We start from the raw sequence: 72,089 nt of genomic DNA, 5'->3' as shown, positions 1-72,089 counted from the left end.
GCCACCGATGTCCCCACCTGCTATTTGCTGCCGGCGCCAATGTCCAAAGTTGCTCTGTGCCCCTGCCACCGATGTCCCAAGTTGCTCTGTGCCGCCACCACCGATGACGACGATGTCCCCAGCCGGCATTTCCTGCTGTCTGTCCCCCGGCCTGTGATGCTTGCAGGTCGGGGGACATGATGACAGCAGGAAACACCGGCTGGGGACATTGTCGTCATTGGCGGCAGCGGCACAGAGCAACTTGGGACATCGGTGGCGGTGGAACAGAGCAGCTTGGGACATCAGCGCCGGCAGCAAACAGCAGGTGGGGACATGGGGGGAGAGGGGGGATCGGAGGCCAGGGGAGGTGGGGGGGAATTGGGGGTTTCTCCACCCCCATTCTAAAATATTGAAACGTCTTAACCAAGGCTCAATTACTGGTAAGAGCTTGAGGCTAAAATATGCTGGTAATTTTTTTTTTAGTAATTTGGCCCTGTCCCATTTGACTTGGCCCCAGCCACCACTGGAATGCAGGCTTGAGAGCTTCTCTGAGATGGCATTCAGAACTCAGGCTGAAAAAGCTTCTGTGATGATGCTGTGCACAAGCTTATTATGATGTGCACACACAGCCATAGCCACGCCCCTAGGAAGAACTGATAAACAATAATAATAATAATAATAATAATAATAATAATAATAAATTCAGAGGAACTAACACTCTTGATAAAAGCCCCATCATGAGACAAAGATATCCAAAACCAAAAGCACGCCAAACAAACCACTAATAAAAGCTCACAGTTACGCTTATGGGGTATGACTGCAAACCTAACCATAGTTACCTGGGAGTAAGCTCCATTGAACTCAGTGGTACTTACTCCTGATTACATGGATTCACCTTATATAAAACACTGAGCTACAACAAAATATATCCAGCCAGCTGAAATGCAGTCTAGGCTGACCATCCCACCCGGGAAAACCCTGAGAAAGGAATGTTTTCTAAAATGTACATCCATGTATCTTATAACATTCAGCTTCACAGCAGATAAATGTTTTTTAAGAGATAGGGGCCACAGCTAGACCTAAGGTTTATCCTGGGATCATCCAGGGTTCGCCCCTGCCTGAGCACTGGATCCCCTGTGTGTCACCTAGATGAACCAGTTTGACCCCTGGACGATCCAGGGATAAGCCTTTAGTCTAGCTATGGCGCTAGTGTGAAGACCAGCCAAGATGGCTGCGGTCTTGCTCAGACTTGGGACCTTACTAGACCTGCCGGCTTATGCCGGCAGGGAGGCAGGGCTGAGGCGGCTAACGTTAGCGTGCCTCCCCCACGCTTCCACACGCACGACGCGCAGGGACGTCGAGTCCCTGCGGCGTCCGCCATTTTTTTGTTTGTTTGTTTGTTAAAGGGGCCGGGTGCGGCCTGAAGATGTCGGAGAAGGTAAGGGGTTTTTTTTGGTTATTTTTATGGGGGGGAGCGAAGGATGGCAGGGTGGGTGGCACGGGGTGAGGGCGGGTGAGATCGCGCCGCGCGCCGCCTGAGCAAGCAGGCGAGCGGCGCTTGCTCGGGCAATGCCTGGCATGGGGCGGCATTGCCCGGGCAAGCGCCGCTCGCCTGCTTGCTCGGGCAGCGCGTGGCGCGATCTCACCCGCCCTCACCCCGTGCCACCCACCCTGCCATCCTTGCCTCTCCCCTCTCTTTCCACCCCCCCACCGATGGGCACAGCGCTCCTATGAGCGCTGTGCCAGGTCCGCGGCTTTTCGCGGCTCCTCGCGAGTAAGCGAGGAGCCGCGAAAAGCTGCGGAACTCTCCACACTTTCCCCAGCCCCGGCCTGAGGCCGGAGCTGGGGAAAAGGCGCGCCATAAGCGCATTCGCTTGTGGCGCCTTGGAGGAGGCCTCAGCGCGGACTGCCTCCGGATTCCCTTGTGCGTCATCTGGACGCACAGCAGGGAAACCGGGTCAGGAGGCGCGCTAAGGCCTCGTCTAGGAAGGCCCTTGTTCAGGCCTCCTAATAGGGAAGGAGGGGAGGGGGGGGGAGAAATGCCTTCCTTCACACCTAGTTTCTCTGTGTTCAAATTCTTGAAAGAGGACTGATACGCACACACACACCTAACACACACATTATCCTCCACCTTGGAAGAGGATACTGTGAAAAAGCTAAAGGGATGTGATGTCTTCCATTCTTGCTCTTCTTGCACTTCCAGGAGGACTGGGTATTCCAATTTGGGCAATTTAGCCTAATTGTGCCTTTATTTCATTTTTAGTGTTCCTTAGATATAGATTTACTTTAACAAACTACTAATTTCTTGATAGTTTCAAATGGCCCTAGTGTCTAAAGTACTTTCAGAAGAGGATTTGAAAGAGAGGCTAGAACCCACCCATTCCATAGCTTGAGAGGATGATATCTTAAAATTATGCTTTTTGCATTTATAATTGTGCTGCAGAAGGGAGGGATTTCTTTTATAACTTCCTGCTTTGTTCCCTTTATCCTGATGAATATCTGTCCATTTCCCCAGATAAAATTACTATCTGGCCTAAGACATTAATAGGGGGGAGGGAAGGAAAAGGATCTCCTGCCCTTGTTTTAGTTCTGGTTTTGCTGTTTTGTTTCTTCTTGGCTTGTGGTGCTGCCGTTCAGGTGCCATCTGTTCCTTTACTTAGTAGTAGCCCATTCTGCTGGGTGATAAGGAATCTAGCATTAATGAAGCTATTTTTGGTTACAGCAAATAGCAGTTTTCAAAAAGAAAGGTTGCTCTCAATTGTTTCATACTGATTATGCTTATATGGTAGCTAAAATATTTTATATAAATTTCTTGCAAAATTGAATTAGGCTATTGTTTTGTATTTCATTAAGCCTTTTAAACAGTGCCCTTTGATGCCAAAATGCATAATTATCATCACAACAGAAGTATAACAAAATAAGAATAAAATAGATCAAAAGTTAAATGTTTTATATTTACTGTTGTTCCCCACCTCAATCAAAATGGAGAGGCAGGTAAGAATTAAATTTATTATTTATTATTATTTATTATTAAAATCAGTCCAGTGGAAATGATAAAACATCATGAGAATTAAATTGCATTCATGCAAGGCCATCAAATGGCTTCTCAAATAGAAATGTTTTAGCCAAACAAACTTGTGAAAAGGCAAGTGACAATTCCATTTTTCCTTTTTAAAGTTAGATCCCTTTAGAGCAGCGTTCCCCAGGCTGGTGAAGCTTCCAGGATTTCTGACTCTTAGCCACACAGACTGGAACTGAGGGACATTGAAGTCTACAGGAACTGGAAGGCGCCAGGTTGTAGAAGACTAATTTAGAGCATGTTGCAGTAGTCCAGGGCATGTATGGTGGCAGTTTTGCAGCCTTATCTATTTCCTCAGAGATTCTTTTCTATTATTGTTGGGGCTAAAGCAATGGATAATAAATATATTCTAGGCAGCTTGAAATTTCTTGAGAGGAGTTGAGGGGATTCAGTTAGAGTCAGGTGAAGAAGTTAGATTCAGTGAGGTTGAGGAATGAATGAAGAGAGTTTGAGTCTGTGAAGCTCAGAGCTAGTGAGAGCTGGAAGGAGTTTAGTGATATCATTCATGAGAGTGTTCAATTTGTTTCAACAATAATTTGTATGTTCTTGGATAACTACTGTATCTGCCTCTTCTGCAAATGTGAAGTAAGTTTCTACAGCTTCCTTTGCCTGTGCCTGGGTATGACACATATTATGTAGAACAGGTTTGTCTTAATTGTGAGGTGTAGAATTAGACATGTGACCAAGGCCACACTCTCTTGGAGGCCAGTCATGTCAAGATGGGCCTGCCTTGGGGGCTGGGCATGTTGGGGTGGGCACACCTCTTTGAGGGCGGCCATATTGTCCTCCTTTTTGGTTTCCAAAATATGGTCAGCCTACTTTAGCTTTTAATTAAAAATGCAGACAATCTTGCAAAGAAGTGTTAAACTGCTAGCATGAAGTAGGAACCCCATTAAAGAACCATGCTAATCAGTCTCAAACAGTAGTACAACTTGAAAGCCTTACTATTACCTCATTCACATGCCAGAGCAAGCAGAGTCAGTCAGTTACCCTTATGCTCCTGCAGATGATGTTATCGCTCCTGCTCTGAAAAATGTTCTGGAGATGCGCTCCCCTGTGTTCCCTCTCCAGTACACAACGCTACTGGTGGAAACATTGGTGAGGAAGAAGTGAACACTCTCAGGGAGAAAATGGGCAGTCTCAGGGCCTACTAAGAGCATCTTGCCCAACCCTGCCCCATGCCCAAATAAATCTGGAACCAGGGCCTGATCTACACCAAGCAGGATATAACACTTTAAAAATGTTATGAAAATGGTATATGTAATGTGTCCTGGGCCTGAACAGTTGTCATAACCATTATAAACCGTTATAAACAGTAGTGTAGATCCTGCCTAGGACTTCTCTGATTAGAAGTTCTTAAACTACTGCTGTTTTCCCAGGTTTTCCCTCTTCTGTTTTGAAAGAAGGAAAAATAGCCATGTCAGGTGTGCTCAACACGGCAAGAAGAAAGAGTACCCTTGATATCTGAGCCTTCGGACCAAGAACAGAGTGCTTGTCAATTATTACCCTCTATTGCAATCACAACCTATTTAGACTTGGCCTATGTGGCATGCTCACCAGTGCGCAAGAAGAGGCTGAGACCCAACTCAGAATGTCTGTCCATAATACTGTCTATGTAGCTCTGTTATGTAACCAAGTATAGCCATCCAGGTCTGTGTTGTGGCTCAATAAGGCAGAAGGCTATTAAAGATGGAACTGAGCTCCTGCCTAATTCATGCATGGCTTTGACATTTTTTTCCCTTTTTCTTTGCCACAGATTGTACATCCATATGCTATAGCCAGTAATTTCACTGCATGCCAATCTAGGGAAATCTTTACCTGTTATATTTCTGCAGGTCCCATAGTTGTTAAAATTACAAGAGCCATGAAGGATAATGAATAATATTGAAAACTATATGCCACAATGGACGACAATCTGGATAAGAAAACACTGCAAGTCCTATGTAAGAGCAGGAGCCCTGCCATATGATATCAATAATTATGAATGAAATCATAATCGTAACATAATACTGCTGCCCTTCAACAACCCTAGCTGTAAGATACTGATTGAAAAAAGCACTTAAGCACAACATTTCCAGGTGTTTTGCTAACTGTAAACTTCTCTGTAGTATCTTATGAGTTTGGGGTGGGTGGGGGTGGATTAATAACTGAATTCTGTAGTAGTTAATCCTTTGTGCAACGTTTAGCCATCCTTTTCTTTCAAATACTGAAAAATGGCTTTTTGACCAAATGCTCACATGTAATTTTCTTATACCCTTAAGCACACACTTTGTCTTTTTGCCACCTCAAGGAAAGAAAACTCCTAGTTTGTCTTCTCCTTTTTAATCTTATAGGGGGGGAATCCAAAAGGGACAGAGTTTTAATTCAGGATCTTAAACAAGAAAAATGCTCTTACTGCACTTAGAGGGTTTTAAAGAGTAAAGAAAAGAAAAAAGAATATTGAAATCTTCATGGGGATTCTTTGAAATAAGCTTTGAAATGAGTTGCATTGCTGTAAGTCAAAGGAAACTATAAATATTAAATCTCATTTTACAAGAAAAACCCAACAGATAGTTGTTCTACAACTCACAGTACATTTTGTTTACATGGAATTAATACATTGGTAATTGTTCAGTCGAGGTATACCCTAGCAAACAGCGTGCAAAACAGAGATATAGCCCAAGGGGAAATATAATAATCTATCATGCTAAGAACATGCCCTGGTAATATTGAAGGATTATATTTGGGCCCCAAGGTTCCAGATGCTCAAGTCTGAGGCTTCCATATTTTAAAGTCTCACCTGAGGGCTATACGTTCTATGGGTTTAAAAGATATGGATCGTCACAAATAGGCATAGGAAACAATAAACTACAGTTTATACACTGTATTGCAGCCACTAATAAAGATGACATTTGGGGGGGGGGATTTTGAAGTGGGCTGTTCTCTAAACCCCTCTACAGATGTTCTTTCAATTTGTGGAGGGAGGAATCAGACTTGTGCACATTGTCCTGACTGGTGGCTTTTAAACATCTAGCTGAGGGTCTGCATGCTGAATGCACATAGGGCTCCCTTCCTGTGGAATCATGGGAAACAAGAGATCACAGCAATGTAGAGAGACTCACTATATGTGTCATGGGCAGAATCTACTGTACTGCTTTATAATAGGGCTGTGAAAGTCTCAAACCTCGGATATTCTAATCCTAGGTTCAGAGGCCATTTTGTGGCAGACCTGCCAGTTTAGGATGGGATCCGCCATTTTAGGACAGGACCTGCAATTGTGGCAATGGTGGTGTGGAAACCGGCGATTGTGCTGTGGAGCGGGTGATTACGTGCAGCAAAGACACATCTGCCCTTTGCTTCTGGGCTCTGGTAAGTTCAGTTATCCCCGGCACTGCATGCTGGGGGCTGTACGCTGTACCAGGAATTAGGGCTTTCCCAGAAGATGGTGGATCCTGTCTTAAAATGGCAGGTCCCTTTGTAAAATGGTGGCTCTCATCCTAAAATGGTGGGTCTGCCACAAAATGGCCTCTGAACCTTGGATTCAAATATCCAAGGTTCAAACCTTGCATAACCCTACTTTATAATGGTTTATAATGGTGTTAACAACTGTTGGGGCCAATGACGCATTCCATACACTGTTTTCAAACTGCTTTCGAAGTGTTATATCCTGCTTGCTGTCAATCTGGGCCTGTTGTCCATGCAAAGGTTTTGTGTTGGCCTTCGACCATATACATGCAGAGGTCAGGTGCAGAAGTTTCACATATAATGTGCAATATCAATCTTACCCACCTTGTGTTTTGAAAGGCTGCCAGCCTATGGCTTGATTGAATGACCTTGAGATTGTTTGACTGATGTGAAAACTATTGATTCTAAGTTGGGTTTGTTTTAGAATTTCTCTGCATTATAGGTTTGACTTGAATTTAATTGTACGTTTGTATATGGATCACTATTATAATAAGGGTCGTTGATTAGATTGAATGTGTGTATGTAATTAAAGCAACCATTTGGAGTAGTACAATTGTTCACTTAATAAGTTGTTCTTAAGCTGTGATCGTGCAGTAGGTGAACAATCCATACATTCACTTCCATAGGAACATGGCATCTCCAACAGCCCAGGTAAAACTTTTGAACAAGCTATCTGGTTGGAGCGGGACAGCAGCTGCTGAATCCTGGAGCGTTCCCTCCCATGTATTCCATAACCTGTAACACAGCAAGTACCATTCCCCAGAAGGACAATGAGAAAGTTCAATTATTTCCTATTGCATGTGCATCTGAGTAACATTGTAGCATAAATTGTATACATGATGTAGATGATTCAGCTAAGAAAACAAAGTATTGGGCCCACTTTAATCTGAACGACTTGATTCAAATAATGAGCATTCAGAGTAATCGACACACATTGTTCTTTCTTGGGTGTTATGTTTTGTAGTGTGCTGAATACCATCAAATCATCGATGGCCCCCCTAAGGTATGGTAACCTAGAGCTAATCAAGACACAGTGGGAAAACTTTGAACAGAGGAGCGAAAAAGCCATATGCAATCAGTGCTTGACTTTTGCATGGCAAGATGAGGCTAAATAAAGGCAGTTTTATGCTTGGTAAAGTAGAATAGGGGGATGGGTTTTCCAAATGGGATTTTTAAAGCACATGATTATCGAATACCAGAGTTCACTGGAAAATACACAAATTCTGAGTTTATAGGAAGATCGTTGGATTTTAAGGAACAGATATCCTTTTGAAGCTTCTTGACAGTTCCATTCACATCAGATAATAAAAGTTTTTTGTTTCAGTCCACATGGCCTTTAGCGTGGCCCACATTGGCCCTTTGCTGCCCACAGTGGCTGCAAACAAGTGGGATGTTGCTTTAAAATGCGGTGGGGGTGGGGAAAGCAGGTGCCTTGTTTGGAAGCAGAAATGTACTTCTGTAGATCTCCCTTGTTTGCTTCCCAACAAGTCATGCACTCCCCATGTGCCTTATTTTAAAGCAGAATCACTGCCACACCGCCGAATTTCAGCAGCCAATGTGGTAGTGGCAGGTTGAGCAAAGTGGCCCACTGACTTTCGGAAATTTTAATGATTAAGATTGGTTTGTTTTCTATCTCTCCTCTGAGTCTTTCAGAAAACCTTGCCATGGATCGGGCTCCAAGTAGTTGATTTGTCATGCCACCCACCTGGGGAGACTTCTTCTGAGGTGGAACTTGGCGTACCTGAGTTTGAGGACTCTATTTCCCCTGAGAGCAATCCAGCGGCAGTGTCTCAGGAGGGTGTTGGGAATGCAGTGAAGAGGAGGCAGGCCCCTCTGGAAAGTCCAGTGGGTGCCTTGCTTCCCCGCTCCCCCCCCCCCTTGCCAGATGGATCACATTCTGAGCCAGAAGGGGAGCATCCTTGCAGCCCTTGTGAAAAACACGTGAAGTGCAGAGAGCAAATCCAGCTCTTTAGGAGAAGCGCCCTGATGCAGGCCAGGAACTCAACTCTGTGAATCCTGTCCTTATTGCCGGAAAGCTCTCTAATGAGCTGCAATTGGAAGTTGGACATGTTCAGGCTAGGGCCTGGATAAGAGCCAAGCAAGGCTGGCATCCTGAACTCCTGATCTGAATTGGATCTCCTGAACTGGATCTCGGACTGGATCTCCTCATCTCCATGGCTTGGATTTTGTGAACTACATAATGAGCTGCTTATCACTGCTTGTTACTACCAGCAACCTTGACTCCCAGTCAGAGGAAGCTGTGTTTTGGAAATACACACTGATATAGGACTCTATCTGAAATAGGACACCATTTCTGCAAATGGGTCAGAGGTAGATGCACAATCCAATCCAAGCAATACTCAAGTACCAAGGCAGTAGGAGAGGACCAAGATGGCCAGGTGCAGGTAATAAAAATCAGGCAGGTGTCATTTTGCAAGCTAGAATTTGAGGATCAAGAAGGACAGAAGGTGGTCAAGATTCCATGTGCTGAAAATGAGGAAGGGGTCAACTCTAAGGCTAGGATGTTATAGGGCCTTGTTATCAAATGTGTTATCTAGACATGTGTACAAACTGGCACATGTTCTTAAGATACATATTCATCAAGGGACCTTTTAACTTAGTCAGTAGGGTCTCTGGTATGGGGAACCTAATAACTCAAACACCTCTGGGTTATTCAGGAGCAGGGGAATTTATTTATTTATTTATTTATTTATTTATTTATTTATTTATTACATTTTTATACTGCCCAATAGCCGAAGCTCTCTGGGCGGTTCTTGCTTTTATTAGACACAAGCAAGAATTTAAGATGTACACTCATTAATTGGGGGAAATTAACATTAGGGGGTTAAGAAATGAAAACAAGCAAAACACACAGGACATGCAAAATCCTAAGTGGATGCGGAGAGGACCAGATTGTGGGGAAACTGCCTTAGTTCTCATGAAATTTCCAGTGCTTGAACTAGGCTATAGACATACATGGGTAGTCTGGGCAGATATGGGCTGAGCTTCTGCTGCATCTTCAGTTTATAAAATAGAGATCTGCTGCATTCCCTGGCCATTTGCTTTAATGGGGTGAAATGGGAGGGGTGCTCTCCCTATGAGAGGTCAGACATGTTTATATTCAAAGCATATAAACTTGAATCCTGTCTTCAAAACAAGAAAAACTAGTACTAGCAATAGCAAACTTTTCTCTCACTGCCCCCTCTTTTCTTGACTTTATGCCCAGCTGAGTTGCATCCATACGATGTGGAGTGCACACCCCTAATAACTTTAGAGGAGAGAGTTTATGTCAGGAGTGCAGTAGGAGTAGAAAGTGTTAAACTTCCTTTTCCTGCTTACTGTAATCTTGTGAAAGGCTTGGTACATTTTAGTACATTACCTCTAGGAGAAAGATCACACTTTTATATTACCTCAGACAAGATCCCCATCATCACCTACACCTTATGTACTGAAGGCACCTGCTCACCTCATTTAATCTTCACTAACATTAGTTCAGCCAAAACCCTCTAACCAGTCAAAAGTTACACACTATCAGTCCAACATCTGATTTTTTTAAAAAACTAAGGACCAATAAGTTCAAGTAGAATGTTTACTAACAGACCTATCACAGCCTGGCCTTTGCTCTCCTCTTTCATTCCACTGCCTCATAAAAGCAGTGGTTTCTAACATCAACTGATATAACAGAAAACCTCACAAGATATATAGTCACCTCTTTGGTAATTGTATCACCTTAGCAGTTTCTTGGTGGACTGCCAACTGTGGGCGACCTATACTTCATATCTCTTAGAGGTAAACTGCCAATCTTTAATTCTCTATTCGTGATGCCCATCTCGCCTCACAAATCTTAATGGCAGTTCCCTGGAGAGAAGAAATTTGACCAGTTTAAGCAGGTAGTGTTACCCACTTCATCATCTTGTCATTACTGCTTTCTGGATACATCACCATCATTTTTTTTTATCAAATTCCTCTGCCCTTGCCAAAAAAAAAAATAGAATCCTGCAAATCTGGCAATTATGCTAAACTGCATGTTTGAGGAATCTCTTCCATGCTGAATTTAGGCTTCATTGGCGCTGACTTTGAATTGACACAAGATAATGACCCTGTTCAGAGAACACACTAAGCCACAGTGGTTAAGCATTTTGGCTGAGCATGGCATGTGAAGCATTCCTAACCATGATGGCTACATAACCACAGTTTAAACATGCTCAGTAACCATTTACTGCAAATGAGTTAGTGGCCCCACCATGGCTTAGCATGTTGTCTGAACAGGCCTAGCATCAACACTAGTAAAGCCCTCTCATCAAAACTGAAATGTGTTGACTGAAAATTAGAACAGATGTACAGTGTGTTTTATGGGGAAAGGTGTTCTTCTTCCCTGAGGAGCACAGAAGTGGGGCTAGCAATCTTAACATTAATCAATGAGAAATGGAAACAGCAGAGCAATTACCCTAGAGCAGTGGTCTTCAGCTAGTCCAGACCCAAGACCAATCTCAGATTCCCAAACTGCAACATGGGACCCCGCTTTCACAATTTCACAAATGTCCAACATGGCACCAACAGCTTTGCTGCGACCCATCTGGACTGATCTCATAACCCACTTTTGGGTTGCGACCCACCAGTTGAAGACCGCTGCCCTGAAGGGTATGAAAGCTGGTCAAGAATGAACAAAGTAGCAGCAGACAAAAGATAATCTGAAAGCAAAGAACAAGTATGACTGGCCTTTGGAAAGGAAAGCCATGAAAACTGAGTTTAGAATGGATTCGTTTATTATTTATGCTTTTGCTTGTAGATGAACAATATTTATATACCGCTTCTCAAATGAAACAAATCCTGAAGCAATAAACAAAAGAAAAACAAACAATAAAAAACAATTTAAAAAGTCACACATATCCACATATAATAGAATCATGAGGCTGGTACAAAGAGAGTTCATGGCTGAGGAAAAGCCAAAGCAAACAGAGATATTTTCGATAAATGCCTAAAACATGCCAGTACTGAGGTTGCCTGATGGGCTTCAGAGGGAAGATCATTCCACAGTGTAGGCACCACAGCATAGAAGGCCCATTCTACTCATGGAAAAGACACTCCCAACATCCATGAGCAGATGGGAAGGAAGGGGTTTTTCACCAAATCCCCCTCTCCCTGTAGCTGCCTGTACCCCTCAAGAATCTTCTCCAGAGGAGGAACCATTTGGAACACCATGGGAGGTAGTACGAGAGGCTGCAGGGCAGCGGGAGAAATGGGCAAAAAATCACACACCCTTTACCACTAGCAGGAGCCACTGCTAGATCCAAGGCCCTTCCACATACAGAATTCCTTCCATTCACATGAAGGTGTATTAGGATCCAAACTATTGTATGCTTTTATGACTGTATGAGCACCTGAATACAAATGACCAGGGAGACTTGGAAGACCAGGGAGACTCTGTGGTGGCTCCCCAATTATGGAATGGTCTTCCTGACGAGGTATTCTTGGCGCCAACATTGCTATCTTTTTGGCGTCAGGTCAAGACTTTCCTCTTTTCCCAGGCATTTAGCAATATGTGATGAGCTTAACTGATCCCAGATCTGTTTTTAGGTTCAGCTGACAACTTATAGTTGTTTTTAGATGTATGTTCTTGTGTATACTGTATGTTTTTATGTTTTTAAATTTTGTATACCATTTTTAATTGTTTTAATCTTATGGAAACCACCCAGAAAGCTTTGGCTATAGGGCAGTAAAAAAATGTAATACATAATAATCATTTGCAAAGAGCACATTCATATATTATTGTCACGATCAGGCCTGTTACCCTTGGTGTGGGGGAAGGAGTTTCAGGCTATCGGTCAGAATCAGATTCGACTAGAAATGTCCCAGCATACACAGGAAATTGGGGAGGTAATTCTCCCAGGCTCTTCACCCACCAGGGATGAATTTTCTCACTGGACCTTATCAGTGAAATTGTTAACAACTCAGAGTCTGTGGGAATTCAGGAATCCTCAGAGGGGGAAGGGACTTTGGAGTTGGTTGATCCCAGGGTCTGCTGCAGGTTCAAACGGGCAGAGCTAAAAGTAGGTGAGAGGCTAACAGCTCGGCTAGCATCTTGCCAAAGCTTCTTCAAAGGAATCCTCCTTGAAGTGAAAGGGACTCGGGGAAAAGACCTTCACTTTTGTTGAAAGGACACTTGTCTCTCTTAGTTAGCCAAGTTTAGCCTTGAGGCAAGTTCCTAGTGTTTAACCTCTCTTCAGGTGCAAAGAGATGCTTATTGGCTGGATAAAGCTTTGTGGATTACTTGGCAGACCTCTTTATTGCCTCACACAGCTGTGAGAGGGCTTGGAGATATGACAATTATCAGGAAAATGTCCCTTTAAATCACTTTGAAGTGGCTAGCCAATCCTTCTGCTGCTCAGTAGCCTTGAATGTGTTAAACGGATGCATGCTTATACACATATGTGCCCTCGATGCTTCATGAGTGGCGCAATTTTGCATCCAGTGGCTTATTGTGGGTGTGCGTCGATGAGAGAAGTGTGTTCATGTGTTCAGAAGGCCTTTCACTTTTAATATTATATAGATGTTGTAGAACAGACCCCATAACTTTCTGCGCCATACATCAGGACAAAAATAGCCAGCCTTTTAATCCTCACCACTTCTGTGTATGCATCTCAGCAGGAAGGAACAGGTGGATGTATCCAATTTACTAAGAAGCTAACGACATCTCTAACATCAACTGAAAGTTAATGCAAAGATGAGTACAATGAAGTGCCACATGAAATGCATTCTTTAACAAAGGTATGTTGTTCTTCTGCAGAACATTTCATATATTATATCCAATAACAATAAATCCTCTCTTTTTTTTTCTTTTTCCTTTCTTTTTTCTTTTTTTAAAAAAACCCTCTCTTGTTCCTTTTCTCCAACACCTTTTTCATGATTGTGGAGCATCTTTAACTAGAGCAGAGGCTCGGGGAGTTTATGCCAAACCCTTATCTCTTGTGGTGCCTGGTGAACTGCATGATGTAACTGGTGTGACACATTGACAAGAGAATAATTTTGTGACTTGACTTGCCATAATGGATCATAGTGTGAACTCAGATTGTTGAGCCTACTTGAAAAAAGAAGAAGATAAGCAACGTGGTTTAGAAGGGTTTGTCCTAGTTAACATCAGACAGGTATATTTTCCTCCACCCCATTGTGCAAGTACACTGACACTTCTTAAAAGATTGCATTTGGACTAACCTGGATGTGTCTCTATCAGTTATGGTAGTCCTCTTTCCCAGTGCCTTGCTTTCAGTAGGAACAAATTCCCATCAGGTTGTTAGCCAGGATAAGCCATTAATCTATAAGTGTCACTGAATCTACATTTTTGCTTTTGTTAATCATTAAGAAATATTACAGTGGTTTATCATCTCTAGCATTTCTACAAGACAAATGATAACAATGCCAATTATTTACCATGATGGGTATCTATAAATAAAAATAATAATTGAGTTTATACAATGGATATGAATATAATGAATAGGGTGTTTCATATCTATATGAAAAACAAAATCTATAAATACAAAAGAGAGAATTATAAAATGATATTTTATCAAGGTGAAACAATGTAGCGCAACATTAATTAATGGAGCATTTTTAATCTTATATCCTGTATGTTCTGTTTATCTTCTTTAAATTCTGCTATGTTGCTAATTAGCACCTGGGTTGTTCAAGAGGGTTATCATGTCATACAAGGAGAGAACAAATGTAAAATATCTGAAATGAAAGAGAGATATTCACACATATAGTAAAGGCGAAGTTCCTGTTTCTACAGGCATTAATAAAGTTGACTGTTTTCCAAAATTTTCATGCAGTTCAGCTCTGCCAGCCATACAGTGAGCGTAACATCTCTTAAGTGTAATGTATTCCAAAAGAAATGCTTTCTTTTGTCATGAATTCCTGGTTATGAATAAGAATGAAATTAACAAATTATGGCACTTATTATTCAAAGAGCAAAAATAGAGTACTCATCATAACCCTGTCCAGAATCTCCCTACCTTTGGCCAAACTGTGCAAGTATTTGTTTTTCCGAAATGGTAATGTTGCTGATTGAAATTGACTCACACATCCCATGCAACATCAAGTAATGGGTTGCAAGTGTAAATGAGCATCATAGATTTAGCCTGATAGGTAGAATGTTCATGTCACCCAAAGTAAACTCAAGTGTGATTCAGTTGAAGGAGATGAGTTCAGTAACTCGTCTTCCAGCTGTCAAGGAATAAGAACCAGTCTAAGACGTAAGGCAAGTGCACAATTATGGACTGGATAGAAGCCACCTTTGGTGATATCAGCAGTCCACACTAGTCAGCCATCACTTGATTGCCAAGTGCTGAGTAAAGGCCTCCAGAGCTGATCAAAGACCAAAGGGTTCCCCAAACAAAGCACATTGTTGGTGTCACCATCCACGTTTCCAGCTTTGAACACCTTGTTTTTACTGAGTTTTTATCCCCATGCCTTGACTTTGATGCACAGTTTGAATGCATGATTTATTCCTGTTACATATTACCATAAATTTGCATGCATGGATCTGATCACAATCTCTCTCCTATACACATAGTTTGTTTTGTTGAACAAATTGCTACCCATGCAGCTCAGTATTGCCAGACTTAGAATTGAATATGAACTGTTAAGAACATAAGGACATAAGAAGAGCCATGCTGGATCAGACCAGGGGTCCATCTAATCCAACACTCTGTTCACACAGTGGCTGACCAACTGTTAGTGTGGATGGGTGAGAATTTAATTTCAGTTCAGTTTTGATAAAAAGAAATTAACGAAATTCACAAAAAGAACATGAGATTTTAAAAAATGTGAATATGGGAGAAACAAAAACTGACAGATCTGTCCATTCATTTTGTTGAACTACATCAAAATGGTTTATAGTCATGGGAATGAGAAAAAACACAGATACATCAAGGTGAAATGATATACCAGCTCAGTTCAGCCTCATTCAGCAACTGGTATTTTAGTTTTTTTGTCCCTTAGTAGTTTGTTTCCTTTTATTGGCACAGTAGTTTGTCTTTTAATCAAAGGTTGCTTTTGCTTGAGAATTTGAAGCAGGAGTTCTGAAAGTTTTCCAACAAAGTTGTGTCAGGCTATAGGCCTGCAGGGATTCCAATGCAAACAGAGGAAATACAAAGCAAAAAAATTACTTAATGTGTGTGTTGTACTTGGAAGACTTCGAGCACAACCCAATATATCTTTAGACGTCTGAGCAATCTCAAAGACAGTTTAAATCAGTGTTGAAATGGTATATATTTTTAAAATCTCTGATCCCACCCCCTCCTCGGGGACTCTGGTTAATTTCAGGTTTGCAATTGGGATATACATTTTTAATTGTTTTCATAAGAACATAAGAAGAGACATGCTAGATCAGACTAAGGGTCCATCTAATCCAGCAGTCTGTTCACACAGTGGCCAATCAGCCATCGACCAGGGACCCACAAGTAGGACTCAGTGCAACAGCACCCTCCTACCCATGTTCCCCAGCAACTGGTGTATATACGCTTACTGCCTCTAATACTGATTTCTTCTTTTCTCTCTTTAAAAATGCATTGAAATTTCTAGGAACAGATTCGACTCAGTCCAATGTCATCTTCACCCATGTTGGTGAATTTTGTTCATCATATGGAAAACTAAATACATGAAGCTCGTTGACTTTCTTATATAGCAACCCTAACTTGAAGATCGGCTAGCTGCAGGTGTGTGAGTGTTCGGTTGAGGAGGAATGTATGTTTATTGCCAGAATTCCAGACACCATGCTCGAACTGTGCTACTTTGCCAGCAGAACTCAGATATTGTATTGTTGGAACTGTGCTGCTTTGATGTTGGAACTCCGCCATCACGCTTGTCCGCAGAATAGCTAAAACCAGGATGGGAAATGGGAGAGTTGAGGGCATGGCACAGTCATACCTCAATCATGCCCCATTCATTCTCATGACATCCCCACAAAGACAATGGAACTTTATACCAGGTCAAGGGCTGGTATAAATATTTTCACTCCCACTGAAGTTGATGAAAATAGTGGGGGAACCATTTGAGAAATGCTGCTTCTCCACCTCCCACCCTTCCACCCACTTTGGAATGATAGACCATAGAGTGTACGGTAACTTAGCACCTCATCAGAGTCCACCAGCAGCACCATATAAATCCCACACAGGAAAAAGACAACTCAGATGATAAGGTATGAGGCCTGGGCTATAACACACTGGCGCCACATTGTGCACATTTAGAGCTCACAAACGGGGTGCCAGGACATGACACCCTCCACAGTTGAGTAATACGTAAGTGCTGTTACTCTCTCCTCTTCCCCATCCCCTTTTGCAAGATGTGCACATAATGCCTTGTTTGCACTGTCGTGCACTAACAGTCGCCCCTCCCAACAGTGGGCAGTAATGCACCCCACATGCAGCCAAGCCCTCTGGCTACATTCCAAGGCCAGCCATGGGCACTGCTGTCCAAACCTTCATGAGCAAGTGTTGCTTCACAGGACTACACACTCGCTGCTCTTTCCCCTCCCCTGCAACGGCAGAGTCAATCGTTGAGGCTCAAGCACGGAAGTCAGTGGTACCATAATGGGCCCCTTCAGAAGACACCTTAAACCATGTCTTTAACCACGGTGAATAAGGCCTTTTGCTTTATTCGCCATGGTTAAAGCCACGGTTTAAGGTGTCTTCTGAACACAGTCCGGATTTCTGGCTTAACCACCGTGGTTAAAGCCATGGTCTTCTGAACGGGGGCATTATCTGTCCCTAAGGGCCTTGGAATGTAAGCGGTACAAAGTGGGAGGGGGCACAGAATAGAGAGAAAGGAGAGCAGGGTGTTGGTTTAAAAATGATCGACAGCTGGAGCCAAGAGGAAAAAGATGGTTAGAGGAGATGTAGAGGAGGCCAAAGAGGGAAGAGCAGCTGAGGGGAAAGACAGAAAAAGGCAGCGGAGTGAAGCGGAGCCACTTAGGAGAAAGGTAAGGAAGAGCACCCCATGTAGAGTGGCCACTTATGCATCACCAAAAGAGAAGACAAAAGAGGACACCAATTTCCATGTACTAATTGATGTGTGTACATGCAAATTTGGAGATAATTAATATATAATAGAAACAAAAATACAATACAACTCACCAATAGTGGAGAAGGCTGTGTTCAAGTGGTCTGTGTTCCTGCTCAATCTACTGTCCAGGTACTATTGATGGGCAGCCTCCAATCCAACTGGACTTGGATTGGAGAGACTTTCAAATAGAAGACACCTTCAAATAGAGAACTGTTGTCTGAGGGCCCTTCAAAAAGAGGATTACCCTTCATAAAGTAGGACACATGGCCATGCTATGTGAAGCAATGAAGACAAAGCAAAAGAGACAGAAAGGACAGTTCTCTGCTGGTGAAGAATGGTGAAACTCAGCAGCAGAGGCCAGCAACAGGAGCCCAAAGAATGGTGAAAGCAACTGTCAAGGCCCTAATATTGGTAGCACTGTATTTGTGACGTGTTGGGGTTTAATGCTAGATTTACATAGTTAGGTTTGTTACTTAGTTAATATTGCTGCCCATTGCAAAGATGAATGAGAGATATCTTGAGTGATTACCAGTCTGCTCCTCCTGAGGGATCAGAGCACCATTCCCCCTTCCTCTAGTGTCTCACGCCCTCAGAAACAGTCACTATGCAAGGGGGCTGGGAGGTTGTTAGTCTCCAGGCAGTGTCCACTGCAGGACACTAAAGAGTTTAAGAGTGGGGTGGACGCTGCTGTGTGTCCATGAGACAGTCAGTTGGGGGTGAGGGGAAGGGATGAGAAGAGTGAGGGTGGGTGGGATGCTGTATTCTACTGGGATGCTACTCAGAAGGGCCAACCTATCAGGCAATACAGAAGGGATGAAGCTTTTGGTTATATGGGTTGCCATGGAAAAACAGTCTGACCTGGGATGAGGCAGCTCCCTGCATTCATCCTATGGTCCATATTGCCCCTAACAACCTGCAGCAGCACAATGGGGCACAATGAAATGTGCAAAAACTTCAGCTCTTCTGATTGCCCCCATTCATTGCTACATGCTGGAACAGCTGTAGTATACCCAATGCCAGGGCAACATAGCACATATTGTTGCTTCCCCTCCCCCTTTCAAATTCTGGCAGCAAATTGCCAGATTGTTATGCGAATATAGCAGCGTAATTGGGCTGTTTTCTACCAATTGCTTTGTGTTTGCTCCTGGCACTTTCCCCAGAAAGCTGGAGGAGGAGGTGGAGGAAGATTTCCCTACCTGAAAATATTGGCTTATGCTGAGAAAGCTCTTTGTTTTCTTCTATTAATTAATGGATTGATTTAATTAGTTATACAGTGCTTTCAATATTCACAGGATGGTATTCCATTCTGACTATTCAGACCACAGTGCTCTAGCCTACTTTCCCTTTTTAATGCAGGTGTGGACAACTTGTGGCCCTCCATATGGTTTTCTTTACAACGTCCATCAGCACCAATCAACACAGCCAGCAGTGAGGGACCATGGGAGTTGTAGGCAACATCTGGAGGGCCACAAGTTACCCAACCTTGATTTTTAAGTGAAAGAAGTTCCAAGAATAGGGCTTGCTCCTTCATTCTCTCACAGTTCTATTGCAAAGCTCTTTCCCTTAGGTTGCAGAGTTTAGCAACCAGGTTTGGAGGAAATAAATGTTCTCTAAGCATCAAAAGTAACATTCAGAACCACAAATGTAAACGCATCTACTCCAAAGTAAGTCCAATTTGAAATTTTTCAATGGGATGTATTTCCAAGTCAGTATTCTTAGTATTGCCATCACGCCATAAAATCCTGTATATGTTTATTTGTACATAGAATTGTTGCTGCAACCTCATTCTGCCCAAGCTCTGGGCCCTAACACTGTGGAATTCAGTGGAAGTACTGCAGTATGTTAGCTTCTGAGGTTTGGTAAGTTTTGGAACCTAACTGTTTTTGATCTCTCTCTTTTGTCTTTTCTAAGCTGTCACCCTAATTCTTGGATCACAAATGAATTACATCAATTGGAATTGAGGGCATATCTGGAATTTTTTCAGCTGTGAACACAGAGTTTGACAGCGATCCCATCAACTTTGAAGAACAGAGTAACAGATAAAGCAGAACTTCCAAAGTATTTTGTTCCTGGTGAAAATGCATACTCTGTCCTGTACAACTGCTGCACTTTGCAGGCTGCAGCCTTTCCGAACACAGTATCTGCCCACATTAAAATCTGAAGGGAACAAAAACAGTATGGATATTCTCTGCACATACATGACACTATGGCTTGTTTCATAGAACACGCCAACCCATCTAGTGTGGCATGGCTTGTTGTTGAATCGTGAGCTAGTATGTTGTCTGAACGCAGTGCGTTTTCTGCAGGGTAGGTTATCGAGTTGTCTGAATGCAGCAAGTTTTCTGTGGAGTTGTTCATTAACCTGCACTGTCCTTTGTCAACCATTCTGAATAACCCAACAACAAGCCATGGGTTCTCAAGGTGCTTTGTTCAAGAAAAATAAACTATACTACATGGTTAACAAGCCACCCTGTGAAAAACATGCTGCATTCAGACAACACGATAACTCATCCTATGAAAAATGCACGGCGTTCAGACAATACATTAACCCACCCTGCAGAAAATGTGCTACATGCAGACAACATGGTAACCCATGGTTAGCATGTTGTGTGAACCCGGGTGTAGCATAACTACAATATCTAAATTTCATACACAGTGGTGAAGTGATAGGATTGGATCTAATGGAGTCATTCTGCTGATGGAACTGCTTTCATCAGCAGAACCAAGACGGGGACTATCGTCTGCCTCCAGATGGCTGGGAAATACTTCAGAGCAGATTTTGTGGTGGTTTGAGGGCTTCAAAAGGGAGGACAGCGTGAGAAAGTCCATTTGACCTAGGGGAGTCCTGCAAGCTTGATGTCAGATTTAATCCAACTTTATGTGGGACTTTATGTGGGACTTGCTGCTGCACCTTTAAAAACACACACAAATTGATAGCAGGGAGGGCAGTTTTTTCAGGTGCATGAGAAAATAGGGGTTGAATCTTTCTTCCACCAACATGGTCCTGAAGATAAACTTGGCACCCCACCAACCTACGGCTGCTATTTTGTTAAGGTGTATAACAAGATTTTCCCAATAATATATCATTTTAAAAAAAGTATAAAAAATTAATAAAGCTCATATGTCCAATGTCTAAAATATTAATTAGATATTCTAACACTTCTCACAGTTAGAGTTTTAATTTTCAGCACAAGATACTGAATTCAACCTATGAATCTATCATTTTATCCAACCACATTTTGAAACAGAACTACCTGTAATCTACAGGAGATGGTGTGTATTGTCAGAACAGGGTAGTGCATTTGTTCTTTCCCAGGTTGGGAAATTTTAGTTTTGCTGATTGAAAAAGTAGTTATTACCTGGTAAATATATTGCAACCTTGTCTGGAAATTACAGGAAGGTGGCAGTGTTGCAGTTACCTAGTTAATGTATGGGAATTTGGGACATTGCTTGCCTTAGGATTTCTACACCCCATCCCCCGCTCTCTGACCTTCTTCATTGCTGGAAGCACATATTTATTTATTTATTTATTACATTTTTATACTGCCCAATAGCCGAAGCTCTCTCTCTCTCTCTCTCTCTCTCTCTCTCTCTCTCTCTCTCTCTCTTTTACCAGTGTTATAGAACACAAAGAAATGAAATGAAATGAACAAACTCAGTTTGCATCTATATACTATACTTGCATTTTTATGCAAGAAATTCTGAGTAAACCATTTTCTTCACTAAAAGGAAGGAGTGATCTCATTTTTATATGATTTTTTTTAGCCTTGGATGCACATGGGACTAGTAAATGTTCATTCTGACTTTTGTTTTTTTCCTGCTAAACTGCCTTTTTATCAGGAGGCATCAATACCAAATAATTCCCATCAATATAATGCAACCCTTACAGTGCATGCAGGGAACAGTGTAAGCAGAGCCTATAAGTAGGCAAAGGCTTAGGGGTTCAGTTCTCAAGGCAAGTTCAGATTCTTCAAAGGGAGATGCACAATGAACCTGCCCACAATGTTGATTTTTGTTGTTGGGTTTGGGTTTGTTTTTTGTCAAGAATTGCTGAGAGGCTTGAGCAAAACATCAGAAGTATTTGTATAAATATCTCCTCTTTTAAAAACCTATTTATTTGTAGGATGTATTAGTTACCCTATAGCTGATAGCTCTCAGGGCGTCATATAATAAAAACACAAATAAAATCCACATAAAAGCAGAAAGAACAGAATAAAGCTATCCATTAATATTACAGAAGTCTGAGCTCATTTAAGTCCTTGTACATATCTTATTTGACAGCTAAGGTTGGGATCACCAGCAGATGTTCCCCTGACAGTATCTGCCTGTTAACTGACTGTCTCTGTGTGTGTCTTACATCTCCTCTGAGCCCCTCTTAGACTCCTTATGATGGTCCATATATTGTCCTCTGTTTTCCTTCAAGGAGTCTCATCTCTCCTTGTATCTTCCACATATCTTAGATGTCTGGATTACCAGTCCTTGGGCCTCTACCTAGTAAAAGTTCTGTGCTGACTGATATGATAAGCAGCCTCTCTAAGGCCTCTAATCACATACTGTGTAACAATCGGAATTCATAGGCAAAATTTCACAAAATCATTGCAAGGGTATACATTAAGATATTAGGAATACATTAGGTAACAGGCATATGGTGTTCAACCTATCTCAAACCCTTTTTCTTGCTAATATTTGGATTGTGAATCAATAGATAGATCACCGAACACTGACAGATTGTGGCCCCAATCCAATTATGATCAAGTAACTGTTTGTCAGAGCAACCAAGAATGTAATTATTATTGACAAGGACTATGTTCCATTGCTTACTTTGTCTTGAAAATTTCTCATTCACTGTCTGAAGCAAATGCAGCTTTCTATTATTCGCCTGATCTGATATCGTATTCAGCAATGATATGGTACTATGTCTTGTCTCACTGCTAAAAATACACAGACACACACAATTTGATGTTAAGTTCCAAGTTATGTAATAACTATAAAGCATGAAAACAATTAATATTTTATCTTTGATTTTTGAGGACCTAGAGGCACATTTCAAATCAACCTTTGAATAGTTTTCATTTGCTCTTTCTAGAGATACTGATGACTCAAATATCATTTTCCAGGCACTCATTACTTAATGGCTACAGCTAGGTAAAAAGAACTCTCTATTTAAACGGTCATAACTTATTCAAATTCATGTTGCAATTCTATTCTATACACATTTACCAGGGAGTTAGTCCCATTGACATCAATTTCCAGAGTGGTGGCCATGTTAGCCTTTGGTAGCAAAAGAATCTTCTGGCACCTTAAAGACTAACAATTTCATTATGGCATAAGATTTTGTGGCCTGCAGTCCACATCATCAGATGCATGAAGTGTTGTCCAGAGTTACTTATACATATAAAGTACAGCCCGAGACTCCTTCATGTTTAGAAACTGATGGTTAGACAGATCAAACTGACTAATATATCTGATACTATATAGTTATTTAATGGCAATGGCTGGATAATTCTCACTTTCTCATATGGAATGAAATAAAATGTAGCTCCGTTATCAGACATAAGAACTTGTTTCTGCACCTAACACAGGCCATTTTCTTCCATACAAAATCTCATTCCCTCTAAAATGGGGAACCTAGGCCAGATCTACAACAAACAGGATATAACACTTTGAAAATGGTATATGGAATGTGTCCTGGGCCCCAACCATTATCAATGCCATTATAAAGCAGTAGTGTAGATCCTGCCTGAGTGGAAAAGCATTGACTTGCACTGTCAGTTACCTATCAGCCTCACAGAGTATGGGAAAAATCCCTCAGTTTAGCCCTTCCATTTAAAAAAATAATTGCATTAGAGCAGGGATGGCCATTCCCCCTTTCCCTCAACTACCAATTGTTGGGTGTGCAGTTCCCCCACCCCCATTCTAAAAGGTTTAAATGCCTCTTCTAAGGCATCCAGCATATATAGGGTGACCATATGAAAAGGAGGACAGGGCTCCTGTATCTTTAACAGTTCTATGGAAAAGGAAATTTCAGCAGGTGCCATTTGTATATATGGGGCACCTGGTGAAATTTCCTCTTCATCACAACATTTAAAGCTGCAGGTGCCCTGCCCTCTTTTAAATCTGGTCACTCTAGTATAGCTCCTGCAGCTTTAACGGTTGTGATGAAGAGGGAATTTCACCAGGTTCTCCATATATACAAATGACACCTGCTGAAATTCCTTTTTCTATGCAACTGTTAAAGATTCAGGAGCCCTGTCCTCCTTTTCATATGGTCACCCTAGCCTATACCCTTTGCCTTTGGCCCTGCCCACCATTGGAAATCAGTTTCTCTGAAATTGAATTTGACCCTTGGGCTGAAAGGGGTTCCCCACCCCTGCATTATATCTTTGCATTACTGCTGGCTTCCACCCTGGTTTTTACTAGTGCTGTGCGCAATATTCCGACCATTCTATTTGGGGCATTTCATGGGGGGTGAGAGAAAAATGATAACTTGGTCGAAGGAGGTTGGGAAAAGTGAGAATTTTGGAGAATTTTCTCCTTGGGGAGGTGAACAAGTTTTCCACATACCTTTTTAAATGTAGCCAGTTGTTGAGGGGTCTCCTTTCTTTCTTTCTTTCTTTTTTAAACACACACACACACACACCAGCATTTTCAGGAGCTCAGGTGTGCTTATTGGATGCTTATTGGAGAAAGTGAGGTCACATGGTCTCCAAAAGGCATTGACTAACAACTGCTGGGCTCATCCAAATGCTGGAGGAAGGGTTTTTTAACAAAACAAATGAAAAAATAGGAAAAAGGGCTCTCAGCAATGAGCTACGCTTAAAAAAAAGGTATGTGGAAACTCTGTTCGCTTCCCCAAGGAGAAAATTCTCTGAATCCCTCCCCCCATACACACACCTCTGCAAAAGAGGCAAAAATGCCTCTTTTTCAGGGACAGAGAAAGTTCCTGAAAATAGGGGGCAGGTTTCAGCCCAGGATGAGTTTTTACTTTGGTTTTATCCTGTTTCAAGCTTAAAGTGTTTCCCCCCTTCTTTACATTGGCTTTGTTATTATAGTGTATGGTTTTATGTTTTGTTTAGTGAATTGCCCAGAGAGCTTCAGCTGTTGGGCTGCATAGAAGTGTAATAAAGGAATAAATAATAGAGCTGTAGAAGTTATGTAGCAAAAGCTGACTATTCCACAGATGAATGAGTAGCATGGTGTGCACGTCTCTGTAGCTGAAGTCGCCTATGTTTAGAGTGAGCCTACGGAAAAGAAGACAGGGCTCCTGTATCTTTAATAGTTGTTTAGAAAAGGGAATTTCAGTAGGTGTCCTTTGTATGCATGCAGCACCTGGTGAAATTCCCTCTTCATCACAACAATTAAAGCTGCAGGAGCCCTGCCCTCTTTTGTATCTGGACACTCTAGTATAGCTCCTGCAGCTTTAACTGTCATGATGAAGAGGGAATTTCATCAGGTGCTGCATGCATACAAATGACACCTGCTGAAATTCCCTTTTCTATACAACTGTTTAAAGACACAGGACAGGAGCCTTGTCCTCCTTTTCATAAGGACACCCTACAGCCCAAAGAAAGTTAATGAATTAACATTGTGACATTATTAGGTCACCCATGATTTAGTTACATCCTGTTTGGACTACAGCAGCATGCACTACATGGGCTGCCTTTGAAAACTGTTCAGAAACTTCAGGTAGTTCAGAATGTTCTGGCTGGACCGTTGCCTGGGGCCGCTTACAGAGAGCACATGGCTCCCTTGTTATAGCAGCTTCACTGTCTACCAGTCTGTTTTTGGCCGCAATTCAATGTGTTGATTATGACCTATTAAAAACCCTATATGGTTTGGGATAAAGTTACCTGAAAGATGCTTTTACACATACTAGCTTGCACAGCTCGGAAGATCGGAGGCCTTCTTTCAGTAACAGCCCCTTTAGAGGCTCATTTGGTGGTAATGCAAGTGAGGCTTCTCAGTGGCTGATCCCAGGCTGTGGAACTCCTTGCAGAAGGAGTCTAGTTGTCTCCCTTTCTGTTATCCTCCATCTTTGCTGCCCTTCAAGCATTCAGCAATGTAAGCAGGTCTGTTGGGTCAGCTATTGCTTTTATTCTTGGTATTGTGGTGTTTTCAATTGTGATTTAATTAGGGCTGTGCATGGACTTCCCTACCTGTGTCGGAGGCCGATCTGGTGCTTCTGAATTGACCCTGATCCACCTCAGCCCACTTTGGCCCAGATCCAACCCGATCCCGAACTGAAGTGAGATTCAGATGCCTGTAATGTTATGTATATAGCTGCTTTATGGGTGCCATTTCTGGAAGATATTACGGAACTACACGAGTTGCCATTTTTAAAATGGCTACTCTTCATGAGGTGAAGATGATTGCTAGTACTCACAACAGAGCTACATAAGGAGCAGGGGGCTTGCATGGCTCATGGGGTGCATGGGGGGGAATGGATGGCAGTCACTGGGGAGCAGCAAGCAAATCAGGCTGAAGTGTTCCGAAGTGCTTCGTGATCTATCTGACCTACTTTGGGCCACTTCGCCCTGGATCTGATCCACTCCAGATCCAGACTGATTCAGTCTGAACCGGCCTGCTTCAGCTTAGATTTTTGATCCAGAACTGAAGTGTTGCACAGCCCTAGTTTTAATGCATCTCTTTTATTACTGTTTTATTCAAGCTTTATTTATCAATCAAGTTTTATTTTAATCAAGTTTTATTTATCAACTGCCTTGAGTGCCATGTTTTTGGTAGAAAGGTGGAGTGCAAATAAATAAATAGGTACTCAGTATTATATCATTTCATAGTGATAGATTGGAAAGGCCTTTCTCCTCTCTTGCACATTTTTTTTATTATTTACTCTGTTTTTTTAATCCATCCATTGCCCATCAGAGACTGGTGAGATTTGCATGGAAAAGAGATACATTTGCCTTTGTAAAAAGCAAAGAGCAAATAGTACTGATGTTGTGAAGGCTAAGGTTACTCAAACATAAAGAGGTTCTGTTCTTTTCCTGTGGATTCCCCTTTTATCACTATTTTTTCCTTTCTCACAAACTTGCAACTCTGCAAAAATTCAGAAGCATCTCTATATTTTCTAATGAAGAGAATACAAAGACCTTTTTTATGGCCACCCCATATCTCTAATTCATTGGATGTTGCTAAAGTCACCTTCAGCTATTTGAGTTATGCAAAATAACCATAGGATTAGTTTGGCTTCATGAAGATTTCATGCCATTTAAATACATGCCAGACAGTATACCATCAATAATTTAAGGCACTTAAAGCTTCTGTTCAGTGCTGCAAAATGTGTTGTTGGGGTATCCCCCTCTTTCTAGCCTCCTCCCCAAAGTCCCATCCATTCTTGGGACAAACATACTCTGAATAGTAATGCCTTTGTTTTCAACGTTTTCAGTTTTTGCTTGTTCTGCCTTTACATGTTTTTTCGTTGATTCCATTGTTAGCTTCATCACACCAGCATTATACTGTGCAATCACCGCGAATTGTGTGCAAAGGACTCCAAAATTTTCCAGCTTATAATCTGCTTTTACTCTGAAGTACTCTCATGCATCCTGCTTTAATTGTGCTTCTTAGGCAAAAGAAGCACAATTCAGAGCAAATCTTTTGTTGTTCTCCGAGCAGCCACTGGGGGCGCAGGAGGAGGATTTGATATGTTTAAACTACAAGTTAAACAAATGCTTACATCTGTGTATGTTTTAAAGATAAAGACATCAAAATTGGCACAGTAATAGATATTAAGGACGGTTTTCATCATGATCATACCAAATTTTAATTGGATTGGGTCATCCGTTGATTTTTTATAATTTTTTACATTTCTCCCCCTTAAACTCTTTTCCTGGTATGCAAAGGATGTTAGGAGCACCACTGCCCGGGGTGTGATTAGCTAACAACAACAGCTTTATGCTATGGGGATAATTTATTTGAGGGAAATGGTTACGTGGGATGAAGCTTTGTGTGTACTTCCTTTATCAAGAGTATTTCAGCTTCTTCTGGCCAGGATATTTCAAATGTCCTGAGTGAGCCAAGCCCAATGGCAAAGGCATCATGGACATTTGGTTTACTCATGGCCATTCAACCATTGTGCATGTCAATAATGTTGCACACCTGGATGTTATATCGAAAGGGGTTTTGTACATATTCAGTTTGTCACATATATTCTGTCTTATTCAGCCACAGGAGTCTGTCATTTTCTTTAACTCAGTGTTTTGCATCATCTGCAAACTTCATCATTTTCGGCTTGCTGCGCTTGTCTTTAGCCAGTTGGTGACTGTGAGAAGTGGGCAACACCCATCTCTTTACTGCTAATAGCTGCTTACGCAAGGGAGGGAGTGTTTCTCAGAAACCAAACACACTTTTCATGGCTCCATCTTCCCCAGAGACGCCAAAGATTATTGCACCTTATTGAAGTATAAATGAAAGGCTTGAGACAGATGACAGATTTATCAGTGGGTTGACGTTAGGATGTCAATTCTGTTTTCTTGTCTTTTTTTTTTTTAATTCTAAGCCAGTTTAGGAACTTCTGGCTGGAGGATTGGGATATAATAAATCTATTAAACACATAACTTGTATTTATTTATATGTTAAACTTGTATACTGCCTTTTTACCAAATGGTGCATAAGGCAACCAGAAACAAAAATACAAGTACAATAAAAAATAATAAAGTGCAATAAGCAGCAGTTAAATATCCCCCTCAAAAAATAAGGGTGTATCTAACAGTCACTGTCTGCCAGTAGAACAGGTTCCACCTCCTCCTTGTAGCCCCCCTTCCCCTCATACACCTCCCAAAGCTGCTCTGAAGGCTTGTGGGACTGTCTAGGCAGACTTGTGGGGCTTAGGGTTGGGAGAGGCGAAGAATGGAAGTCTTATCATATAAGCAGAAGAACCCATACATGCATGATAGAGGCACTGGGCAGTATCCCATAGTGCTGCTGTGCTCCCACTTGATCTGTTGTGCCAGTAGGATGCATTGCTCACACACAACAAAAAGCTAGCTATTCTAAACACAACCTCAGAAATGAGTAGAAATGCTTGTTTCCAGATTGGAACAGGTCAGCAGGTTTTCCTTCTGCAAGTTCCGCTCACCTGCAAGCTGCACTGACCTGCCCCGGAAAGTAGTATTTCTGCTTGTTTCTGGCTGTTCCTGAAACTGCTAGCTTCCCGTTGTGCTACTGGTAGGTCCTGCTAGCATGAAGGAAAGATTGGATACTATCCATTGGGTTTTGTTTTTAGGTTTTTGTGTGTCTGCGTTTGTCCTATTATCTTTACTATGTTCTTGTTTTTCCCAAGTTTTTGTGCACTTCTAAAACCTGCCAAGTCTGTTTGACTAAGATTAACAACATCGAGACAAAAGAAATTCATGTCTACACCAAGGGAATATAGATTGCCTTCAAGTCTCTTAAAATGCCTGTGTGTGTCTGCACACCCTAAGATAAACATCCTGAACTCAGGTTTTACTTATTCTTTTTCTTAATAGTAATTTAGGTTTGTTCATGTTCATTTTACTGTGACCTTTTTAATAGCCATTCTGGCCTTTTTCCATGTTTAGAATCTATTACATGTGGTCAGCTCCACACTCCAGGCAGTGAGATGTTGCTTTAGACACACTATCAATGCAGATCATGCATCATTCATTCATATATTTTTATAAAAAAAAATACACAGAGAGTCAGAGAAAGACTTTTTTAATCATTAAAGAAATGAACAGCAAATCATATAAGTATTAAAAGTGCAATCTCTTAAGTGCATTTGATGGTCCTGTAAAATATTGATGAATGTATAGATTTAGTGTGTGTATTTGAGAATGCTTACAGGAACAGACCAATTTAAAAGCCACACATGCTTTTGTTTTGACTAAAATAGGTTACCGGAAAATAAAAGGTCTGGCTTTTAAAAAAGAATTGGTAAGACTGCAGTTCAGAGAATACTGGCCTTTGAGTTCATGCGCTACTTTAGTCTAAACTCCATCTATACTCTGTACAGATCTCCAGTTGTATAAGAAATTGCTTTCTTATAGCATCTTGCTTTGCTGTTAGAAGTTCTGAGTTGTTCTGCAAGTGCTGATTACACCAATTCTGTAACAATCCAAAGATTTTTACAAAATAAATGAAAGCCAATTGGACAAATCTTCTGTATCAATGTATTGCATTGTTTTGCTCTTGTGGTGGTGAAGTATTGTCAAGAACAGTATCTTTGTCAGGGAGGAAGGGAAGAGAGTGTTCTTGGGTTGGTTAGTTAGCAGGGGAGGGAGGTGTGTGTGTGTGTGTGTGTGTGTGTGTGTGTGTGTGTGTGTGTGTGTGTTGGTACCAGTCTTAACTCTTGCCAACAGAACTGCTTCTTACTGTGATCCACACAGATAAGGAGCTGCCTCTGCTGGTCTTCACCATCATGTAACTGAGGTTCCTACTAATATGTCCCTGCCTTTCCTCTGGCTTTGTTTGAAGGAAGAGCTTTCTCTCTCTCTCTCTCTCCCCCCCCCCCACCCCACCCCCCCCAGTGCCTGGGAAGTAGGGGACTGGCAGAAGAATTGATATCGACTTCTTTGGTGGAGAGAAATGAAGGAGGCATTCTCTGGGTTCACCTTGGTTTGGGAAATAGATTTCTGGGCTGAGTCTTTTGCAACATAGTTCTGTGTGCCACAATAGGGTGGAGAACTTGCCTTTGAGGTTGTGGAGAGAAGAAAGTTTGCTGGCATGAGCACATGAGTGTGGAGCTATTTGGAAAGAAATAATAGGAAAAGCAGGACAAGGTTTTTGGAAAGCACTGCATTCTCTGTTTCACAGTTGGAGGTGGAGGAAGAGCTGCATTTCTAAAATGGAGAGGTACTGGAGCTCAGATCTGTATGGCAGGTTGTTCTGGCAAATATTAGTCAGCGATGGTCAAATTAGTAGGTCAACTAATATTTATTTATGTATTTATTTATTTATTACATTTTTATACCACCCAATAACCGAAGCTATTCAATATGTGAATTGTAAATGATGTTATAGGCTAAACTTTCAGTATTTGTTGAAGAAATACTCTGCATATATTCAGAGGCACTTGCCATCACGTACTCCAGGGATCCAGTTTGCCATTGATTTTTTAAAAACCTGGATTATACCTGGGAGCCTCAGAAGAAACAAAGTTCAAGTCAAGGCAGGGGATCATTTTAGATTACAGTGTGTGTGTGTGTGTGTGTATGTGTGTGTGATCAGACTAGCGTTTTATAACACAAGTGTTACTGGCTACTTACGGATGTTCGTGGCTCCTTTTGACACCTGCCTCCCATGCATCTCCCACTCTTTCTGCTCTTTTTTCCATGACAAAATAAGACCTGGAAAATCTGATTTTTTTGGTTGAAGCAAAACATGCCACCATTCCTGCTCTGTACAGGAAAAGCAGCATGATAAAAACACCTGTGTGTGAAGAAAGAGGAAGCTGCTCATTCCTATTGTGGGACAGAAAGGCGATGGTAGGGAAATGTGATTTCCCCCCATCTGATGAGACTCTGTGGTGTGGTGGTAGTGGAAGAGCAGGAGGAGAACATATATCACATTTGGGTGTGCATATGAATCCTTAGTTCCTGACAGAAGGCCTGAAATGAGAGTATGTGTGAACTCACAGCAGCTAGGGTGGGAGATGAGAAGTCAGCTTTTTACGCCATCCTATATCCTCCTCCTCCCTCCCTCCCATAGAAGTTAATAGGAGGGAAAATATCTGCACCAGCGCAAGGCTGATGTAGGTTTGGGGCTCAATCCAGGGGAGATACCAGGAAAGTGAGGGGATTTGGATTCTGCAGATGGTCAGCCCACTCCCACAGTGTCCCCTTTTGGGGCCTATGGCTGTTAATGCCACTGCTAATAGATCCACACTTGCAGAGCATTCCATGGGTGTACTAGGGGTCTCCACAGCAGACATGCCACCCCACTTGTGGAGCTACTTTCTACTGATGGAGTGGCATTCCCAGCCCATCCTAATACCCTTCAGTTCAAATGCTTGTGGTTAGGATTAGTCCTTTAAGCATTAGTTGGATGGTCTGTGAGAAAATGGATTTGGGAAATATCCCACATAGTCTAAAGTTAAGAAGAGTTCTGTGGTTTTAGTATCCATTGAGTGGGGCGCCTCATGTGGCACAGAGCGGTAAAGCAGCAGTTTCTGCAGCTGAAACTCTCCCCACAGCCTGAGTTCGATCCCAGCAGAAGCTGGTTTCAGGCAGCAGGCTCGGGTCTACTCAGCCTTCCATTCTCCCTAGGTCGGTAAAATGAGTACCCAGTTAGCTGGGGGAAAGGTAATAACGGCCAGGGAAGGCAACGGCAAACCACCCCGCTATAAGGCCTGCCAAGAAAATGTCAGCAAAAGCTGGCATCCCTCCAAGAGTCAGTAATGACTCAGTGCTTGCACGAGAGGTTCCTTTCCTTCCTTCCGAGTGGAGTGGACATGCTAGGAGAAATTTGTAGGCTGTAAGCTAGGGAAGCCAAAGAAGTGGGCTGGAACCTGAGGCTCAGTTTTACACGTTGACTGCAACTTGTCAGTCAAACATTTGGTACCAGGCCACTGACCTAATATGACAATGTGAATAATGGAGATCACAAACTAGTTTTAGCTCATATCCACAAGGACTGTAGTTCCTTTACTGTTTGACCTTTGGCTGTTCATTTTATAATTTATTTATTCAAAGCCTGCAGGAGCATGAACTGAATCTAAAGTGGTAGTGACGTTCTTCGTTTTAGCCTTCAGTGTTACTATGCTAACCCATCCCCATTTGCTGTTCATGACCCAGTAGCATTGGCAACAATGCAAAATATATGAATTGCATTAATCTGCACTGAATATATATATGAGGTGTCAAGCTGATTTCATCCTAGCTTTTCAAAGGCAGAGCTGTGCTTTTACTCAGGATCGGAGATCGGCTTGGAACAAAAAGAGTTATAGACTGAATTCCACTGCAGTTTAAGATGTGCTTAACAAGCATGTACTCCTGACTACAGTTCCCTTGCTTTTCCCAGGTGCTCAGACTAAGAACTTGTAAGCAGATCACCATTTTTGCAAGGATACATTTCAAACAGCAGCCTGTCTGTTGAATTGGTGAAAAGCATTTGACACAAAGCCCCATGTGCTCCATGTGAGCTGTTTAGGGCTCGACCTTCAGCTATTCCCTGGTATAATTAGATGGAACAGGACTTGTTATCCATCTAGAACATGGCTAGCTATAAGTTGTTTTCAAAGAAGTTCCCTTTATATGGCGTGATTCATATTCAAGTGAAGCTTACTTAGCAGCTGTGCTTTTCTGTTGCTTCCTGTTGTTATGAGCGATAGTGAATGCCTATTCAAACACTCCCTTCAGCTTTAGCGTTGTTTGGCTACATAGGCATTGGCTGCCTATATGTTTCCGAGCCCAATTCAAGGTGCTGGTTTTAACCTATAAAGCCCTACATGGCTTGGGACCGCAATACCTGATGGAATGCCTCTCCCGACATGAACACTGCGCTCAACATCTAAGGTCCTCCTCCGAGTGCCTACTCCAAGGAAGCTTGGAGTATGGCAACAAGGGAGAGGGCCTTCTTGGTGGTGGCCCCCCGACAGTGGAATGATCTCCCCGATGAGGCTTGCCTGGTGCTAACATTGTTATCTTTTCGGCGCCAGGTCAAGACTTTTCTCTTCTCCCAGGCATTTTAACAGCATTTAACAACGTTAAGTTTGTTTTTAATGGACCCTAGAATTGTTGTTTTTAAATGGATACCATTGTTTTTATACTGTTGTTTTTATGTTTCTGATTTTTTTAAATTTTTGTATAGTTTTTTTAATGTTTACCATTTTTAACTGTTGTAAACCGCACAGAGAGCTTCGGCTATGGGGCGGTATATAAATGTAATAAATAAATGAATACAGTGTATTCCTATGCATGTCTACTCAGAGCCAAGTCCCAGTGGGACTTACTCCCAGGTAATTATGTACAGGACTGCAGCCTAAGACTATGATCTTTGAAACATAAGAACATGAGAAGAGCCACGCATAGCATCAAATAACAATAAAGAAGATCATGTAGAATCCAGGCCAATGTTTATTGGCACGTGCCTCAGGAACGATTCCATGAAACATTGTAGAGAACCCATGGGCTGTATCAGTATTCCAAATGAAAACAGTGGCAAATTTGCTAATTAAAAATTTAAAAGATAGCTCTGTTCTCAGATCGTTTTCAGTCCAGCACATTGGATCTCACTGCCCATTCAGGTGGAGCCTTCAATACAGAGAACACAGTGTGGTAAACCCCAAGCCAGGAGCTTCAGGATGGCAGCCACTTCCAGATGCAGTCATTGCCCTGTCCTTCTCTCTGGGGCCTTCGCTTCATGGCACTGAGTTGGCACTGCCTCCCCACAAAACCCCACAGTTTTACTCACCTGGGGTGGTGTCAGATAATCCTGATGCCAAGGTTTCCAGCAGTCATCTAGGTACCAAAGCAGCCCTCTGCCCTCTTACTGGTGGAAGGCGACCAGTTGCCAGTTGGCTTACACCAGCACCATGCACCCCACCCTGGATTGGCCCCAGGAATGAGGTTAGATGGCAGAAAAGCTGTACTGACCTCACTCCCAATGAAAAAGTTGGGGTGAGTGCAAAGCTGCAGTTGCATCATATCTGCGGTTGCAGATTCTCAGCCACAGCCCTTGGGTTAAAAGGAAGGAAGGAACCAGTGGCCCCTCTCAACAACACTGACATTCCTATGATGGAAGTTCAATTTTGCAGTTAGTACCAAAACAATCTAAACTTCTTTGAAGATGAAAGACACTTAAAGCTCCATCACACCGGGGGTTAACACGCTCCCTACCGTCGCTTCTCCGCCCAGGTTTTCGTTCCTCAGTTACTTCCTTTTTTCAAAAGAGGGAGTTCACAATGAGCACAAGGCCCATTGAGTCTGTTGTTCTAAGGGCACTGCTTCTCCTGCACACAGCAGGAGAGAACAGCAATTCTGAGTTTAAAAAAACATTGGACTTAACAAGGGTTTTTTTGTTGCACGAGGAAGGGCAGAAGGCATGCAGGAGGCAGACGACATCATGTGAGCAAACTCTGTGAGTGCCCAGTAATGAGCGTGCAATAAAGCGCTCATGGGATGGAGATTTTAATGCATTTTATCACCCCAGCTTACTGCAAACAGTACACTCAACAAACACCCAGCCACCAAGCTTAGCACCCATTTCAGCTTGGTGCTCAGGATGAGCATCCAGCTCACCCATTGCTAAGGCTGGTCTGATGGGCAGAAGAGCTCTCTGATAGCGCAAAGCCACCATGGGATACAACACCCATTGTTAAGACAGAGGTGATTTCAGCACATCCTTAACTGACACACTGAAGTCAAGAGGGCTTGAAAGTTGTGAATGAGTCATGCCACATCATAAATCAGCAAATAATAATAATAATAATAATAATAATAATAATAATATGCTTTTATGGTTTTAAATTTTGTATATTTGTTTTTAATGTTCACTGTTTTAAACTTTTGTAAACCGCCCAGAAAGCTTTGGCTATGGGGTGGTATATAAATGTAAATAATAATAATAATAATAATAATAATAATAATAATAATAATAATATGTTGCTATATTATGGACTTCAGATATATTGTATTTTTATCCATCACTGATGATGGTACAGATGAATATCTCATTACAAAACTTTCAGTTATTTGGCCAGCTGTTATGCTCTGATGCTACTTGCATTAAGAAATACAGCTCTACAATAACCCTGTTTGTACCTTAGATAGAGAGCAGGCTAAACTACACAGTAAATGACTGATGTGCGGATTATTCATTTTCTGCCCAGAGAAGTGATACATAGAAGTCTCAATTTATCGTGATAATATGTGATAACAGATATTTTTTTATCTACCTGCACTTTAATTTTAGTGCAATTTCATTTCATTTTAATCTGACTGAACATTAGTTGTTTCATGATATGCCTGGGAGGGTGTAGTCATAGGCAAAGGTATGGCACGGGAGTTATGCTAGTCCATTGAGGGGAAGAGCAGTAAAGCATCTAAAAGCTATTCCATCTTCTGGATTAGGTTGCCCTATGAACCTGCCCTCTGATTTAGGGGTGCTGCTTTTTAATGCTAGGTTGGTCCATAATAGGACAGTTTTTATTCACAATTAAATTGGGGCTGACTGGGCTGACTTGGTATATGTCACTGAGACCTGGATGACAAGGTGGAAGGAGTTGATCACTGCAACCTGGGTACCAACAAAGGCAGGATGGGGGATTATCTCAATTCCCTCACCAGGAGTCCATTCTGCTCAGATGCCTGGTTTGAGTGTTTATATCTGGTGCTGAGCCAGAGAGATAGATTAGAGATTGTACTGGTGTACTGCCCATCACAATGCTCATTGTCAAAACTGGCTGAGGTGATCTTAGGAGTGTAGTTGGAAAGTCCCAAGAAGGTTTTCCTGGGAGATTTCAACCATCACACTAGAACTGCCTTAAGGGGTCCAGCTCAGAACTTCATGGCCACCATGACAACAATGTGGATGCCTCAATGTGACATTAGCATTGGGAGATAGGAGTGGGGTTGTTAAGTAATTATTCATTTGGGTATGAAAAAAAGCTTGGCAAAGGGCAATATTGAGGTTCTGGACATTCACACTGTAGAGATGTAATTTGTTCAAATCCTCTTTGAATGATAAGCATTTTGAGGAGGCATAATTGAAATTGCCCTGGGCAAATCTACATTACTGACTTTAACTGGGTTAATAGTAATTCCTTTCCCCCAGGGAAACCTGGGAACTATACTACTATGAGAGGGTAAGGATCTTACAGAAAAAAAATATTATCAACTTCACGAAACTACGGTTCCCATGATTCTCTTGGGGGAGTGATGCAAATTAAACTGGTATGAAACCTATATTTCTTTGAAATCAAATATATTTAGGTATGCTTAATATCCTTAGGTTACAATCCTATGCATATTTAGACAGAAGAAAGTCGTACAGCTCCCAGCAGTCTCCAGACAGCCATGCTGGGAGTTGTAGCTCTTTTTTCTGTCTAAACATGCATAGGATTCCCCCCTTAGAGATCTAGAAATGTTAGTTGTCAAATAGAATGAACCTCAAAATAACAGTTTTCTTTGTTTTGTCTGTTTGAAAGTACCTCTAGATCTTCTCGTTCTCTTTTTGTGCATTGTGTTTACTACTAGAAGACCTGAGAAACTTGGACGGAATAGTCCTTAACTCATTAATTGATGTCTTTACTTTTGCTTTGCTTATTTGTATTACTGGTATTTTATTTTGGTAATTGTGTATTACAAAAAAAATTGTAAACCATCTTGAAGAGACTTTGTGCCCAGAAATGTGGTATACAAACATATATTCTGAAGGACACATTCTTGATGCAATGTTTCTAAGTGAGTGGGCAGCTGAATTTGTGGAGTTTTATGTGGGGTGGAGGGGTTTCCCCTGGTGAAGTTTAGATTGACTATTGCAGTTTTCCTCCACAGGGGTTTTAGGCCCATTAAGATGGTCTGCCCAAGAGGTTTATAGAACAATGAATATGAAATTGGATGCTGAATTGCCATCAAGCCCCAAATAATTAATTTATTATTAGTTTTTTTACGCAAAGGGCAAGTATAAAACATGAATTCTAAGTTTAAATATTTGACCTTGAAATCCATTATAGTAGAATCTGTTGAGTTTGGAATTGAGAACATATTTCAAAGCTCATTCCCTCATTAATGTCTTTAAATTAATATCATTTTTCTTGGTATCTGTGTAATCATCTCAATTAGCTTTCTTAGTAAGAATGGTATTCAGTCATGAGGACAATATGATTAGCTAAATCTGAAGTAAGGGTAAATTTCAAGCAGTTTGCATAGTCAGGTGTGAATGATGTTCTTCTGCCCAGCCCCCAGCCTCTGCCGCTATCGGGGTGGGGTGGGGGGAACCTGTTACAGCCAATGCAAAGCCATAGCTTGGATATCTGCTACAGCACTCTAACAGTAAGATGGCTCTAACAAAGAATGAATGTTTTCAATCCTTATATGCAACATATCCATCAAAATAGTTCCTGTATTTTATTAAGGTTGTTACGAATCACTGATGATAAACATGATGTCTCTACATCATGTTACAAGCACTGGTTCTTTGACTAAATTATCTCACAATATTTTCCACAATATGGTAAGCAAGTGATGTGAAGTATACTTATATGTGCATGTCTATTATCTCTAAAGAACCTATATTGTTCCTTCATCAGTAGTCCTAGTCCTTCCTTTCAATTTAACACTTTTTCTGGCTCCAAGAATGACATCCTTACTTTTGAAGTGACCAAGAGAGCATTTCCCTTTGCCAATGTAATGCTTTCTTTTCGCTGAATCGGATGGGTTTCATATGACCTCTCCATCCATTTCCCTCAATGCCAAATATTTCTGGCATCTTTGGAGTCTTTCTTTCCAGAAAATAAGTGCAGATATTTTTTTAAGGAGGGAAGAAAAAAAGGATTATGCTTTCAAACCACTGCTCTAAATAGGTTTCTATGTACCCAGGCTTGATGTTTGGCAGTACAGCATAGTGTGTGTGTGTGTGTGTGTGTGTTAAGCTCTTTCAATTGAAGGAGCTTCAAGGCTCTTGTAGGCAATTAATTTTGCCAGTGCACCACCATGACTGTCCAAATGCCCCTCCTAACATTGCCTGCATAATCAGTGCCCATTGCAGTCCCTCCCAATTTGTGATATGGATGGGCATTTGGTGGGTTCACCACACAGCATCTGTGGTCCAAGGTTTCCCTCTCAGTCATCTATTGACATTTGAGAGAGAAGTAGGGTGGCCAGGTGTCTTACTTTATGGAGGATAATCCTCTATTTGAAGGGCTGTCAGAAGTCAGTCCTCTATTTGAAGGTATTTGAAGGGCCACTCAGTCTGAAAGCTCCATCACACCTTGGAAGAAACTGGCTAATGCTGGCTACTGTCACTTCTCCATGCACACTCAGTTGCTTCCTGTTGTGCCCCATGATATTCTGATTAGTAAACCAGATAAAAGTGGGCTAAATGGAACAACTTTTAGGTGGATCCACAGTTGGCTACAGAACCAGACTCAAAGAGTGCTTATCAGTGGTACCTTCTGAAACTGAGGGTGGGGGAGGTAACAAGCGGGGTACTGCAGGGTTCAGTCCTGGGCCCAGTGCTCTTCAACATCTGTGATGCGGCTGCAAAAAATTCAAATGCTATTTTGGGCTGCATTGATAGAAGTATAGTTTCCAAATTGCGCGAGGTACTAGTTCCCCTCTATTTCGCACTGGTTAGGCCTCATCTTGAATATTGCATCTGTAAGGGAAATGAACGGGTTAAGAAGAACAGGGGTACATGGGGGGTTGGAGTTTGGGAACAAGATTGTTTTAATTAATTTTTATGGTTTCGTAGGATAATAAGAATGCCAAAGGGAGGATGACATCTGGCCGGGGGATAAGAAACTGGTGCCAGCCCAGCCATATCTGTCAACTGGCCTTGAGCGATTAGGCAACCCAGCCGAAAGGTGTGAGGACGGGTTGAAGAACAAAGCCAGAGGGAGGGGATAGGAGCAAGGAAGAGAAAGTATAAAAAAAATCCCCTGCCTGAGGGAAAGGTGGTGGTCAGCTGGTGAGAAGAGCGTGGGTTGACGTAAGAAATATTAGAGTTAAGATTTATTATTGCCTGTTACTGGGTTCTTATGTTATGCATGCTTTTATGATATTTTATTAAGTTTGTCCCATGTATCCCCACGCTTAGTCTGAATAAAAGGTCTTAAACCTCACGTTGTGAGCTTGTGCGTGTCTGTGCCTGGGATCCGTGCTAAATCCAGTAAAAGCCGGCTGGTACAGTGTGCTTTCCTTTACAGCATCCAGTTCTGGGCACCACACTTCAAGAAGGATGCAGACAAGCTGGAGGGGGTTCAGCGGAGGGCAATGAGGATGATTAGGAGTCTGGAAACAAAGCCCTATGAGGAGAGACTGAAAGACCTGGGCATGTTTAGTCTGGAGAAGAGAAGACTGAGGGGAGACATGACAGACAGTACTCTTCAAATACTTGAAAGGTTGCCACACAGAGGAGGGCCAGGATCTCTTCTCAATCATCTCAGAGAGCAGGACATGGAATAATGGGCTCAAGTTACAGGAAGCCAGATTCTGGCTAGATGTCAGGAAAAACTTCCTGATTGTTAAAGTAGTATGGCCATGGAACCAATGAACTAGGGAGGTAGTGGGCTCTGCCACACTAGAGACATTCAAGATGCAGCTGGACAGCCATCTGTCAGGTAGGCTTTAAGGTGGATTCCTACATTAAGCAGGCGGTTGGACATGGGGACCTTCCAACTCTACTATTCTATGTTTCTATGCTATGCTTACTTGTAAGTCCTATTAAACTCAGTGTAGCTTACTTCTGAGTAGACATGTATAGGATTGTGTTTTAAGGCTGCAATCCTATACACACCTGTAAGTAAGGTTCATTGAATGCAATGGGGCTTACTGATAGGATTGCACTGTAATTTTCACCCTCCCAGCACCTAGCCCCAAGACTGTGTACTAAATACTAATACTATGTGACACATCTGCAGCTGTGCAGATTCATATAGTCTCACTGCTTACATGACTAGACATTAGATTTGCATTGGTCATCAGGGAATTAAATGTTATTGTCTGGGCCATCTTGTGACACCTTAAAAACTAACAAATTTATTTTGGCGTACGTTTTTGTGAACTACAAAAGCTTATGCCAGAATAAATTTCTTGGTGTTTAGGAAAGCACAACTCTCTTTCTTGTTTTTGCTGCCATAGACTAAGGTTGCTACACTCTAGAATTGGTTAAAAAGGTCTCTTCTGAAATAGCTGGGAGTAGCTTTTTGCTCTGAAGAGTTACCTTGCAAGAGTCTATTCCCGCAGCATATTTCTGATTTACTGATATGTACACTGACCATCAAAGGAATTTATTCTTTCTAACTTCTATATCCAAAGACTTTTCAGGGTCCTTTTCACTCCTAGAAGTGCGTTCAAAAGGCTGTAATATCTGTCTGCGTGTAGCTGACCTTTTTTTTTTTTTAAAGGAACATGATACTTGCTTAGTGTAAGGCTTTTTTTTAATGTGAGATGGGCAGAACCATATGGATCAGACAGGTCAAGTCAAATTGAACCTAAATTGCTTCTGTCTGCTTTCACATCATAGATATATTGATCTTTTTCACTAATGTGTTCACATAAATCTTTAGATTCTAGACATTCATTACTCTGAACAGGGCTGCTCAAGTTGATATCTAACATAAATCCTGTGGGATAACTTAAATAGAAACAAACCTGTATTAGTTTAGCTCAAAAACTACTTATTACAACATTAAAAAAAAAAACACCAAACCCAATACAACAAAACACTTCTCCTTTTCATTCAAGCATCCTTCCAGGGTCTGTTGCATTCTTAGAATGTTTCCATATTTGCGGATCAGTTGTAGATAATTGCTTCAAAGTGTGTAGGATGCTGAAGGAATGGTGCTTAAGGAAATTTCTGAGAACACTACTTAGACAAAACAAAAACATAACACCCGTGGGGGTTGCACACATGATAAATTTCAGAGTCCGCAACAATACTTGGGTTATTATTATATATTGGCATTTATCTCCCTTCTCAATCTGCATGGAAAAAAATGGGTTCTGAGAAATAATTCCTTTTGTGGTGAGTAAATGTCTTACAGCCTGGGGTGTGTGTGTGTGTGACTCTACGCTGCTGCATTGAAAGGGGATCAGCTCCAAAGGCTGCAGCATTGCTGTTGCAAGGCTAAATCGATACATCTAGGCAAGGCAGGAGGGAGCACAGACTCTCTGGATGGAAAAATCTGCCTCAAAGCCAGGGAGGCATGAAAAACAACCACTGCCTGCATTTCCTAGGCAGGACAGGGGCGCAGAGAAATTCTTGTCTCTCCTTCCCCACTTGGGAGGGGGGACGGGATTTAGCAGAAGCACTTCTCAGCCCAACATCTTCCCTCCGGACAGCAACCTCCTCTTCTTTACCATCCGCTAGTTTCTCAAGCAGCCTCTTCCTGGGTCCAGTAGAGCCTGCCAGCACAGGAAGACTCTTCAACTTCTGTACAATTTTGTGCCTTTCCTCCTCCACCACCACTGATTTCTAGCCCAGGCTTGCTCTACTCCTGCTGGATAACCTAGAAGAAAGGTACTGTAAAAGCCACGTTGAATCAGCACTCTGAAATTTCCCTGCAGTTTGGGGGGTAGCTCCTGAAGAGGTTACTCCAAGAAAATATAATAATAATAATAACAACAACAACAACAATAATAATAATAATAATAATAATATTCTTACCCGCCTCTCTAGTTGGATCAAGGCGGGGAACAACAATAAGTATAAAATACATAAAATACTGATTAAAAACATGGTATACACTGTTCAAAAACATCCTAAAAGCTTCCTAAAAACATACTAAATATCCTAAAATTCTACTGGATAGGCCTGCTGGAAGAGATCAGTCTTGACAGCCTTCTTGAATGCTAAAAGACTGTCAAGCTGATGAGTCTCCTCCAACAGGCTATTCCACAGTCTGGAATATGCATGTAGCAAAGCCCACCTTGCAGGCCGGCTGTATCTTTTAACAGAAGACTGAGAAGAGTCTTCAGGAGTTAAGAGATAGGGACTTGAAAATGGGACTAAATAATTCCCATAATATATATTACAAAGCTTGGCAAGGCTTGTGATTTCCATCTGATAAAGGAGGCCGTGGTTAAAGCTTCATTTTCTAAATCAATAGATTGACCTTTCCACTTTAAATATCACTGGATTTTTACGTGTCTGGCTGGATTATTTAGCTGCAAGCAGCCAGCGGCAAAAGATTAAAATCTCTCTGATGCTTTCAGAGAAAGGGAAATCCAACTTTTTCAAACCAATAAGCCAACTTTGAGACTCAAGTCAATATTTTTGCTTTGTCTTCTGTGAAATCCAAGATGGTTGTATGAACAAAGGGTGAAAATGGCCCTGACCATCTACACTATTTCTCCGTTACTACCAATGTAATTCACTAATCGTCTTACAGTGAATCGAGTTAAGATTGCTGATACAAGATGTGGTGATACTATTAGCTTAGCTGGCTGTCAAAAGGGATTGGGCAATGGAGGAAGCCTAAATAGAACTTCAGTATTCAGAGGAAGTTTATATCTACCAGTTGTTGGGCACAAACAGCAAGGAATGGCTATTGGATGAGTGTTTGATTATAGCTTCCCAGAGCCAGCTACGTGGTCACTTTTAGAAACAAGATTCTAGTCTAATTAGAACTTTGATCTGATCTAACAGGAGCCTTATTTTTATGATGGGACTAAAATCTATTATGTCTCTGGGGGCCTTGCTAGACGAGGCCTTAGCGCGCCTTGAGAGCCAGTTTCCCTGCTGTGCTTCCACATGACGCACAGGGGAATCTGGCCCCAGGCCGCACTGAAGCCTCCTCTAACGCGCCATAAGCGAAGTCGCTTATGGCGCGCCTTTTCCGCAGCTCCGGCCTGAGGCCGGGGCTGCAGAACGTCTAGAGACTTCCGTGGTCTTTTGCGGCTACTCGCTTACTCACGAGTAGCCGCAAAAAGCCGCGGACTGGCCACAGCACTCATAGGATCACTGTGCCCATCGGCCCGGGGGAGGAAGAGAGGGGCAGGGGGAAGGCCGGACCCGGCAGGAGGGGGGGAGAGCAGGCAACGGGGATGGCAAGGGGGGAGGGTGGGGGAGAGAGAGAGCACCTGGCGCTGCCGCCCGAGCAAGCAGGCAAGCGGCGCTGCCAGGACAAGGCTGGCATGGGGGGGCGGCATCGCCTAGGCAAGCGCCGGGCGCCGCCGCCCAAACATGCAGGCAAGCGGCGCCGCCAGGGCAAGGCCGGGGACAGGGAGGGGGGGGCTTCATTTTTTTTTTTTTTTTTAAAAAAAGGACTTACCTGGTCCGGAGTCTTCGGGCCGCACGTGGCCCCTGTAAACTTAAAAAAAAATGGCGGACGCGACATCCCTGCGCGTCCCACGTGTGGAAGACGGGGCGGCGCGCGCTAACGTCAGCGTGCCGTCGCCCCACCTCCAGGCCGGCTTATCCGGCCGGGTCTAGCAAGGCCCTGGGACAAATCCTGAGGCTTTGTGTGTCAAAAAGTACTCTGCCATTTCTTTCCAACTTGTGGAATTCCACGTTTCGTATTTTTACCACTCTGGATTGAACATTTGTTGCAAATGCTAAGAGGCAGTATATTCTTAAGGTTTGCAAAAGCTCATTTTCAGCTGATATTGCAAAAAAATTTCATAAGGGTAGCTCCTGACAAGTTAATTCCCAAGAAAAATATGCATATGCAATTCCTACAACAGCATTTGCCTTATGTTTCCAATGTCACATTGGGTATAGCTTACACTTCCTTTACTGCAGGGATGGGCCTTCAGATGTTTTGGCCTCAAACTCCTGTCATCCCTCACCATTGACTGACTAGGGCAGATGGAAATTGTAGGCCAAAACATCTGGAAGACCCAAGTTGCTCACCTCTGATTCACCGTACAACCCTAGGCAAGCCTACTCAGAAATAAGTCTCTGTTCAATGGGACTTATTATCAGATAAGTATCTGTAGTGTTGCAGCTTTAGTCACACAGATTTTGGACCCACTCATATGCTATTAAAATGTTTAGGATGTTATATCTTGATCCTGGATCTTTTTCCATTACTGCTCCTCTTCTTTCTGCATTTTTCGCTAGCGACAGTGCAGCATTATTTAATTCTGCTCCTCCACAGTAAATTCTTTCTCCATTCCAGACATGACTAACTTCTTACAGTGTCTTCATTTTATGTACTCAGGCTGCTAAATATCTTTGGTTGAAATCTCAAGTACTTTCTGATGTTTTTCGTTATAAATGTAAACTTCTTTTTTTCCTGTTCTTTCCTCTGTTAAGTAAACTTTTTCACAATTTAAGGGAGTTGTAGGACTTTTTTCTGTCTAAACATGCATAGAATTGTGCCCTAATTCTCTTTTCTCATCATCATCACCATCATCTTCATCACCATTATCTTCATCATCTTTTCTCAGCTGCTAGTTCTTTGCTCCATTCCTCCAACCATTTTTTTCTACTAGGTTCTTTTGTGAACTGCTGATCATTTTGTTAATTCCTGTTCCCAAGAACCCTTTGTCCTGAATTGTTACGTTTTCTTTTATTCTGGGGGGAGATTCTCTCTGCACTTTTTTCTCCCCCACCCACCCAATGCCTACTACTGCTTCTACAAGTAGAAAAATGACTACTTACTCATTTTTTAAAATTTCTGCCTAATTCTGGGCTGCATCCAGCCCAAGTCTCTTGAACTTAGGTCACATTGAAATCAAGAGCAAAGCTTAGTTATGACACAAACCCCATTAATTCTAGTAAGAACTAAATGCCGCTAACTGAGCTTGGATGCAACCATATGTTGTTAAAATGTTTAGGGGTAACCCTATTACGCCATTAAAACCAAAACAATACAGGTTGCTCTCATTCTTTTACTTTCATTCCTTTACATAGTCAATTTTTTCTGTTCCAGCTGATTTTTTTTCTGTCTGCATTCAAAGCTGCTTTAGTTTCTTGAAGTTTTTTTCCTTAAAAAAAAATCAACACTCCAATTTTAGCTAATTGTTGTTTCTCTTCTTTCCATCTGCAGGCCTTGAAAGATTAAAACACATCAGTAAGATGGATCTACACTACTGCTTTAAAACACTTTAAAGCGCTTTATAACAGTTTTGACAACTATATATGGAGTGTGTCCTGGGCCCCAACAGTCGTCAAAACTGTTATAAAGCGCTTTAAAGCAGTAGTATAGATCCTGCCCAACAGAAAGACTGCTCTCAAAAGGCACATTTTACTACATGTGTTTCAAGTGTAAACGTAGAGCCAGTTGTAAGATCCATTTAGATACATATTAAATAAACATGCACATCCTTAAGTTCGAACACTTTGTAATTTCAAGAAGACCATTTGTACACAGAGGAATAGACAAAGGTAATGGTTGTATTGAATTTTGCCTCTCAAGCAGCAAAACATTACTAAGCATTGATATTGGGGTCCAGTTCTTTGTCATGAGTTGGGCATAATGCTTCCTTGGGCATAAACAACAACAATAATAGATAACCACCAGCATGACAGTTACTTGATCCAGCCACAAGGTTGCAGTCTTATACAAACCTTACTAGAGAGTAAGCCCCAATAGACATAAGGCACTTACTTCTGAGTAAACATCCATAGAAATGTGCTGCACATAGAACAATATTACATACCCTTTAAATGAAGAACTAAAAGTCAATTCATTTCAGTGCCCTGCCACATATTTATTCCAGATGAAACCCATCTGAGAAATTTCTGCAGTTTTCTCAAAAGTCTTTTGGCTTCCCTTGAAATTCCTCAGACATTTCTCCAGAGGAAGAACCCTGCCAAATTTACTTCAAGAATAACTTTAGATGAATTTTTGATGGCAACTCTGGAGTTTCCAAACAGTGGAAGATGCAGTTATACATTAAAGGTAGACAGTTCTCATAAAGAAACTTTCTCTGCAATCACGTAGCACAAAGAAACTTTCCCTGTATTCATTTTGATTGAAGAGTGTTTGAAACAAAAGATAAATTAACAGTGGCATGTGAACAGTTTTCCAGACAGCTAACCAAATGAAAAATAACAGGTCAGTATGCTCTGCAGAGGAAAACAAATTAAAAATGCCCGTATTAGAAATATTAAGGGAACCCAAAACAATCAAGCTGATGAGAAAAAGATATATGTAGTATTTGCAGAAGATGAGAATATAATTCACAACTAAGTTGGAATTGTTAAGAGAGCAGATCTATATACATAAACTCGTCTGCCATACAGCAAGTTAACCTCTAAGTATTTAAATATGTCAAATAAGAAGTATCCAGTCCTTGGAAAAGTAGATAGAGAAGTTGAGAGCTGAAGCTATTACTATTGGGAAATAATAGTGAGAAGATGCAATACTTGTAAAAATGATTAAGTTAAAGGAGATGTTTATTCAAGCTTATGATCTTCAACCTTTTGTTCAAATGGAAAAAGCTTTTCAGATAACTGAAGTGAACCATTCCTGTCAGCAGTCTATCACAATCCTATTAAAATCACCAAGCAGAAGTTACTCATTCAATTGCCTGCTTCCAAGTGGTCAGAAAAATCTATGGGTTATTTTTTGGCATGGAATGGTGATGGGAATTAAGAACCTGTTGAATTAACAAGGGAGGTCTGGAGAGAGAGAGAGAGAGAGAACATTGTATGCTTTGACTTTTTGGTGTGCTTCTCTCCGTATCGACTTCAAATAAAATGGGATAATGATGAATGCGGGAAGTAGGTATCAATATGGCAAAGGTAAGGAGGAAAGTTTCCATGGGAACCAGTATATTAAATCCACACCCAATATATGCGGCTCCAGACAGTCTTGATCTGCAGCCATGCATCATATGGCAGAGATGTTGAACATTTTTCAGCCCAACGGCCAAATTCAATTTCAGAGACACTCCCAGGGCTGCATTCCAGTGGTGGGCAAGGCTGAAGGCAAAAGGGGTGATGCCAACATACCAAATATATTGGCATATTTTAGTTTAAAGGTCTTACTCAACTTTAGGAGAGGCATCCCAAACTTTTAGAATAGAGAAAAATGCAAAAGCCAGAAAACCAACAAACAATACATGGTCAGGGGAAGTGGGGAGCAGGAGCCATTTAGGGAGGTGGTGGGCTCTCCCACACTAGGGGCCTTCAAGAGGCAGCTGGACAGCCATCTGTCAGGGATGCTTTAAGGTGGATTCCTGCAGTGAGCAAGGGGTTGGACTCGATGGCCTTATAGGCCTCATATGATCTGCTGATGTGGAGGAAAGGGGTGTAGCTGTCCCAGGCTGGGCAGATTTGGGTCCCAGGCATAAGGTTTAATATGCCTGAGATCTGTTCTTGCTGGCCCCGCACACTGCCCTGATATTGGCTGGGAGACAGCCAGTAGAACAAATGTGGGGCTGTGATAGCAGAGGCTTCTGCAAAATGCAAAAGAGAAAGAGAAAACATCACTAAACTTATCATTAAGCCTGCACTCCAAACAAAAGGTAGAAGGACCTGAGTGTCATATATTTCAGTATTGCTCAAGTGCTCTTATATATGTTTAAATCTCAATAACTTCAATAGTAGTTAGGGCTAGATGACATAGGTGAACTGCCCCCATGAAGAAGAAGTGATGTGTGCTGAAAAGAATTTTTTTCTTTTTTTTATGGTGCTTGATTCCCCCCCCCCCCCCGCCTTTTTAAAAAAATTACAGTTATGGACTAGGACCCAGGAGGCCAGGTATCAACCGCCTGTGAACCGCCCAGAGAGCTTCGGCTATTGGGCGGTATAAAAATATAATAAATAAATAAATAAATAAATATAAATATCAAATCCCCACTCAGCCATGAAGCTCCTTGGGTGAACTTAGGCTAATCTCTATCTCTCAGGGTTGTTGTTGGGAGGGTACAATGGGGTCAAGAGCCATGTGCGCCAGCCTGACCTCTTTGGAGGAAAGGTGGAATATAAATGTAATGAATAAATTAAGGATTCTACCCTTAAAGACAGCCTAACAATAGTTTTAAATAATATAAAATAAACTCACTCTAGTTATGCTTGACTTGCATTGGATAGCACCCATGCATTGCATTATACACTGCAATTATATTAACAACCATTAGTACTGTTTATTAAAAGCAGCAAACTATGAACAGAACTCCACTCACAGAACTGGGGCACTCTCCACCCCCAACAAAAATCTCAATCCGATGTGTTAGACACCATTACAGTGATATGGGATGCGGTGGAGGGGGCTGGAAACAAAGAGAGGAACAAGCAGAAATCATTCACACCCCTTCTGTAAATAAAAGTGCCTCCCATTCACACTAGGGCTTTTGAATCCACGTCAGCGAGCTGCTTTGGGTGTTCAAAAGAGCCCACCGTGACTTCTTTAAGCTAGCGGCATTGTGCCAGGTAGGTTTTGAATATTCAAGCCATGGCCACAACTTGTTGTGTCATCTGAACCTGGGAACTGGAACAACCCTCACATAAACCTGGTCTGTTCTTGGGTTATGTGAGGACTGTTTTACTGTCATATAATCGGGAGGTGGAAAACTTTACATTTTTAAAGGCCTCCTGAAAACATACCTTTTCCCACAGGGTTTCCCTGGTTTTGAACTTAGCTGGGTTTTATATTGCTTTTTTAAAAAACACACTCACAAAAAAAAAACCTTAATGTTCTTAAATTTATACTTGTTTTATGGTTTTTAATTGTGCACTGCACAATTATACTGATGGGCATTAAAAAATGTAATAAATAAAATAAATAACACACAATTCCTAGGTTCGGATGACATGACAAATCAGGGCTGGGGGTTGAATATTCAAAATGGCATCCTGCACATGCTGGCATACACTTCAGCCCACCATGGTTTAAATAAACCATGACAGGTTGTTTGATTGTCCAGTGTTAACAAGAACATTTGTGCCAGATTAGGGTCATTATATAATGTAAGATTTAACATGCTACAAATGAGGGGTCCAGAAAACTCCTTAGCTGCAATTCAGATGAGCACTGGAGGTAAAGCAACAACAAACCCAACTTGTGAAATTGGCACTGACTGGCAGTGGCTCTCCTGGGTTTCAGGAAGGAATTTTTTCAGCCCTACCAGCGGATATTGAGTATTGATTTGAATGTGGGACCTTTCGTACGCAAAGCATGTGCACCACTACTGATCCATGCCCCTTCCCCGTTGTGTTGTCCCATCATCTCATACATTAGAGTCTCCATATGGTGGATTATAATGAATATGAATTGGCTATTTATTTATTTAATTAATTTTTATCCCACTCCTCAGCCAAAAAAGGCTCCTGGAGTGGCTTATAGTTTATCAGCATGGCTGGTGAGATGGCCCTGCTCCCCTTGCTCATCTCCAGAAAGAGGGGCAGACCATCTGGAGCCTTCTCCTGTCTCCAAAGATCCTCCTCCTTCCCCACAGGGTCATGATGTCAGTTAGCCCTGTGTGAGGTAGCTAGTCAAACTGGAGCAGGCCCTGATGTTCCCTTCACCTGCTCTTGTCTCCTCATGCCTTCTTCTTCCCCTCAGGGTCATGATGGCAGTTAGCCCTGTGGGTGGTGGGGAGTCCATAACTGGAGCAGGCCCTGATATATCATACGCTTTTGGCAATCTTTAATAAATTGCAAAGAGATTGATGAATTTTTACTTACAATATAATATATATATGTATATAATGCTGAAAAATTACCGTATTTCTTCGATTCTAAGACACACTTTTTTCCCTAAATTAACAGCTCTAAAAATGGAGTGCGTCTTAGAATCGATGGCATCTTAGAATCGAAGCAATACGGTAAGAGGAAAAGAGGAAGCTCCTGCAGCAGCCTCGAGCCATGCGAGCGAGGAGGAGCTGGTTGGGTAAGCGCCTGGTTTTTTGTTAGTCAAATTTATTCGTAAGTCCCATCGATTTCCATGGGACTTACTCGCGTGTTATCGTCCCCTGGTGCAGAGACAAGTAAAGAGCGAGACTGGAGAGTTAAGTTTACTCTTTGTTTCAACGCCCCCCCTTCTTCCCACGCAAACGGCAGTTTCTTCTCTCACAGAGGGAAAAAAGAAAAGGACACAACCGTTAGAAGAAAGCGCGGAGGGTGGGGAGGAGGTTGGCTGGGCGGTGAGGGAAGTATTTCTTTGATTCTAAGATGCCCTTTTTCCCCCAAATTAACATCTCTAAAAACGGGGTGCGCCTTAGAATCGATGGCGTCTTAGAATCGAAGAAATACGGTAAGCTATTTGGAAGCTATCATAGTTATTGATTCAATTTAATGCTCATCATTCGTTATGTAGAAGTAGTATTACAATCAGGGTGGAGTTTCCCCTCTTTTAGAAGGTGCATGAGAATGATTCTTGATAGGCACACTAGTTCGACATGTATTTATTCATGAGGCCTATAGTGCCAATCAGCCCCATATAGCCCTGGGACAAATGGACATATCTTGTAATGGGTTTTATGTTAATAGTATTACTTTTGCATCTGGTTTGAACTCAGTTCAATGTGCAGTTACTATAATTGGATGTGACAGTCCTAGTTCCTTTAGTTAAATATAACATTTGGCTGAAAAGAACTTTTGGTTGACAGCAGACCAAATTCAATGGAGTAGGTTCTGAGTTAATCAATGTTTTGATGTAAATTAGTGTAGCCAAGTGGAATTCTAGCAAAAGAAACACTATGCTGCTCCTGTAAGTGGTCTTTGCATGATCAGGGCCAGAGAAAAGTCAAGCAACAGGCCAAATGGATGACAAAGTATGGTGATGTCTAAGCCAGAAGGTCAGAAGCAAGAAATCAGTCCTTCTAGCTGGGCTAGTGGAAAGTGACTGAGATAAAACTGAGCAGTTTGGGGAGGATCTGGAAATGAAGGGAAGAACTAAAGTTAATGTAGTTGGAAACAAAATCAAGAAGCTGATAGGTCCTTGTATAGGGAAGAAGTTACAGCCAGCTAGGATTTAAATTAGGAGAATATGGTTGGAAATATGCAAGAAGTTCATTGTACTTTCCATGGTGAAAGTAACTGTTGACAAAGCTAGCCAGCATCGGTTCAATTTCAACTACATAAGTTAGCCAGATGTCTTCTTTTGAATTGGACTACCCTCTATTTTTAGCCCTGTCCATTTTTTGTTTGGATTCCAATTTGTCCTCTAAAATTCTATATTTGGATGTTGCTGTGTACAGTATATAAATCTAAACCTTTTCTATCTCTATGGGTCAAGATTAGGCTGGAGAGTGCAGTGTATTCCAGGAGTTGGAGTTTTCTCCCTTTGTCCTTCTATCTTTAACTCTCTGTAGCAGACTACATAACCCAGCAAGCTTTAGATGTGTGTCGGGAGCACCTTCCAGGGATGACAGTGTGTAGGGTATATGGATTCAGCAGCCTGGGCTGATTCAAAATAATGCTGAGCAGCAGGCTGTCAAAGAACTGTAGTAGAGAGAGGAATATAGATGGGCAGAATGGAAGGAAGGCTTTTTCCCACCAAGTCAGTTTAAAAATATATATGTTACATTGCATGGAGACGTAAAAACACCCCAAATGCAAAATCAAGAGATTCTTGGTGTATTTGTTTGGGGGGAAGGTGTGTTTTTAGTTCTGGAAAGATAATGGTAAGTGGTATGTGACTGAGATTTTGAGACACTATACAGTTGACAGTAGACAACTATCTCTTGGGAGGACTGTGTTGTAAATTTCCTTTTGCATAAATTTTGCAATGAAAAGTGTATTTTGGAGATCCCTTTTGCGAACATATGAGACACTGGACATTGGACAACAGTGCATAATCCAACATAAATTAAGAATCTGGGTTTCTTTTTTGAGGGAGGGGGCTTGTTAAAATGTAGGTGAATCCCTATGATCATCACTGCAATCATTTATACTATCAATATGTAGACCACATTGATAGGACATCTTTAAAGCTTTATGTAGACAATGTGATGAAAGTTAAGACAGCTCTTTAAGCACGATCTATTCATTTTTATTTTTTTATACTAAAGCATTCCCTTCATGTCGTACTTCAGTCTTTTCCTATTCTACTCCTGAGTTTAAAGTGCTATAGTATTATTAAGACACACACACTTTTTATGTTCAAGGTCTTTTTTACTCCCACGATATCTCTTCAAAGTTAAACCAAAAGGCATCTCATACAGTATTCTGCGTAGGTCCTTCCCAATAACCTGGGATTTATTTTAATATCAATAGCTATACATGATTTAATTGAAGTAATATCTTTTGGAGATGCGTATATAAAAAGCCGTGACTTCCAATATATGAATGACAAATAGGCTGATCATCTGGAAAACCAGAGCATCTTCACAAACATGGGAGGAGTGAGCATGGTTGTCATTCTCCACAGTATGCTGAAACCGGCTCCACTCCATCATTACTTACGTGGCAGAGCCACCCATCCCTAAAACCCAGGTTTTCAGTGCCAGAGAAGACATGCTTCTGGGTGGGTTGGTGGGGTGGAGTAGAGCCAACGTCATCCGGAGGGAGGTTTGTTACCTGCCCTCTCCAGGTTCCCCCTACCACTACCATTTGAAGAATGGGAATGGGAAGTAACTAACCCACAATACTGGCTCTCCAAGAGAGTACCCCACTGGCATGAGTAAAGCCCACTCCAAAAAGTATCACACCAGCCCTAACACTACATCAGCGAACCCAAATAACACAGCTCCCAACTCTGTAGCTGTGCTGCTCTGGAGCTAACAGTACACCACAGAAGAGAATTAATACAGTCCCTTTGCAACGCTGACATTGGCATGGCCAGGGGAAATGCGGACTTTCCGGAGGCTCTGGAAAGTGTGCTTTTTATTCCCCCCTGCTCCAATGGTGGCCTTAAAGGCCCCCTTAATGCAAGGTACATTTTGCGTTAAGAGGGCCTTTAAGGTCCCCATTGGAGCAGGGGAGGTGGGAAAGCGCGTTTTCCGTAGCCTTGGGAAAGGGCTCATTTCTCTCCATTTCATAAATGCTGGCCGCCATCAGTGCAGTGGGCCAGCCCGCGCAGGTCCAACCAGTCACGAGCCTTGCAAGCAGTCAGTGGGGGCTTGTGAGGCCCAGTTCGTGGGGTGGGATAAAGCGGTGGGGTGAGCGCTCGCTGAGTTCAGACGCCCCTACTCTCCAATACTGAGACTTTTCCAGACTGAAGTGGCTGGTTGGGAGCGTGCTGCCCATGACGTCATGTGCCGCAAAGGACCATACAATGCAACCGTGCCACAGGGAAAACCCTGTGAGGCCAACCCCTTACTATTTGAAAATATCCCCTACAAAAGATTCTATCAGCAAAACCCTGTGAGGCCAACCCCTTACTATTTGAAAATATCCCCTACAAAAGATTCTATCAGCAAGAAAGGGATTTTATTGAATATGTAAGTTGTTTGATTTTTTTTATGCAAATAAGGAGGATGAAGCATCAAAAATTATGTAGAGTATAGCCTGAAATTTAAAATATGATTGAAGGACACAAGCCAGTTTTGTTTTCCAAGCTAGAGATTTGAAACCAAATCAGTCTTAGTTGGTTAACTTTTGGCTGCGTTTCTGAGAATCAATTTTCAGGAATACTGGGCATGGATCAAGAAAGCCATTCAAAAGTCCTGTGTGTGTTGTTGACATCCATGTCCTAGCTAGCCAGTTGCTACATCTGCAACCATATGCAGAATTCAACTTCCAGCACATTGGCAAATACTTGGAAAAACAACAACACGGACATGTGTGCAACATTATAAAATATTAGGCTCATGAGCAGCTAAACTGTATAGCTAGTAGCATTCCCGATCTTCTAGTTTGTTGTATAGCACCTGAATGTTTTCTGGTGAGAAACTGGTTGGCAGTGTTACTGCAGGCTTTCAGGTAGTGTCTCCCACAAGCCTACCTGGAAATGCTAAAGAGTGAACCTGAAACCTTTTGTAGGCAATGGTGGTTTCCCATCAATTGTGCAATTCTACCACCCATTCTAAAAAGTTGAAAAGCCTCTCCTAAAGATTAATTACTGGCAGCAAGAGCTTTAAGCTACTATATTCATTTATGTTTTGTTTTTGGCTCCCCCCCGCCTTTGCCTTTTATCCCACCTGACACTGGAATGTGCCCCATGAGGACTCTGAAATGGAATTCAGGGCTGAAAGTGGTTCTGCAGCCTAATGTGCAGTATAGAGTCAAAGGGGGGGGGGGGAAACTGCACCAAAGGATCAGTGGTCAGGTTAAAAGGAGCAATGGCTAGGGTAACCATATGGAAAGGAGGACAGGGCTCCTGAATCTTTAACAGTTGTGCTGAAAAGGGAATTTCAGCAGGTGTCATTTCTTCCTATGCAGCACCCGCTGAAACTCCCTCTTCATCACAACAGTTAAAGCTGCAGCAGGAGCTATACTAGAGAGGCCAGATACAAAAGAGGGCATGCCTCCCACAGCTTTAAATGTTGTGATAAAGAGGGAATTTTACCAGGTGCTGTATGCATACAAATGACACTTGCTGAAATTCCCTTTTCAGTACAACTGTTAAAGATACAGGAGCCCTGTCTTCCTTTCCGTATGGTCATCCTAGGCATGGCTTTCTAGTGAATCTTGGGAGGGCTGGATTGGGACCCTGGGTTGGAAGTTCTGCATCCCTGGACTATGGCGTGTCAGGACTCAGGCAGTTTAACCTGACTGGGGGTAGTCACTGGTTTCATTTTTGGTAAGTTTTGTAAAGAAGGGGAAAGTCTCTCCCTGCCAAGATCCATCACATCAAGGCATGTTCCACCATAGGATGTAAACTTTGCCCAGTTTCCACAGGATGTGAATTCTGGCAAAGCGAAAAAGCAGAGAATACAATGGAACACAGAATTAGCCAATCCAGCACAGGAATAGATGGACATTGTGTAACAAAGTCATTGTAATGCATGCATACATACAGTAATTCACAAAATGTGCTTTCATTAATCTCCAGAGGCTATAGATATCTGTTACAGAACTTAGAATTAAATAGCAGTTTTTGCAATAGAGTATTACTTAGCAGTTTTTATTAATAATGAGTGTGGAAACTTAGGGCAGTATCCAGTGCATCTTGTGTGCCAGTGAGACACACAACTGGCACAATGGGAAGCTAGCGCTTCCAGAAGCCACTGGAAATGAGCCAAATTGCTAGTTTCTGGGAAAGATCAGAGCTTGCAGAAGGGAGATCCGCTAATCTGTTCCATTCCAGAAACGAGTGTTTGGGCTCATTTTCTAGGAAGTACTAGCTTGTTACACCAATAGTGGGTCCCGCTGGGTCAATATGCTTGGTGGACGTGCAGCAGCAGCAGCATTTGATACTCCCCATAGCTTAGCAATTTCAAGGGTTAAAAATATTTCAGTGGTTTTGTTGATGTTCTTGTGCATGTGTGTTGGTTGTTTTTAATTTAATTTTGTTTTGTTTTGTGCCAGGCAGGAGGAAGACATCCTCAAGGAAATTTTCCCACATGAAATTAAGCAATTTCACCAGAATAGTTTCACCATTTCACTGTGGAATGAAAAAAACCTCCTTTCTGACTTCTTGCATTAGCTGTATTAAAGCCCCCCTCCCCTGCTGCTGAGTAGATGGATTGAAGATATGCGCGTGAGTACTGGTCCCAGTCAAAGGGAGTATAGCTTGTCAGGAGTCAGGATAACATGCATTGAATGAATAGTTCTCTCCCCCAGCCACCAAAAAGATAATGGATGAAAATAGTGGATAAGGCACTCCATGCTATTCAGCAGAGTATGGGGGCATCACTGGGGGAATTACTAGTGGAAAAATGGGGTCTTCCCTCTGGTGTTCTTGTCTGGTTTATGTCATTGGTTATGTTCTTATCTCAGTTCCACCCACAAACTACTATGAGAATAAAGAGGGTGCAAATTATAGTGTTTGAATAAGGTTCATCAAACAGAACTCCTCAATTTAAAGGATCATAGATAAAGTAAGATCACCTGCACACTTTGAAATAAATGGATTCTGCCTCTCCACCTCTTTACCATATACATGATAAGTCACATACTTTAAAGCAGTTCACAGCACAATAAATGGTGCTGCCATCATGAACTTTAAAAGGAATGGTACTCCAGTATCATCACTCGCGTCATCATCATGCACAATCTCGTTTTTCAAAGTTAATTTCGTAAGTCTTTAATGTGGCACAAAACTCCTTGTTCTTTTTGATCTGCAATCCTTAGCATACAAACCTGGCCTCAGTGCACACAGTGGAACTTACATATAAATAAACATACATAGAATTGTACTGTCGGGCATAGAAATGTATCAGTGCCAAAACCTTTCACTATATTTAGAGAGGTACGTAGTTCACAGTATGATCATAAATGTCACCACAATAAGGAGGAATTATAATGAGTACCAATAGGAAGGATATTATGTATATTAGCTCCAGGACTAATGCAAATTTCCTAACATTAAGGAGGGTGCTGGGGGTGGGTGGGATGTTTGGATCCAAATCACCCATGACTCCTCCTGTCCACTACTCTTTTGCCTCTACTGACATTGGAGCTCTGGCACCAGAGAGCCAAAGATTGCTGAGAGCTACTGGGGCTAGAAGAAGGCTGGGTGGGAGATTCAAACTATCCTATGGTGTCTCCTGGGATGTCCTCCCAGGACCCATAGGATTGCAGTTTAAGAGAACTTTTTTTTTAATGTCTTTAAAATGCCCTACAGGTCATCTGAAATTCTGTAGGTGAATGTCAGCAGCCATATTACCTTAATTTAACCAGGATATCTATTTACTATCACAGGGCAGTATCCAAAGTTGCTGCAATCAAGATCCACCGCTAGTGCAACATGAAACAAGTAGTCCCTAAAGAAACCTAGAATGAGCCAAATACTCATTTCCAGAACAGTTTGGGTCAGCAGACCTTGCAGAAGGGACCTGCTCTGTTCTGGAAATATGTATTTCAGCACATTTCTGGGGTTGCTTTACGAAGCACTAGCTTCCTTTTACACTGACAGTCAGTCCTGAAGTCATAACAGAATGAATGGAGGCACAGTGGCAGTGTTGGATACTGCCCATAAGCCTTTTTCTTAAAACAAAAACAAAAATGGGGTGGGGAAGGAGGGGTATACTGCAGTCCCAAGATGTGATGGTAACTTTTTTCCTAGTCATTGGGAGGGAGAGGAAAAAACACTTCTACAAAACTTGTTTACTTTTACCAAGTAACTGCAAACTGATGCACATTTACTATAGGGGCAACCCAACTGAAGTTAACAGAACTTACTATGGAGTAAACATACATAGAATTGGACTGCATGTTTAATATGCCAAGTTTTTTGGCTCCTAAATCACAGAAGTGTAGCCAGGAAATAGATAGAGTTGGCTCTTTATTCCAAAACTGCATAAAAATAGAAACACTACCAAAGCTGCATGCATGTGCAATAATAATGCTTGTTCTGACTACAGTGATGTTGTGTACACTGCACTTTTTTGTGAAGAGGTATATGACATAGCGAGGTCAAAAGCAATATGTTCTACCCTCTAGATCTAAATAGATTTTAAAAAGCATCGTAGCACAAAACATATAAAGAATGTCATTCTTCTCAGTTTTAGAAAGACTCCTGGAAATTATTATTATTATTTTAATTTCCGTTGATGTTTCTTCTTCTTTGATTGTTTTAATTTATTCAAGAATTGGAGTGGGATGGGACATGCACCAAGACCTCTTCCAAATCATAAAGGGAAATGCCATTTGTTGGCTGAACTTGCTGCTATTTTGTCTATTATTTTCGTAGCATTTAGCATCACCATTAGAAAAGAGTCTGAATGCACATACTGTACATCAACTACTGAAACTAAATAGGTCAGACCTTGTAAGCTGTCTGGAGGGGAGACTAACTTGGCACTATATGTCAGCTGTTCTGAGTTCCTTGAAGGATGTGTGGAATGTAAGTGTAATAACTACCGAAACTGGGATTGGGAAATACTTCTGCCTAGGACCTTGGAGAGCATCTGCCAACCATAAGAGACACTACTGAGCTAGATGGGAGAATACTAGCAGCAGCAGCTGCAACCAATAAATGATGTTTTGGCTCCATTAGAGGTAATTTGACTATTACTTGTAAAGTTGCCAACTTCCGAAAAGCTGGCATGGCTTGATCTCTTTCCTCTAATTCCAGCTTGATCGGCTGGAAATCAGCAAGTGAAGTTTTCGGCAGCACGGAAATAAACATTATGACCTGCAAATGTCCGCAGATCAAGCTGCTCACAAGCAGGGACCAGTAAAAATAAATTTAAAAAATTAGAAGTTGGCCCCTAATAGTAGTATTTCACTTTTATTTAATGGCATCACAGTGCTAGAGATGTCATGCAACAGGAAAAGTAATCAGCTTCAGAAACTTTGCTTTCAGTGCCATCTCGGGATTTATTTATTTATTTATTTATTTGAGTGAGCATCAGTGATAGGCCTTTGTCTTTGTGACAGCATCACAACTCTGGAATGCTCTCTCAACTGAAATCTGTCAAGACCCTTAGTTTTGTCTCTTCCACCAGAAATTTGTTTTGACATGTGGTTAATGGGTAACATCCAATTTTATTGCTACAAGTCTCAGTGTGGAAAATCTTTCAACTTTGTTGCTGTTAGGTTGGTTTGTTGGATGGCTACTTGAGGATTCAAAAGAGGCAGCAATGTAAGCCTTTTTGTTTGCAGCTCTCACTGTCACACAATAGGTGTGATTATGTACTCTCACACATGTCTAGTCAGCCTCACAATGAGCCTTACACCACATGTTCTCTCGCCATTTCCCAGCTTGTTTCATTGCCTAGAGCTCACCAGAGAAACAGGGAGTGCTTGAGACTGAATAGCCCCGGAGAAGCTACTCTGGAATGATGGTGTCAAGTCAACAGCCTATCATGTCTCACTGTTCCATGGTGTGACTAGATCCTCAGCAGGACCACTGTCTCTGGTTACTGGAAATTCCCTCAGCACATGCAAGAATCATTCAGGGTCCATAAGATGCCGGGGTGGAACATCTCAATGGGTATCCCACTCCTGCAGGGGGAAACTCACAGTATAAGCCCAAATTTCACCAGACTCTTGTCTGACCATGACAATGGGGTAACTTCAATCACTCCGATATCTGGACCAACCCCATCACATCCAGAGGCAAAGACTAAATCAAGAGTTTTATTTATTTATTTATTTATTTACAATATTTTTAGGCTGCTCCCCATCCAAAAGATTTCAGAGCAGTGGGCAACAAATAGAATAAAAGAATAAAAACATCATAGTCAAAATTACATATATATTTTTTTAAAAAATGAAGTTCAGATAAAATCTGAGTTCTGGTAAAACTATGGCCAGTCATTCAAGTAACCTTCCTGAAACAATGACATTTTCAGGAGATGCTGGAAGCAATACAACATCACTGCTTGACTGACCTTCAGAGGCAGGGAATTCCATAGGAAGGGGGGGCACTACACTGAAGGCTCTTTTCCAGGTGGACTCCAGTGGGACCATACCCCTACCGTCTGCATTAGCCCAGTGACAAATTGAGATAGCCCTATGGTTGTTATGAAGGCCAGAGGTGGCCCAGTCGAGGCAACATTGATGTAAATGTTGAAATCTCCCAGAACCAATGACCCGGGGTTCTTTAAGACCATGCTTGAGACCACATCTGTCAGGGAGGCAGTTGGATAGAAGGGTGGGCAGTACAGGGTGGGGTAGTTGCAGGTTTTCCAACATGGAGTTGCAGCGATGGAGGAATTTCTGCCTGCCATGCTGCTATCAGAGACACATAACAAGACAAGAGTGCCAGGAAAAAGTTGCCAGAGGCAAACATTCAACAGGTGCAGCTCCAACTCAATTTTTTGAGGTTCAAAAAATTGAAACAGTTCCTATTGAAATGCAGTTTTTTTTTAATTAAATTTTTTAACATAATTTTTTTTACATTAAATAAAACAACAGTGCACCCATCACCAGGACCAACTACACCTTCATCCCTTTTCCCAAAATTGTAATATTTCTTGTACAGGTGTACATCCTTTCCCTCTTAACAAAACAAATTCCAAAAATGGTTTCCATATAATCTCAAATTCATTATAATTGCACCTTCCTTTTTCTATTTTAATATTGCATGTTAATTTATCATTGATAGCTATGTCCCATAATTCTTTATACCATTCCTCAATCTGATATTCACTTTGTATCTTCCATTTCCTAGCTATTATTAATCTTGCTGCTGTTAATAAGTTCGTAATCAAATCCTTAATAGGTTGTATGCAGTTCACCCCATCGTTGTTAAAGACACCCATGCAGTTGTTAAAGACACCCAGCCTTCATTGGGTAAAAGGGAAACAACTCTAACTCAAAAGGGTGTAGGAAATGGCAGATTAAATGGTTCATGACAAGGCTGATTTGTTGGGCAAGCCTCTAACAATTCATCTGACAGCAACAAAACCATAGCTTTTGTTATATTGCTCCAATTCCTACATGGCACTTCACTTGCACCACTTAACTATATGCAAGCCCAGAATCAGGAACTGAAAACAATCACACCAGGAGTGAGGTGGGTCAGGCCACCTGTCTAGTTAATTTCATTTCACAGGTACATTGCCATGGTAACTGAATGTCTCCCAGAACTGGAGCGAGCTATTTGAACTGTTTTATAAACATGAGGGGTTGAATTCGACACAAATGGGTTTCATCTGCTGCTTGTAAGGATGCAAGGTCACAACCCAAAAATGCCATTTAAATGTTTCAAGGAAGTAAAAGAGGAATTCGCTGCCATTTCTCCTTCCTCCTCCCATCTCTTCAGTCCCCATTTGCGGTAACAAGCAGTTTTACTCCAGTTTTGCTGTATGGAAGTTGGGTGGGGAAGGAGGGTGTTTGAAGCATCAGAAGTCACAACTACTTCAGTTTCTACTTCTTCAGGTCTTTTAAAAGTATAATGGTGAGAAAAAGTTTCAAAAATTCCATAGTGTTACCATGAAAGCCTTTGTGAATCAAAAACAGTCGTTTTCTAAATATCCAATAGGGTTTATATTAACCAATTCCATGTCTTGTGAAATAAAGCAATGTATAAATTTGGCAAACAATGAGTATTTAAGACTCAGGGTATGTGCAAAACTCCTGGTTGCATCAAGTCAAAGGGAATAATTAGAACCAGGTGTTTAGGATTTGTGGCTCCACCAATCCACTGAGAGGCAGATAGTCTACAAATGGAGAGGGTTCAAGATTACAGTCACTCTACCCAGAAGTGGTTGTCCTACAAAAATCTCTCCAAGAACAAACCAGCATATTGTCCAGGAAGTCAAAAAGAACCCTAGAATAACATCCAAGGATCTGCAGGCCACTTTTGCCTTGGATAATGCAAGGATTCATACACAATGATCAGAAAAAGACTGAACAAGAATGGTGTTCATGGGAGGATAGCCAGGAGGAAACCAATGCTCTCTAAAAAAGAACATTGCTACTCATCTGAAGGTCACAAAGATGATGATCCCCAAGAAGTATGGAACAATGTTCTTTGGACAGACAAGTCAAAGGTAGAACTTTTGGGCCTCAATGAGAAATGCTGTGTTTGGTGAAAAACCAACACTAAGTTTGAACAGAAGAACCCCATCCCAGCCATCAAGCATGGTGGTGGAAATATGATATCGTAGGGCAGCTTTGCTGCCTCAGGACCTGGACTATCATTGACACAACCATGAATTCTGCAGTGTATCAGAAGATTATAGAGGAGAATGTCAGACCATTCATTCATCTGTGAGCTGAACTGGATCATGCAACAAGACAATGTTCCTAAACATGCAAGCAGATCTTCAAAACAATGGCTGTGGAACAAGAATGGGCTAGTCAAAATCTGGACATGACTCCATCAAAATGTTGTGGCAGGAACTAAGCGAGCCCTCAAATGTCATTGAGTTGAAGCAGTTCTATAAGGAGGAATGGCCCAAAATTTCTGGAAACTGATGTGAGAGGCTGACCAACCATTACAGGAAATGCTTACTTCAAGTCATTTCTGCTCAAGGGAGTGCAACCAGGGACTGAATCTAAACTTTCACATATTTTTCACACATGGATATTGAATGTTGAATCAGTTACAGATAAATAAATGCTGAAAAAGCATCATGTTTGTGTGTCATTCGTTTTATCAGTTTATCTGTTGCCCTTTATATTGGATTATAAGGTTAAACTATGATATAATAAAATTTTAAGTTGGAACCATCTGACTATCCTAAGAGATCCACAAATGGTTTTTCACCACTGTATATCTGTTGTTGGGTTGTGATTTGGCAAATCTACTCATAGCTGCCTTACTGTTTTTATCATCCTAGTCCAGTCTTTCCCAACCTGACACTCTACAGTTTTCATCACCTCAAGCCAGCATGTTGGCTGGAGGATGATGGGAGTGATAGTCCAACACAGCTGGAGAATACCAGGTTAGGGAAGGCTATCCTAGTTTCATTAACTAGCTGTAAGTGTCACAATAGCAGAGTCCCTACAGTTGAGCTGAATCCCATCCCTATGCTCTTAAATCTTTAGGAGGTAGTTCCCACTGCAGCTGTTTCAGCTTTCGCAAGGCCACAATTATTCCTATTTAGGCCAGGCTCTCAGCAGGCAATTCAGGTGATTGCCTTGGCCAGCCAGCTGCTAGCCTAAGCAGCAGTCCATTTCTACTCAACAGGAAGGCTGGCTCTAGTGATGAAGGACACTTGTAGCTCCTTTTAAACTTCCTCATTGCTCCTTTTAATGCAGTATTAATGTTTAATAAGGCTCTTTAATTCATTTCCTATTTAGCGGCAGCCTACTCAGGAAGAAGCACTTCGAACTGATTAGAAACCACAACTCCTCCTTTAAGTTCCCCTCCGAGAATCCTTACACATCCATGACAGTTCTTACCAGGAATCATATATGTACTGACTGCTACAATTTCCTTTATTTCCATGTATGGCTGCCAAGGGTTTTTTTGGGGGTGGGGGTGGTTGCAGGGTGGTGGGTTTACCAGCCTGATTCCTGTACTTTTAAGAGTGGTTGAACATTAAGAAATTTAGCCAGTGAAAGAGTTCCCACTGTTTTCTCACCAAACTTGAAAAATAACTAAATACCTGCATACATTTTGCATGTCACTCTGCTACTGAAGGAGCTGAGCTGAGCTGGGCTGGGGCATGGGGGGGGGGGACAGAGAGTGACAACCTTATTTACTCATCATGATAATAAAAGAATTCAGATCCATCAATCTTTTGCACCCCATCAAAAGAGAAATTACGTCATGAGCAGACCCAGGACAGCACTTACTGCAATTCTTTTGACAAATCCCCGTTCCAAACAATTTATCATAACTCCCTTAGAGAAATGCCCATTGATTATACTAATTGATTTATGACTAGGATAGAGGAAGAAGGCTAAAACAACAATGCAGAATGGTCTTCAGCCAATGAAACTTTGCTAACTGGTTGCGTTGGTCTACAGCAGGGCAGAACAGCTGTACAGTGTCAAATTCGGGATGCCTTTGGACATGACACCCATAGTAGGCCTTCTTTAAGTGGGACATGCAAGCTAACAATTCCCAGATAGACCTTGGGCCTTCTTTGGTGCACTTCAAAAAATGAAAATGATGGTGCAGCAGGGTAAAGGGATTTTTCTGGACCCTGGCAGATGCCAACCTCACCATCCTCTGCAGCCACTACTCAGCTTGTTCTAGGGATTCATCTGAAAGGCCACAATCCTGTGCATGCTTATTTGTAAATAGGTCCAGTTGAACTCAGTCGGGGAAACATGCACTGGATAGGGTTGTATGACTGGTTGCATAATTTCTAGCTGCCCATACTGTAGCACTGCCAAGAAAAGGCATAAGATCAATTTCACAGTGACTAAGAAGTGCTTCTCAGTTGTACATCATGTTCCATCCCACCTTTCAGCATTTTCTAAACACTTTTAACATATCTTTAAGTGTTGCTAGATTAAAACCTGCATTTATCTAAACATATCTCACTACAGAATCGCTTAATATTCTTTTGGTAGGTTTCAACAATGAAACCTACTAAAGACAATCCAGAATTTTCTTTTCACAAGCTATAAAATTATTACTATACACTTTTTGAAGTGTGCATTGTTTTGCTGATGAATAAGACTGGCTGCCAAGCTCTTCTTGGCAGTAAGCAAAAAAAGAAAGAAAAAAGGAGTCCTAGACTTCTTTCCTCGTACAATACAGGTTTATTGTATTCATAAAATTATAATGCGTATGAAGATTCATTGACTAACAAACTCAAAAGTGCTGTTCATAGACAAACTAGTGCTAATGGACTTTATCCACCACACCATATCCTATTCTACAAAGATGTTTTATTGAGACTTGCTGGGAGTATTAGAATCTCACAAAGACTGCTCATAACTCTCTTGGAGATTTGTTTCAGACAATGTATTGTGTGTGTGTGTGTGTGTGTGTGTGTGTGTTGGAAGTGGTTACAGAGTGCATCCATACTTCTACTGACAAGGTCTAATATAGTAGGATGAGTGAGTAAACTCAGTGGAACAGGGCTTGTTGTAGCAGCGCTTGGTAGCATTCTAGACATTTCTCCTAAAATTTCAGGCTGTTGGATTCCCTAGTGGCATTTGCTTGATCTTTACGCTATCTTGGTAGGCTGTGTTTTTCTTCTCAGCCATAAACATTTTCATTTTAATAGTTTAGCTTTGAGCTTCCCCAATTATTGTCTTTCCTATTTCATGACAGCTTGGCTGATTTCAAACGTTTGTCAGAGAACTGCTCTTATCAAAATGAACAGAAATGCCATCATACATGTGTAACCCTGTCAACTGTCTAACACAGGTCATACATTAGTTCACGTATCTTTATGCTTTATGGCTCTAAAATCATAAAATTGTTTCTAGAAGAAAAACAGATGGATCAAATATTCAAATATTGGGTATTTTATCACAAATTGTGAAGAGAAATAACACAACATGTTTTGAGCACATAATACTGTTCCAATTTCTTCCGCACCTCTCCAGGAGGGTACACTACGCACAAATAGAATTTGGGAACTCCAGAAAAGGAATAAAACACAAAATGCCTTGTAAGTCCTCAGCTCAATATATATCCTCTTCTCCCAGTGAGATGCTAAAGAGGGATCCTCTTGCCAGTATTGCAGCTTGGACCTGTGAAATTAGGGACAAGTCTCTGACATTAAATTCCGGAAACACCAAAAAAGAAAAGAAGAAAGAAGAAGAGCATCCAAAACAGGCAAAAATAATAATAATAATAATAATAATTAACCAAACAGGATATGACACTTTGAATACGGTTTGAAAACTGTCTATGGAGTGTGTCCTGGGCCCCAGCAGTTGTCACTACTGTTATAAACTGTTTTAAAGCAATAGTGTAGATCCTGACTCAGTCTCAGGGTGCAAAATGTTTATTTTCACAAAGCCTGACATATTTTGGCCTGTACTTTATTCAAAGGCCGTCCTCGGTAGGTTTTTAGAAAATAGTGTTTGCAGAATTTCTTCTAGCAAAATAATTATCTCCTGTAATCATCTATGGCGACTCAGGCCTTCTCCCATATGTACAGTTTCTACTACTGCTAGCTGGGTTGATTTAGATATTTCGCTCTGTTATACAATACAATAAAATGCACATCATCCACATTAACAATACTTAAGTTAAATCTAGCCCTGTAGGCCTCAGCACAGTAATTCATTTACACCTTTATAACAAAGTATTCCCCCCCCCCGTCTCTGTACAACATCACTAATAATAGTTCCTGTCAAGAAAATTCTATTTAGTTACTATACCTGTAACACTAGGGACAAATCTCAGTCTGCAAATCCTAGGCCTCAGGCATTCTCCCGTAAGTGGAGTTTCTTCTGCTTGTTGCTGGACTGACTGAGGTATTTAGCCGCCCACCCCACTTCACCCTTACAGGAGATGACATAAAAACATCTTCAGCAGGATTACATATGGCATCTCAGAATGAAATGGAAAAAGTGCTAACTAACTTTTGCAGTCCAAACTAAAAGCTAGAGAGCGGATATCGGTCAAAAGCAAAGTAGTGGGACAAACCTAAGTACCTGGTGCCAGGAAGAAGGAATGGGACATTTTGAGGGTAGTACAGTGGGACATAAGTGGTCTCAGAACATGGCCTGAACGTACACAATGAAGCAAGCTTGCTGAAGCTAAGCGACCTTTGATCTAGGCAATGCCTGGATGGAAGATGACCAGGGACTCCTCTGTAGGCTGCCTTGAGTTCCATAGTAGAAGAAAGGTAGGATATAAATGTAAATAATATCCTACCTTTCTTCTTTAATTATAGAAATAATAAATATCTGTAATGTAGTATAACTTATTTTGCCTTGTCTTACAAATACCTCTACTGTTGCCCGGCTCTCTGTTGCCTGACTCATACAACATTTACTCTGGAAGCTGGCTTTAGGGACTGTGCTACTGCAAAGTCATGAAGATGCTGAACAGGAAATATTTGACATATATTGGCATGTTAGGTGGTTGTTCTTAGAAAGTTTGCTATCAATATTCACAGAAGACAATTTGGGGTGTGTGGAAGGGAGGCAAATTCATTTCAGCAATAAGCAGTAGCCCTTGACCAATACCAAGATTATAAAAAATGTTTATCAAGGGTCTCTTGAATGCTCCAGACTTTTTTATAGACTATTTGTTCCCTTCTCAAGAGAAATAAAGTTGGTGATGTTCTTCTCTGTAAAGACGTCAAGTGCTTCGAAAGCTCACATTCTTCAGATCCATTTCCTTTTCAGTACCAGATTAAAAGAAAGCCTTTAAATGCAGTAATTACCTTTTGATTTTGAACATCCTTCCACTGCAGAGAAATGGAGAACCATTCTTTAATGAGAGCAAACAAAACAAAACCGAAAGCCATAAAGTAAAATGATTAGTGCTTAATAGTACTTGGATGCCACCATCTTAAATCAGCCAACTCATCCATTTTCTTTTTTTATCTCTTACACATGTCAGACTGAGTAGACATTGAACAAACCCAGTTGAGTTTCATTATCCTGTTATCCGGATGCTTAAATTTTGTCCCTCCATGCAAATTCACAGAATCACCTAGATGCTATGTCTTCCATTTATTCAGACCTGCTGAACATGGGCAAAAAGAAGGCAGATAAATAGAAAGGGGTGGGGGAGCTATGCTATAATAATGTTCCGTGACATATTTGCACATGGTGGAATGAGGACAACTGTTTGTGGCTTCCCAACATCAATAGAAATGGTAAAAAGGGCATATCAGTGTACACACATTCTATAGTCCTATTCAGTCATTCTCCCCCTTCCTACACAATAACCATCACAGAAGGGGGAAAGCAGCAACAACCCCATTGGCCCTGTCCTCTACCACACACACCAGCGGGTGTTCCTGCAGCCTCCCAAGTGTTGCAAGCTGAATTTCCAGTGGTCTCCTCACATGATCTATAATTCTGATTTTCCCCGGTCTCCCACTTGCATGATGGTACAAGCATGACGGCTTGTATGCTTTCCTAAAGAGAACTTGCATCTATGTAGGAAAAATATCCTGTGTGAAGCTGCACTTAGAACTTCTTCACACACTCTGATCTTTTAGATGTCTATCCAAGATGGTGCACTTTTGCTTCCCATCTACCGCTACCTTCCTCTCCCATATCCAAAGCCATTTACTCTTAAATGATTTGGAGATGGTGTTTAGAAAGGCTGCCAAGTCTGCAGAGGACAGCAAATCATTCAGCATGCTATTATTTATTTATTTTATTACACTTATATACCGCTCCCATAGCCAGGGCTCTCTGGGCGGTTTACAGAAATTCTAAAATTGAGGTAAAAACAAGTATACAAAATTTTAAACTCTAAAACACAGAACATACACACATAAAGCATTAAAAACCAATTAAAAACTAAACATGTGGGTGATTAAGATGTGCCGCCATATTTCTGGGCAAAGAGGAAAGTAATAAATAAATAAAAAATAAATAAATAAATATTAACCTGGCACTGGAAAGATAATAGCATTGGTGCCAGGCGAGCCTCATCAGGGAGATCCTTCCACAGTCTGGGGGCCACCACCGAAAAGGCCCTATCCCTCGTCGCCACACTGCGAGCTTCTCTCGGAGTAGGCACCCGGAGGAGGACCTTAGATGCTGAACGTAGTGACCGGATATATTCACCGGACCGGAGAGGCGTTCCATCAGGTATTGTGGTCCCAAGCCGTGTAAGGCTTTATAGGTCAAAACCAGCACCTTTAATTGGGCTCGGAAACATACAGGCAGCCAGTGCAAGCGGACCAGAGCAGGTGTTATATGGTCAAACCTTCTGGTTCCTGCTAAAAGATTAAAGAGACACATCCAAAGTGTGAATGTATTGAACTTCTAATTTATTTTTAAGGAAATAATATATAATTATTTGCAGTGCACCTTTAAGACCAGATCTAGTCTGAAGCCATGCAGTCAACTAATAAAAGTATTCTGGGAGATGACATTTCTATGTGTACAATTTTATCATGTCAACTCTCAGAACTCCTCAGTTCCCACAAGTGTCTCTCAGTATCCTGCACATTCAAGCAGATCCAAACTTAAAAATTACAGACAAATACTTATCATTTATTTAATAGGGACTTTCCATTGCAATAATTTACAGTTTTCTTTTATTATCTATTCCAGGCTTGCTTGTGTGATGAAAAAAGGAACCGGAGCTTCAACTCAAATAAAATTCAGGAACAACATTTTTAAAAAATCATGGCTGCCTGTCTCCTGGATGCAAATGAAATCTTTAAGCCTGCAATTATATACACAGTTATCAGGGAGTAAGTCCCAATGAAGTATAGGATTGCACTGAAGATGTATTGGCAGTCAGAATCTCCTTCTTCACAAGTCCTTGATGTAGGTGTCCTCCCTAGCCAACGTTGGTAGTGCCTCTTTCCTATTTCCATTCTTCTGTCCCTTTTCCTTACTCAAAAATAAGCACAGGGACCTGGGCACCTAGAGTATGGTTTAGTTGTCTTTAAACCATCACCCACTCCAGATGTGGTCCCAATTGGGATCAATACCTGCAATTATAATAGGAGAAAAACCACATTGAAGTGAACGGGGGCCCTTTTTCCTATCCAAATTGCAAGTGCAGCGACCCCTGCCCTCCTCCCTGACCCAGGTTGGAACTATAATTGGGAGGGAGGATTAAATCCCTCCTACCTGCAGTGCAAGGGTCTCAATCTGGATAATTGTTTCTCTGCTGCTGCTAAAAGCAGTGGTGAAACAGCAGTCTTGAGCAGGAGTGCTGGGTGTGGGCTGAGCTTTAGCTTCTCCCTCCTACAATGATCCTGATACTGAATGGGGATATATGTGTCTGAATCGTGTTTGTGTGTGAATGATAAGTTAACCTCACCTCAAGGATATGATGCAGGCAAGTGATCTTGATCAGGATCCCTAGGGAAGCTTTAACCTCACTCCCCAGCAATTCTGATCAAGACTGGCATTTCCTCATTGCTAATAAGAATGATTTGTTTCCTGAAGCCCAACTGAGGTATGATCAGCTGTTTTGTGGAGATGAGTGGGTAGGGCTCCCCAGGGTTCTGCTGGGCACATATAGAGCAGCAAGGTCATCCACATATGCTCTATAGCTAGCCTGTTTGGAAGCTACTTCTGCTCCTTCACCTTCCCCTACAGTGAGATCAGGATTGGGTCTTAGGTTTGCACACTTCCTCCCATGCTCCATGACTCCATGTACAAGGGAATGACTTCATGGACGGGAACTGTAGCTATTTTAACATGTGTTCTACATTCAGGGCCAGCCCTACCATTAGGCAGACTGAGGTGGTCACCTTAGGCAGCAGATGTTGGGAGAAGGAAGCAAGGAGTTGCAGGAAAGAGTTCTGCACCACATGACCTGCCTTGTGCTCTCTCTCTCTCTCATTACATATAGTCTGCTTTTAAGGATGGAACCCTCTCTAAGTGGGGTACAGGATACCTGTAAGCTAGCTTGCTTCCATCACATGAAATGAAGAACACTGTCCCATCACCAGTGTTGAAGAGAGATTCAACTGCCAATCCAGTTGGCTTTTATACATAGAATGGGAGTGGCACCATCTTGGTCTTTTGCTTCAGGCAGAAAAATGCCTTGGGCTGGCCCTGTCTACATGATACAGTCAGAGAAGCACCATCTTCAAATAAATCTGGGCTCTCCCAGTGCAGTTCCAAAATAAGGAGACCAAACAAAATGACAAATTAGGTATGTCAGAACTTTTCCCAAACAAAATGACAAATTAAGCATGTCAGAACACTGATGGGACCTTATTAGAGCATGCTCTCCTTCCAATGTATTAAATTTAAGTTGCTTTTTGCAGTTATAGTGCAGCTCACAAGTAAATAAGATTCATGAATAAGGAACCACTCTTTGAAATAAGGAACAGGTGGGCAAGCTCAGTAGCCATTATTTTTTATATTAGATGAAGGAAGTGGGGAGGGGTCAGAGCCTGCACGCTTAAGAGCATCATCAGATGAGCATTTTATGGCACGTTCACGACTGGCCACTCACGGTTCTTCGTGGGACATTTTGATGATGTGGTGTTCCTCCCATGCGCCTCCTGCTCCTCCTGCTCTTTTCTCCATCACAAATTGAGCCTCATCAAATGTGATTTGGGGAGGGGGGGCTGTAACGATACTTGCCACTATTTCTTGCTATGTGAAGGAGAAGCTGCATGATAAAAACACCCACTGAATGGGCCACATAGTCACTACTTGCTTCCTCTTTCTTCCCCGTGTGAAGAAAGAGGAAGGTGATCATCCGTATTGTGGGACAGAAGCAGGAGGCAATGCGATGGTAGGGAAATGCGATTCCCCCCTCCCCACATCTGATGAGGTTCTAAGACATCTCCCATCAGGGGAGGGGATAAAATAGAATATGAACAGACCATTCACAGTTGGAGAATACCAAACCACCAGGCACCCAGATGAGAGACAAGTTACCCACCTCTGCCATAAATATCCTCTTTACACTACAATATGTCCCAAACATAGGGGTAAGCCATAAAAGAGCAATCTGTGTCATTATTAAATACTTTTTTAAAATGTTAAATACATCTGAATAATATAGAGCTGGACAAGGTAATGGTTTACTGACTAGATAAAAGTCTTAATGTTAGTAACATGGGATCTGCCAGGAAATCGATATACAAATAGTTAAAGTGTTATAGGAAAAAGTAAGAACAACCTTGTTTCACTCTTCCTTGTAATACAGAAAGAAAAACATGTATGAATTGACTATATAGATATATTGCACAAAATGTCTCATCTTTGCCATCTCTTTCCTAACTTTGAACATCGGCATTGGAAGTCGAGCTTTATTGTGAGAAGATACCCTTATTCATTCATTTTAAAAGCATGACTCCCCCAGTTGAATGGCTTTGTAAATGAATGGCTTATAACAAGCTAGTGAATGGCTCACTTGTGGTCAATGTAAATCATTCTTTGCCAGTTTACTTTCACATCCTCTTGAGGATGGGCTCAGTTCCATGCTTGGCATCCTAAAACACAATAATGACAGTACAGTTATGGCAAAAGTGGATTTCTGACATCCAGGTAATGAGAAACGCAACACTTAGTGCCACTTATCCATTAGCCAGAATGAATTGTGAAATAGATTTGCATGCTGGTTGAGAGAGATTTTCTTTACAAATTGCACAGTACAGCAAGTCTTGGAGCATGAGAGTGACAACCCCTCAATTATTAAACTGCTCGTAAGTGTTAGCCATAGCATAGAAGTGTACTGTGTATGACAAAAATACAATGATAGACTATTTCCAGGGAGTACACACAGTCCAATGAGCACAAGTTTTCAAAGAGGCATGACTCTATGTCTCTGTGGTAGGATCCACGCCTTGTACCTAGACAATCTCAGCTCGAAGCCTTGCTGAATCTCCTGATGGCATGTAACATTTATCATTGGAGCATGTGTATTTGTTTCCATTTTGGTTCTATGTACTAAGAGGGATGCATAGGCAGGAATAGTTATACCTACATAGCCTTATTCTCTCTGAGTGCATTAAAAAAAAAGCACTTG

The sequence above is a fragment of the Elgaria multicarinata genome, chromosome 4 (assembly GCF_023053635.1).
Source record: "Elgaria multicarinata webbii isolate HBS135686 ecotype San Diego chromosome 4, rElgMul1.1.pri, whole genome shotgun sequence".
Taxonomy (NCBI): Eukaryota; Metazoa; Chordata; class Lepidosauria; order Squamata; family Anguidae; genus Elgaria; species Elgaria multicarinata.
This window is presented reverse-complemented; position numbering follows the sequence as displayed.